Consider the following 72,089-nt stretch of genomic DNA (forward strand, 5'->3'; position numbering starts at 1 on the left):
GTATTAGTATAGAAAGAATATATTACTTGCATTGTGTTCCACAGAAGCAACGGCAAATGAGAAAGTAAAAATCGGAAGATTTTTAACAAAATATGTATCCAGTTATATTCTGAAAAAAAACGAGCGTGTCATGATTAATAAACTGTACAATGTGATGTAGTAAAAGCATTGGCATGTTTTATTTTTAATACTCATACGTTCTAAGTTTCAGTTTGCATGCTTTACCTGCAAAAGGCTAACAATAACCTTTTAAATTTAATATAAACATAAAGTAGTTGCAGCGAAAGGAGCATCCAAGTGAAGAATATAGCTACGTGCTCTATCGTCCAAAAGTTGAAACACATGGAACTGTAGAGGGCGCTAGCGTAGCTTGCAGGCAGCCGGCAGCTATGGCCGAGCGGTTCTAGGCGCTTCAGTCTGGAACCACGCTGCTGCTACGGTCGCAGGTTCGAATCCTGCCTCGGGCAAGGGAATGTGTGATGTCCTTAGGTTAGTTAGGTTTAAGTAGTTCTAAGTCTAGGGAACTGATCACTTCAGATGTTAAGTCCAATAGTGCTTTGAGCCAGAGAGCTTGCAGGTATCGGTGAACTGCCTACAAAAGCGCCGCTACAAGCATCTCGATATAGCTACGAACGTGCGGGGAATTTGTCAACACGGGGGCGACAGATGTCCCAGAAAACTGTTGCTTCTTAGTATGCGTTGCCCTCCGTGGATTTTTCAGGTGGGTGTAAATTTCTATTGCTTCATGCCCATCTATAAAGTGTCTCTTCCTCGTTGTATCAAGGGCTACGATACTGTGCACTCCGTCACTTTCTTTAAGTAAGACGCGAAGGTTCAGCCACTTCCTATGCTTTTTCTTTTTAATTTTGAGTGTTCTTTGTGTCAAATAAAAAAAATGCTTTTAGGCTTTTTTAGCACTCAATCGGTAAATTTTGAACACGTCAGAATATAAAATTTTTTAAAGTTAAAGCATGCTGATACTTTTAATGTACAATGTTTATAACCATGAGACGCCCACTTTTCTCAGAATCTCATTCGTTGCATAACTTTTTTAAAACCATTTGTGTTTTTTTTTTTACTTTTTTATCGTTTGAAGTTTCTTCTTTACAGCAAAATGTAAGTTACACATACTTTCTGTACTTACCTAAACATATCTAAGCTTTGTTTTTCATCCCCTATTACATAAAATACACTCCTGGAAATGGAAAAAAGAACACATTGACACCGGTGTGTCAGATCCACCATACTTGCTCCGGACACTGCGAGAGGGCTGTACAAGCAATGATCACACGCACGGCACAGTGGACACACCAGGAACCGCGGTGTTGGCGGTCGAATGGCGCTAGCTGCGCAACATTTGTGCACCGCCGCCGTCAGTGTCAGCCAGTTTGCCGTGGCATACGGAGCTCCATCGCAGTCTTTAACACTGGTAGGATGCCGCGACAGCGTGGACGTGAACCGTATGTGCAGTTGACGGACTTTGAGCGAGGGCGTATAGTGGGCATGCGGGAGGCCGGGTGGACGTACCGCCGAATTGCTCAACACGTGGGGCGTGAGGTCTCCACAGTACATCGATGTCGTCGCCAGTGGTCGGCGGAAGGTGCACGTGCCCGTCGACCTGGGACCGGACCGCAGCGACGCACGGATGCACGCCAAGACCGTAGGATCCTACGCAGTGCCGTAGGGGACCGCACCGCCACTTCCCAGCAAATTAGGGACACTGTTGCTCCTGGGGTATCGGCGAGGACCATTCGCAACCGTCTCCATGAAGCTGGGCTACGGTCCCGCACACCGTTAGGCCGTCTTCCGCTCACGCCCCAACATCGTGCAGCCCGCCTCCAGTGGTGTCGCGACAGGCGTGAATGGAGGGACGAATGGAGACGTGTCGTCTTCAGCGATGAGAGTCGCTTCTGCCTTGGTGCCAATGATGGTCGTATGCGTCTTTGGCGCCGTGCAGGTGAGCGCCGCAATCAGGACTGCATACGACCGAGGCACACAGGGCCAACACCCGGCATCATGGTGTGGGGAGCGATCTCCTACACTGGCCGTACACCACTGGTGATCGTCGAGGGGACACTGAATAGTGCACGGTACATCCAAACCGTCATCGAACCCATCGTTCTACCATTCCTAGACCGGCAAGGGAACTTGCTGTTCCAACAGGACAATGCACGTCCGCATGTATCCCGTGCCACCCAACGTGCTCTAGAAGGTGTAAGTCAACTACCCTGGCCAGCAAGATCTCCGGATCTGTCCCCCATTGAGCATGTTTGGGACTGGATGAAGCGTCGTCTCACGCGGTCTGCACGTCCAGCACGAACGCTGGTCCAACTGAGGCGCCAGGTGGAAATGGCATGGCAAGCCGTTCCACAGGACTACATCCAGCATCTCTACGATCGTCTCCATGGGAGAATAGCAGCCTGCATTGCTGCGAAAGGTGGATATACACTGTACTAGTGCCGACATTGTGCATGCTCTGCTGCCTGTGTCTATGTGCCTGTGGTTCTGTCAGTGTGATCATGTGATGTATCTGACCCCAGGAATGTGTCAATAAGGTTTCCCCTTCCTGGGACAATGAATTCACGGTGTTCTTATTTCAATTTCCAGGAGTGTATTTATATATCCATCTTATTAGGCAATAACAATGGCAATTTCGCATTCTCTTGAAAATAATCGTTTTGTAAAAAAGAACGCCTTCTCTTGCTGCACTGTATTTTATTCTCCCAGACGCGTTTGCCTTTTTTCACTTTAAGGCATCATGAGTAGGACCTATAATGGTGCAGTTATGATTCACTTTTGTTCTTATGTGTATTATTCGTAGATTACAAAACAGTTCACTTCTCGCTCGTTTTATAATCTACGAATAATACACATCAGAACAAAAGTGAATCATAACTGCATCATCGTAGGTCCTACTCTCGATGCCTTAAAGTGAAAAAAGGCAAAGGTGTCTGGGAGAATAAAATACAGTGCAGCAAGAGAATGCGTTTTTTATTCACAAAACGAATATTTCTGTGCTTGCTGCGAAGGATGGCTACGCAAACAAATTCGTCGCTTGAAAATAGCCTGACGTAAAGACCGAAACCGCTCCTGGACTTGATGAAGTTGTTATTAGCAACTGAGGGGGCTTTTCGTAAAATTGCCACTTGTCAAAATTGATAAAGTCAGTGGATTTTTCCATGTGTGATCCTTATCGTCGCTAGAATGACACGCTATTCTTTTCTAGTCCGCTCATGTACACCGCTCTGCAGAACTTATGGAGGAGCTAGATATAGTAATAAAACATTTTAACTACTGATTCGAAATGAACGAAAGTGTGGGAGCAAGTTGCCACAGGTCTCCCAATTGTGCACCGAAAGATGGACGTCATATGTTGTGAGGTCAGCGTGACTATAGCGCCAAATGGGGCTGGCCGCTACTACACAAGCCGGCCGGTGTGGCCGTGCGGTTCTAAGCGCTTCAGTTTGGAACCGCGTGACCGCTACGGTCGCGGATTCGAATCCTGCCTCGGGCATGGATGTGTGTGATGTCCTTAGGTTAGTTAGGTTTAAGTAGTTCTAAGTTCTAGGGGACTGATGATCACAGCTGTTAAGTCCCATAGTGCTCAGAGCCATTTGAACCATTTTTGAGCTACTACACAGGGCAGTTGAAGGAATCGGGAATGACAGTGTGTGTGTCAATCAGTTACACTGTACTGTTGTGGTGTTCTTCATTACAACATGGTCCCAAGAGAATGACTTCACCTGGGGATGAATCATTGGGAAACTGGTAGAAGTACGGAGTGTGAAGAGTATACCCCAGGAGTTTGGTGTTGCTCACAGCATATTTTTCACGTCCATGGGGAGAATTCGGAACCTCAGGTGCTGAGGCCCAATGGGGAGAAGGTGGTCGACCATGGTAAATCAGAGCAGGAAATGACTGCTACATTGTGCAACAGCCGAGAAGGGATCCATGACAAACTGTGCTGGCATAAGCTGTCACTGGCACACCGAGCAGCAAGAGGTTGCAAGGAAATCCTTAGTAGGAGTTAGCGAGGCGCCTATCAGGAGAGAGGCCAACGACAGACTCGCAAGCAATGCGCCGACAACGCCCTCTCGACCGCCAGTATCTAGATCGCCGCCGCGGACCGGAGGGCCCAGCCAGTCAGTCATGTAGTGACTCAACTAGTCGAGTCATCAGTCGCAGCCCAGTGGGAGTCGCAGTCGCAGTTCGCTCAGCCTCTAGCTCAGGCTCAGGCAGCAGTTAGCGACGAGAGTAGTGTACTTCACCAGCAGTGAGGCTAACTTGGACTATTACGGAGGAGCTTATGCCACAACACCTGGACTATCTTAAGTTAAGTGGTTTGGTGTTTTGTTAATAAAAAAACCCTTTTAACACATGTATGTAGTCGTGTTATACACAGAGGATACCAGCCACCAAACAACATCTTCTCCTTGCTTCCCACAGAAAAGCCTACAGTGACAACGAGACAACACAAAACAAACAGCGGATGCAATTTCAACCACATTGAACAGGACTCCAAGGCAAGCAATCTCACACTTCACAGTGACACGGGACTGCATCAGGGTGGTCTCATTGCCCGACAACCAGTACGTTGTGATGCATTCGCGCCCACACATCGAAAACACCGTTTGCAATGATGTCTAGAGCAGCTTTACTGGACCACCGAGGAGTGGAGCAGCATGCTCTTCTCGGATGAGCGTAGATTCAGTCCGAGTAGTGATTCTGGGCGTACTCTCATATGGCGAGAGGCGGGAAGACACGATACACCCGCAAACATTGCCGAATACAGTTTTTCCACAGTTTGGAGCGACAGTCATGTAATACTGTTTAAATGAAAGTTCCGCCATTTGACCGTACACACTGTTTATTCTATTGTACAATCATGATCACACTCAAATGACCGTTTTCCTGGTCTTGTAGGTGAATGCAGGTCGGTATGATTTTATTGGTCCTGCACTTCTTATTAAACCTTATGTATTTAGTCGTCTTAATTAGTTTAATCTTCATACGTTGGAAATGGTGAACTTCTCAGGTTCAAAGGAAAGTACAGGTCCAATAAAAACATCTCGAACTATATTCAGCTGAGGATTAAATCTGTTACAAGACCAGCAAAAAGAGCATTTGGATGTGGTACTTGAAAATGGCAAAAGGCCGAAATCATTATTAAATTCATGGTGAAACCATCGGCTAGCATTTATTTTGGACAATTCGCTAGTAGTTTTGGTCAGTGATCATTATCAAGCTTAGCTGGATAATGGTCATTGACCGAAACAAGTAGTGAATTGTGCAAAATAAATGTGCAGGTTTCACCATGAATTTCAACAATTATTTGGCGGCTTAATATCCCCACCTGCAAACATACGAAATCATGGTTGTACAACAGAATAAACAGTCTATATAGTCAAATGGCGGAACTTTCTCTTAAACAAACATTGTCGATCGTTTTGGTGGTCCAGGTGCTATGGTCTGGGAGGGCATGAAGTTGCATGGGGCGTATTGACCTCCAAGCCTTTGACACGGCACACTCACTGGTCAACTTTATTGCGACATTGTAGTCCTTCCCCATGTGTGTTGTTTCAGCAAACCATTCGGCACTGGCTTCACTTTTGTGGATGACAATGCGCGCCGGCCATTGTGGCCGAGCGGTTCTGGGCGCTTCAGTCTGGAATTGCGCTGCTGCTACGGTCGCGGGTTCGAATCCTGCTTCGGGCATGGATGTGTGTGAAGTCCTTAGGTCAGTTAGCTTTAAGTAGTTCTAAGTCTAGAGGACTGATGACCTCAGATGTTAAGTCCGGTAGTGCTGAGAGCCATTTGAACCATTTGATGACAATGCGCGACAGCTTTGAACGGCGCAGGTGGAAGAGCTGTTAGAACGTCCATACTGGAGCTGACAATCGCGCTGTTGGACAAATGTATCGTCCTACCACGAAAACTCCTAATCAGCCTTGCGGCCGGCATAGGAGCTACGCTGCAGAGCAAGCATTGCTGTCCATGGTGAGAAAGCACCCTGTTAATAAGCGTTTCCCGTATTTTGTAATGGTCAGTGTGTAACGCCGGAAATGCATATCCTCCTATTTCCATCTATTGCACTGCAATTTTTTTCCCTTATTTTGTTACCTGAAGATATGACATTTCTGTGTCTTTATATATTGTAATTGTTTTACTGTTTGTATATATATGCATTTATGTTGGTTTGTTTTGTCAATATTATTTGTATTTATACACTGGGTCTGGCCTAGGGAAAACTGTGATATCGAATGAATACATCGATAGGTCGTGTGGAGAACAAAAGTGTTTAGGATCTTTGGTAGTGTTAACTCTGAAGCGCGAGTTGCCGCGCTTTCGGGGTTTGGCAGCATGTAATTGCGCTTGACTTGCTGTGATAGTTTCTGACACGGTGTCGCGGACGGGAAACATCAGCTTTTTTTTTTTTTAAATAGTGTGTGGTGTGGACTGAAGAGATCATCCTTGATGACTTATTCTTCTAGGATGGGATGTAAGGATAAAAGGAAAACACTTTATTTATTACACATTCAGTTAGGCTTGGGCACGCAATGGGTCCTTTAGCCTGCTGTCTTTGGTGATGTCTATCTCCTGTGGAGGGTGAAATGTGTCAAGGCTGTTATGTGTGACTGCTTCCTCGTGTTATGACAGATTGCCTATGGGGGGTGAAACGGTATTGACTTCGGTACTCGATACTTGTGCCATCTTGCAGGGTTTACCGTTCCTATCGATTCTAATTGTCGAACTTCGTCCCTAAAAGCATTGATCTTGTCAAAAACTCGTAGAGCCTTGTCATGGACCTTCTCTTGTATAGTGGTCTCGTGGAGTGCGGTGCGGATGTCGACGTTTCTTGTCCACCATGGAGCTCCTGTGATCCATCGATAGCAAATGTTTTGCAGCGCTTGGAGTTTGTTGTAGTTGGAGACGCACGTAGTTCCCCACGAGGTGGAGCCATACAACATTGTGGGTTCCACTGTTGCCTTATACAATTGGAGTTTAGTCTTAGGGTTGAGATCCTTACTCTTCAGGAACGGAATCAATGACCTGGCCATCTTCTGGGCTGCCGTCTTCTTGTCGTCAATATGCTGCGTAAAGAGTAATTTTTTGTCAAGGTAGACACCGAGATACTTCACTCCCGGCGACCATGGGATAAATTGGTCAGCTATTTGGAGTCTGTCGTTCAGAACTGGTTTCCTCCGTGTGAACAGAACGGCTGCCGTCTTCGTCGGGTTGATCGTTATCTTATTTTGCAGCGCCCAGCGTTCCATTACAGCAAGTTGCCGTTGCATCCTAGCGATTAGCTGGTCCAAGTGTCGTCCAGCTGTCAGAAAGGCCGTATCGTCCGCATAAAAACTCGCCGTAACAAGGGGGACTGTTGGGATGTCATTTATATATAAGTTGAAAAGCAGAGGCGAAATGACAGAGCCCTGCGGAATTCCTGCGGAGATCAGTTTCATTTCGGAGTTTTTGTCGTCGACTCGGACATACAGTTTCCTGTCCTGCAGAAAGCTGTCTATGAGTCTAATGTAACAATCCGCAATAAGGGTAGTACGATGCAGTTTGACGATAAGGTTGGGCCGCCACACCTTATCGTAAGCTTTTTCGATGTCAAGGAAGACACCAATCGTGAAGTGCTGCTTGTTGTATCCTTCTTGTATCCGTTCGGTGATCCGTAAAAGTTGAAGTTCGGCAGATAACTTGTCCTTGAAACCGAATTGTTCGGGTCGTATAACATCATGCGCTGTAAGCGTGTCATGGAGCCCCTTCAACAGCACTCTCTCGAGCATCTTGCCAAGGGTCGGCAAGAGGCTAATTGGCCGGTAACTGTTGGATTCTGCTGGGTCTTTACCTGGCTTGGGTACTGGTACTACTCGAGCCGTCTTCCATGCCGTAGGAAAATATCCCTGCAGAAGACAGCTGTTGAGAATTCGGGTAAGGAGCACAGTTGGCTTCCTGGGCAACTGTTTCAAATCGGTGTTGCTTATGGAGTCGTTGCCCGGCGCATTATTCCGAGTCTTCCGGATAATTTTACGGATCTCTGCCGGTGTGGTGAGTAGTGGGCGGCTCTGCACAGGCGCAGCACGAAAAGCAGTCCATTCTGCTGTAACGACGGCTTCCTGTTCTTGCAGACGGACGTCGTTCACGGGGGTCGCTGGTGTAGACATCTGTTCTTGGTAAGTCGTAGCATACAGCTCCGCCTGGGCGAGTTCGTCATAGAGGAGGCCATCTGGTCCTCTGATGGTGTCGTATGTTCTTGACTACCTGCCATTCGTTCTTGGTTCGAAGTAAGAACTCATCCATCTTATCTTCCCAGACCTGCTGTCGCCACTCGGCCACTCTCCTGTGCAGTTCTCGTGTTAAGACGTGTGTTTCCCGTCGATCGATCGGGTTTCTATAGCGGAGCCAACGTCGCCTACTCCTGTTTCTCTGTGTCTTCAGTTCTTGGAGTAGAGGCGGGAACTCTTCGAAAGCTACTACAGGGTAGAGCGTGTGAGTAGTTGCCCTCCGTTTGGCTGCCTTTATCTTCTGCGTCAAAGTTTGTACCGCGATGTCGATGGCTTCCGGTGTTGAAACGTCCTGCGTCGGGCAGATATTGTTGTCAAGATATGTCCGAAATTGACCCCAGTTCAGAGTTTGTGAGGTTGGGGGCGGAAGGGTGGCCGTTGCGTGTTCCACTATGCTGATAACAGGTCGGTGGTCAGACGAAAGATCGTCGACGGTGCGGAGCTGGAGGTTCGTCTCAATATTTTTGATGATAGCAATATCTAGGACGTCTGCTTCTTGCCGATCGACGTAAGGAATCCGTGTCGGCTCTCGTGGGCCATGGACTGTGATGCCCAGTTCTTCTTCCATGGCAATCAAAGTTCGTCCACGAGGGTTCGTACGCCGGGAATTCCACGCGACGTGCTTGCTGTTGAGGTCACCTCCGAGGTATATTTTGTCGAAATTGGTGAAGATACTCCTTAGGTCGTCTGGCACCAGGATTTTACCGGGGCTGTTGTACGCCGCAATGAAAGTGATGTTGCCTGTCGCCGACCGAACCGTTACTGCTGTTGCCTCCAGATGTTGGAGGTGTGGTAGTGTTTCATGATGGTGCCACAGTTCCCTTTTAAGCAGAACTGTGGTCCCTCCACCTCGTTGGCCTTGTCTGTCCGTTCTATAGACGTACATGTTACGAAATCTGAGCTCAGTTGTTGGACGAAGGTGCGTCTCCGATACAAGTGCGATGTCGATTTTGTGACGTTGTAAAAATTCAGTGAATTCTGTTTTCTTGTGTTTCATTCCGTTGGCGTTCCATATACAGATTTTCAGGTTTCTCGTGGTCCCAGGGCGATCCATCTTAAGGTGTTCCAAAGGCCGTCAATACACTTTCGATTAAAGAAAGTATCCCCACTAGTTGTTGCTGCACGGCGGTGAGAAGTTTCGCGACATAAGAGAGCGCTGGAGCTATAGATTCCATCAAATGAGCTGGTGAGACGTAGGTTTCCGGTTCCGGTCGGCGTGGTGATGCTGCGTGGGCGTATGAGTAATGCTGGCGGTGCTGTCGAGGTGGAAGTGCGTCAGGAGGAGGCTGTGTTACTGGCTGCCGTGTCGCTTCCGGCTGTTCTTGTGGCTTGTGGTTGCTGACGATGGGGCGGAGGGTGTGGCGTCAGGTTGGAGTTCCGTACTATACGAGTCCTCCGTTGAGAGGGCTGCGGGGGAGACCGTTGTCTGTATTTCCTGAGAAGTTCCTGGTACTTCTGGCAGCCACGCCATGTGGCAGGATGGTCCTTTTCACAGTTAGCACATTTCGGCGGAGCCCCTCGGGGATGAGTACAGGCTGAAGATCGGTGTTGCCCTCCACAGCGAACGCAGCGAGCAGGCAAGCTGCAATAATTAGCCGTATGTTCGAATCGCTGGCAGTGGCGACATTGAACAGGTCCTTCCTGTCTGTTGTAGGTTTCAATAACGACTTTAGTATATAGAAGGTATTTGATGTCGTAAATCTTGTAGTTTTCCTTTTGGGCTGGCAACGTGACACAGTAAGCATCTTGAGGTCGTAATTCCTTCGTGTTGACGTCTCGATTTTTAAACTGGTGGACGTTGATGACATGAAAACCCTTCTCTATCAGTGCGTCTTTCAGTTCTTCCTCCGTAACTTCGGGAGGTAGACGTTTGACAACCACTTTGAGGTCCTTGTCCTCTGCGGCCTGATGTGTAAAAAAGTGGATGTCATTCGACACAAAGAAATTTATGGCCCGCCGTTGATCTTCATAGGAGTCAAAATGATATTTGATCCTGTCTCGTTGGTAGATGGCCTTAAGACTGCCGTCAATATTCGCTTTCAGCGCCTTGTTGAATTCCATGTAGTTCTTGGTATGGTAAATAGTAACTGGCGGGACTTTGCGTAGTAAGTTACGGTCAGAGCCATCTGTCCCCTCTTTATCTGCTTCGAGATTGACGTCACTCGTCTGGTCCATACGTTCTGGAGCATCCGTAGTATCTTCCGTCGCAATAGCCGCATAACGGTTGGAAGTTTTCAGTTCTTCTGGACGTTGTCGCTTCCGAGAGTTGTTCTGCTTAGGAGAAGCGTTGAGTCGTTTTCTTTGGCGAACTAGTGTAAAATCGCCTTCTCCGTCGGTAGGCTGCATGGTCCTTCAGAGGAGACTCCCTCCATTTCGTCGTCGTCTTCCGGTGGAGAAAATTGTTCCACGTCGCCTACTTGTTCTTCAGGCTGTGAAGTAGGAACTGTACTAGTCCGGTTGTCGTATACGTCCTGACTTTGCAGAATCATGTGCTGTATTTCACTTCTTAGTTCCCGTTGTTGCCGATCGTTCTGTGTTAGCTAATTTCTCTCGTCACAGGGGTTTGACGTACGGTGTCCTCCGCTCTGCATTCGCATCTCGCTCGTCGTGGTCCTGTCCTCATTATCTTGCCTGTCAGAATCCGTTGTCGTTGCAGGGGTCGTCGCCGTTGTGTCCGTCCTGTGGGGAGCGGGGCAGGCCCCACCGACCGGCCAGCGGCCGGCCCCGGCGCTACCAAGCCGGCTGGCTCGGACGCGCGCGTTCCGTTGTCCGCACTCATCGGCATCGCGCGCTCAACTAGACGACGACGGCAGTACGAAACATTAGCTGGCGCACATCAAGAGCCCGTTTCGCCTGGTGACCGTGTCGAGAAGGAGGCGCGCCAACATCCAGCTTCTGCAACAGCGACGGCCGACAATGAGTGACTGTCGCCACCTCCTCGATCGACGGCTTCAAACCTTCAATCAACCAACAAGGAAGACTGGAAGCACGTAAAGTTTTAGAACTGTATGGCAGACCTCAGCTTTTCAAACTGTTCAAATCACAAAATTACAGCAACGTAGCATGAACCTGTGTTGCTCATTGTCCCAATTGCATTACCAAGCAGGGTCCCTTCCTTTTCCGGAATGAACCCGAGTGTCGTTGAAATTCAAACGCCAGCATTAAAGCAATATTATTCTATTTCACTGCTTTAATTCCAAAGTTCAGTTAAAGTATTCATAGCTGGCTACAATATTTAGATTACACAAGCACAAATTATGAGTGCGAGTTTTGTTACCATATTTTTGCTTATCTGTGACTACAGCTCAGCTTGGTACGTACTAAATTTTACTATTGTTAATTGTTCAGAATCATTTAATTCAAGTTCAAAGTTAAATCTCTTATTTCTAAATTGCGTAGATTCAAGTAGCTTTTGAAATGATTGTTGAGGTAGTCCAAGACTAACCGTATCTTACTGAATTTCGATGTGCTTCAGAAAGAAAGCTCACTATTAACTTCAGTCACTAAATTAATTTTCGATTTTCCGGTTTTATTAATTCTTTTGCTAAATTAAGTCAGAGTGTAGCGAAATTTATTACTTCTGACAAACTTTCAGTTTTTCACACTATACGTGTCAACCTTCAGTTGCCACGCTTCTAGTGCTAATTATATGTGTAATAACCTTTCTTTTTCAGTTACTATAGTAATTGTCCTTAGGACTGGCGACCGTAATTTCCCCCAAATCTCAAATATCTAATTAGCGCCAAATTAATTGTAAACGTGACGGCCGCACATTTAGTTTCTTTATTAACTTTACCCCTTTTCAAAATTAATTTCCACCAGTTTCATTTGCATTTTTCCTTTCATTTAGATGTAACCCTTTCCTCCCTCTTTACCGACAGATTAACTTCGGTGACGATTGCTTTTCCCAAATTTCCATTAGGTACACGCGGTTTAATTTTTCACTGTCATTAAGGTCGATAAGTGAGGGGGAGGTTACAAGTGGGCCATCATAAATCGCGGTGACTTGAGTCTAATTATTGTCTTTGAATTATTAAGTGTCATTTGTGTTCATCTCATAGCGTATTTCTTTCAGTTACCTTTTGTACTATTCTGTAGTAGACAATTCTATGGATGGTCCAAGTTTCATCGAGCTACGTTCGTTGGTATTGACACGTCCTGCGAAAGTTACTTTCGTACGTTCGCCAATTCTGTGCTCGCAACGCGTTCTGCACAATGAACCACCTAACACTTGCACCGCAAGTATTTCTGACATGGAAGGCATTATCAATATGCGGTTTTCGCGGAACTGAATTATAGGTAGTGCAGTCTATTTGTAGCCCATATACAGATTTTGATACGCTGACGAAACTGCAGTATTTTACAACAGTTATAAATTTTAAATGACACAATGTCAATCGACAGCGAAATCGTAAAAGTAGCGTAAACGAGAATGTCAATGGTGTTTGGTGCAAGAAGTTACTGCAAGTAGTTCACGGGTTGTTGTATTGTGGACATTGTAAACACCGACAGCTGTTTGTTTCCTCATATTGCCTAGATGCTAGGCGACGACATTTTGTTTGTTCTGTTCTATGATTGCACTGCGACGGTCCTGTTACTTACCGTGTGTTAGTGGACATAGTAGCAAGTGGTTGGAAGATGGTATTTCCGAAAGCGAAAAAATTTGACACACTCGTGGTTCATGGTGAATGTTGGATTTGTGTCGTTCGTTCGTCCACTGCGTGGGACCGAGCGAGGTGGCGCAGTGGTTAGACACTGGACTCGCATTCGGGAGGACGACTGTTCAATCTCGCGTCCGGCCATCCTGATTTAGGTTTTCCGTGATTTCCCTAAATCGCTCCAGGCAAATGCCGGGATGGTTCTTTTGAAAGGGCACGGCCGACTTCCTTCCCCGTCCTTCCCTAATCCGATAAGACTGATGACCTCACTGTCTGGTCTCCTTCCCCGAAACAACCAACTGCGTGGGCCGAAAGCTATCCCAATAGACATCAACCTCTTCAACGTTTTCAGACAATTAGAGATGCCATGAAACAGCATATTACTGCTGTCAGCGCTGCAATTTCCACCGAAATGCTAGATAGTGTGCAGCTATCGTTGCGTGGCCAACTGCAAGCTTGTACCGACGCTGGTAGTGGTCATTTTGAGCACTGACTTTGAATGTACATTGCTTCTTTACGTGTCAGACCCCACTGGGATGCTGAATTCACCATTCTTCGTGTTTCTAAGCAATGTCTCATTTAACAACACGATATCTCCGGAGACTAATTAACATCTATGTAGAGTTGCACATAACTACCCATGTGTACTCACGTTGGTTTGTGCTACAACAGAGAACAAACAACTGTCGGTGTTGAGACTACGATATCTTGTAAACGACTTGCACTGGACTCCTGCACCGAACACCACTTAGGCTGTAGCTTAGTCTACTTTGAATGTGGCACTGCGGCGGGGCGCGTTTGTCTCTCACAATCCTTTAAACAATCTGTCCACCTAGGTGGACAGGCTTCAGGTTGTCTGCACCTTCATTCTGCGATGTTAGATACTGGTTTAGCCGACAAAAGCAGCGTTGACGAAAATTCGACTGAATTCCTACCACGCAAAGGCCACATAACTCCATGCGTAGTAGCTGAAAGTTAATTAAACCATCGAGTGTCCGAGATTCTTGTGTGAGTCGTTTAAAAAAAGTCAAAAATTTCCTCTTAGTTGGTTTATTGTCATTAAAACAAGGAAACTGGCTATCAAGTCCGTATTTAATATCCCGACATCACTTATGCAATGTTACTGGCTCTGTAACAAGTTCATACCCAAAAGCAGCCAGAAGATATTTAGTTCGACCCGATGTTTTAAACGTCCTAAACAGTCATTGACCCATGACTACTTGCGTTAACACAGCCAGTCGTTCAATAGGCTTTTTGTAAAGAAGTGCTCGCCATAAAATCTCGTAATCTGCAAGAAACAAACGACTCGGAGTTTATGGACGACGTGAAATGTTCACACGCAAATATCTCCTTTAGTAAATCACTCACAAGGCTCAAACTTTCACAAAATACTCAGTACTGTAGTTGCTTTTCGTCTGCAACACAAGAACCGATCAAACACGCTAATTCCTTCATTTTGGTACAAATTTGCTCAGGCAGTTTAACAAAGATGTCTTCCAGAAGCCTCTTAGATTTCAGGCACAAGGCTCTACTCAAACGCGCGGGAAAACGGTGAACTCCTATTGGCTAGTATGTTAAGCAGCCAATCAGATCATTTAGAGCACTATTTCTAGTGTCAACCAATCACATTACCACAAGTAATTCAGACAAGAAATTTTTAACTCCGAACTAAAAATTTAACGAAAACAGAATACAATTCATTTCCACAAAATAAATTACTAACCAATTTTATACCCGACACCCCTTTTGTCTGGCTTTTAAAAAATCAGGCTCACTCGGACATACGTCACAAATTCCTCTATTGCACGACAACTATCTCAAGCTTACATTTACGTAGTTTTTATGAAAATATCACAGTCTCACTTAACGTTCACTCTCTCAGTCCCTCCAAAATACTCAAACAACCAAAACACGATGAAATAAGAATTTTCCAAAGTACTTTTAATCACGTCAGAAATCTGTGACAATGAAACTAAAGAACATTCCAGGAAATTAAATTATATGAACCTATCCTCTCGGTTGTTGTTTCAATTGATACTACAGATGAATACATTACAGTCCCTAACTCAGTTTCACAGTGCCAGCACGGTTACTGTGTGTTATAGTGAAAAATTTATGTCTTCGAAAGTATCTAAATTATTGATTTGAAATTTTAAGAGTGTGGTTGTGTTATCCATAGAATTTGGTACACTGAGTATGGAGAAGATCGAGTAATATTTAACAGTACTTCTTCAGATTCACAGAGAGAGTGTGTGTAACATATTGCACGCAGCGTTAGGCAAGTACAGGTCTCGCTGGGCCCAGTAGCCAGCGTCGGCTGTGCCAGCTTGAGAACCAAACATCTGCTCTCCTCCGATCTCATTTGCCATTTTTTGGAGAGGTCGAGTAGATAAGGTGGGTTTAGAATTTAGTCTATGTATGAAGTACGTTGGATTTTAACCTCCATGTGTGGGATGGATACTACGACGCCTCTGTGCTTGGAGACGAGTGTTGCAGTGTGGGGTTATGCTGTTCAAAAGCTGACGAATGAGCTGTATCTTTCGTGGAAAGAACGTGTCGAGTATTGTAAATTATATCTTCAGTTACTGGAATTACCAGACAAGTTTTACGAAGTAGTGTCTAACGAAAATACTAGGTTTCAGTGATACAGTCCACTAAGGATCCCTGCTCTTCTTTGGATTCTTCCTGTTTACTCTATTAGTCGGATCCCAGACTGGCTAGCAATATTCAAGTATCGAACGAACGAAGCTTTTGTAAGCTATCTGCTTTGTGGGTGGTTGGGTGGACTGAATTTCCTGCAGATTCTTCCAGACTAATACGCCCGGCATCAGTCTCCCAAGCGATTAATTTTACACGGTACTTCCACTTTAAGTCGCTCCGAACGCATGCTTATAGAAAATTCTTGAATGTAACTTATTCATAATATGGATTATTATGCTACAGTGGCGACTTCGGTGTATAAAGGTTTCGCCAATGAGGTTATGAGCACATAATGGTTAATTTACGTGGTGAAATCCCCCTGCGGGTTCGGGGGTTAGAATAGGCCCGCGGTATTCCTGCCTGTCGTAAGAGGCGACTAAAAGGAGTCTCAAACGTTTCGGCCTTCTGTGATGGTCCCCTCTTGGGTTTGACCTCCTTTTTTCTTCCAAATTTCCGTCGTCAGTGCGTGCCATTTGGGGAAGGACACCTTACGTGGTGTTTTTGTATTGGTCCATCATGCTCCACCATCTTGCATGTTACCTATTGTCGTGGGGGGGGGACTACGCCCAACATCTTCTGGGTGGTCTCCTCCTCGCCTTGTGCGCACTCTTCTTCTTAGCGCCTACGACAACTGTGGACCCTTTAAACACCTAAAATCCAGCACGGTAGCCAGTCCGTTGTGGTGGGGTCGTCATGTACCCTCTTGGTGGTAGCCCCCTGACCACGCAGGGATCGCACTACAGATGCCTGAGCTGTTTCCTCCCCATGCATGCCAAGGAGTATGTGCCCATCTTGTCTGGGGCACAGGGACTCCGGGCAACGGGATATCGGCCAGGTACCCGTTGCTTTGGCTGGGTGGCGCCCTTGGGGAGAGCCCTCGTTCGGAGTAGGTGGCATCTGGGCGGATGTGGCGCAATGAAGCGCAATAAATCACATCAAGCTGGTGGTCGCACGGCCACCAGCGTCTCTAAGCGAGGTAGAGTCGACTTCGATGCTGCGCAGTATGACCCTCAGACGTTCCCCTCGTTGGCTGCGCCATGGGAGGGACGCCGATCTAGTGCTAAGCGGGAGCCTTACGTACCGCAATACCTTGTCTGCAGCAGGACTGATGGTGACTCCTTTCTTCCGACGAAGCCTATGTTTTTTGTGGAACACCTGGAGGATAAGTTTGGGGAAGTGGCGGGGTTGTCAAAAATGAGGAATGGGTCCATCCTCCTCAAGACGTCCTCCCCAGCCCAGTCACGAGCGTTGCTCTTGTGTGATAAGCTGGGTGACGTCCCTGTTACCGTCACTCCCCACAGTAGCTTAAATATGGTCCAGGGGATTATTTACCATCGTGACCTCTTGTTGCAATCCGATGACGAGCTGAGAGCCGACTTGGAACGACGTGGTGTGCATTTTGCCCGTCGTGTCCATCGAGGACCCAAGACAAACAGGGTGGCCACCGGTGCCTTTATCTTGGCCTTTGAGGGTGATGTCTTGCCCGAGAAGGTCAAGGTGATGGTTTACCGTTGCGACGTCAAGCCATACGTGCCTCCCCCGATGCGGTGCTTCCAGTGCTGGAAGTTTGGGCATATGTCCTCCCGTTGCCCATCCAGCGCTACATGTCGAGATTGCGGGCGCCCCTCTCATCCTGATTCTCCATGTGCACCTCCGCCTGTATGTGTTAACTGTGGGGAGCACCACTCTCCATGCTCGCCGGATTGCCCCGTTCTTCATAAGGAGCGGAAGATCATGGAATTTAAGACCCTGGACCGGCTTACTTATCGAGAGGCTAAACAGAAATATGAAAGGTTGTACCCTGCTTCCCTTCGAACATCTTATGCTGCAGCCACGTTATCGTCGCCCGCACGGGCGACGGTTGTCGCTTCATCTGTGCCGCCTTCAGTGGGCCCTCGGGGCCATGTATCTCTGTCTGCCCCCCTCGTGCCTGGGGGCAAGCCTTCCTCTCTTGCCCCCTTAGCAGTTGGGGGCAAACCCTCTTCTGTCGCTCCCCCCAAGCTTACTTCGGGAGTGACATCTGCTCCACAACCGGGAGGCTCGATTCCTCCCCCTCCTTCTCCGGCGGCGTTGCCTCCGCCGGTTCCTCTCTCGCGGAAGGGGTCCCTCGGGGCTCTCCCTTCCTCCGTTTCTTCTCCTTCCCAGCCGGATGTCAGCCAGTGGCTGAAGGTTCCGCCACCTGCTGGTCGTAGGGCTTCTGCGTCGTCGTCAGCCTCCGACGCTCCTTCAGAGAAGCTCTCCCAGCCCTCTCACCCTAAGGGCAGACGCGAGAAGAAGGAACGGAATGTGTCCAAGAAGAAGGACGTTCCGGCGGTTTCAGCACCGCCTGCTGTACATAGTCCTGGCTCCGGGGATGAGGTGGAGATCCTCGCCTCTGCCGCGGATCTCGCCCTCACGGAACCCTTGGGGGCCTCTCCTATGGACTCAGCTGACTCTCCCCCAGTTTCGGCGGTTGGCTCTGAAGCGCTGTCTGCCTCTTAGTCGCATTCACGCCCTCCCAGTCCCTTCCTGCTTCCATTCTCCAATGGAACTGCGGCGGTTATTTCCGCCACCTGCCAGAGCTCCGGATGCTTCTGAGTGATTCCCCTGTTCTCTGCATTGCTCTGCAGGAAACTTGGTTTCCTGCACTGCGGACCCCCGCCCTTCGTGGTTATCGGGGATACTATAAGAACTGTGCTGCCTGTCAACGAGCGTCAGGTGGGGTTTGCCTCTTTGTTCACCACTCTGTCTGTAGCTCGCCAGTACACCTTCAGACGCCTTTAGAGGCAGTTGCTGCCAGGGTTGAGCTCTCGCCGGCTCTTACTGTATGCTCTGTTTACATTCCTCCGGATGGGGAGCTCCCCCGCCATGTCTTGGCTGCGCTGCTGGCTCAACTCCCGCCACCATTGCTGCTTCTGGGCGATTTCAATGCCCACAATCCTCTATGGGGTGGGACTGTCTCCGATGATCGCGGTCGGGCCATGGAGCATGTGTTGGCTCAGCTCGACCTTAGCCTCTTGAACACCGGTGCTCCCACACATTTCAGTGTGGCCCATGGCTCGTTCTCGGCCATCGATCTCTCTATTTGCAGCCCTGGACTTGTCCCATCCCTCCACTGGAGGGTACATCCTGACCTGTGTGGCAGTGACCATTTTCCCATCTATTTGTCACTGCCACAGTGTCATTCTTCTGGGCGCTTGCCCCGCTGGGCTCTCCACAGGGCTGACTGGCCAGCTTTTACTTCCGCTGTAACCATTGCGTCTCCCCCACAGGGTGACATTGACGAGGTGGTCCGTGTTTTCACCACGTCCATCATTTCGGAGGCCGAGGCTGCCATCCCCCGTTCCTCTGGCCTCCCTCGGCGGAAGGCTGTCCCCTGGTGGTCGCCGGAGATTGCTGAGGCTATTCGCGACCGTAGGCGGGCTCTCCAGCGTCATAGGCGGCACCCGTCTCTGGAGACGCTCATCGCCTTTAAGAGGCTCCGTGCCTTCGCCCGTCGTCTTATTGCACGGCGTAAGCAAGAGTGCTGGGAGAGGTACGTCTCCTCCCTGGGCTCCCGTGTCTCGTCCTCGCACGTGTGGTCCCGGATCCGGCGGATTTATGGCTCCCAGACCCCTATGGGTGTCCCTGGGCTCTCCTTGGACGGCGCTGTCTGCACGGACGCTGCCGCCATTGCTGAACGGCTAGCCGCGCACTTTGCTCAGAGCTCTGCGACTGCCTCCTATCCCCCCGCCTTTCGCTCTCTAAAGGAGCGAGCCGAGCGGACGCCGTTCTCATTCCACACGCGTCGTTCTGAAACATACAATGCTCCTTTCAGCGAGAGGGAATTCCTCGCCGCCCGCGCCGATTGCCCTGATACAGCACCAGGCCCAGACAGCATCCACGCGCAGATGCTGAAGCTTCTCTCCAGGGACTGCCAGAGACACATTCTCGCGATATTTAATCGCATTTGGAGCGAAGGCGTGTTCCCGTCGCAATGGCGGGAGGGCGTTATTGTTCCCATCTTGAAACCCGGTGCGGACCCACTGGCGGTGGACAGCTATCGTCCCATTACCCTCACCAACGTTTTGTGCAAATTGCTCGAACGTATGGTGGGGCGGCGTTTGTGTTGGGTCCTTGAGTCGCGCGGTCTCCTCGCTCCATCCCAGGGTGGCTTCCGTCGGGGCCGGTCTGCAGTGGACAATTTGGTGCGGCTGGAATCTGCTGTCCGTACGGCTTTTGCCCGACGTCAGCATCTTGTTGCTGTATTTTTCGATCTGCGGAAGGCGTATGACACCACATGGAGGCATCACATCCTGGCCACGTTGCATGGGTGGGGTCTTCGTGGTCGGCTCCCGGCTTTTCTTCAAAACTTTTTATTGCGCCGCTCTTTCCGGGTGCAAGTCGGTGCCACGTCTAGTTCCTCTTATATACAGGAAAATGGGGTCCCGCAGGGCTCGGTGTTGAGCGTCTCCTTATTTTTAGTGGCCATTAATGGTCTGGCAGCAGCAGTGGGGTCGTCGGTGTCTCCTTCTTTGTATGCCGACGACTTCTGCATCTCATTTAGCTCCACGACTACGGGAGTCGCCGAACGCAGGCTGCAAGTCGCCGTTCGCAAGGCCGCATCATGGGCACTGACTCATGGCTTTCAGTTCTCTGCTGCCAAGACTCGAGTAATGCACTTCTGCAGGCGTCGGACGGTCCACCCTCATCCTGCACTTTACCTCGACGGCCACCTGCTTGAAGTGGTGGACACTTGCCGCTTCTTGGGACTCGTGTTTGATGCCCGGCTCACATGGGTTCCTCATGTTACTCAGCTGAAGCAAAAATGCTGGCGGCACCTCAACGCCCTCCGCTGCCTTAGCCACACGTCTTGGGGTGCAGATCGCTGCACGCTGCTGCGGTTGTACAGAGCCCTTGTGCAGTCCCGGCTTGATTATGGGAGCCTGGCCTATGGGTCTGCGTCCCCCTCAGTGTTAAAGTTGTTAGACCCCATACACCACTGTGGGGTTAGGCTTGCCCCTGGCGCTTTTCGCACCAGCCCCGTGGATAGTCTACTGGTGGAGGCCGGGGTTCCCCCACTGCGGATTCGCCGCCATCGTCTGCTTGTCGACTATGCTGTCCACGTTCATTGCTCGCCAGATCATCCCAATCGTCGCCTGCTTTTCCCTGCCATGGTCCTCCATCTGCTCGAACGGCGCCCTAGGTCTGGGCTTTCCATAGCTGTCCGTGTCCAGTCCCTGCTGTCAGAACTGGGGTCATTCCCTCTTCTGCCTCCCTTCTGGGTCCGTACACCTACGCCTCCCTGGTGTTTGTCCCGGCCGTCCGTCCGTCTGGACTTGGCACAGGGACCCAAGGACTCGGTTCCGCCTGTGGCCCTCCGTCGCCGTTTTCTTGCTCTCCTCGCCTCATTTTCGGACTGTGAGACTGTCTACACTGATGGTTCCCTGGTTGATGGTTGCACTGCCTACTCTTTTGCTCATGCTGCTCATGTTGAGCAGCGCTCCTTGCCGGCTGGCTGCAGTATTTTTACTGCAGAGCTGGTGGCCATATTGCGCGCTCTTGACCATATGCGTTTCTGCTCAGGTAGGTCCGTCGTGATCTGCAGTGACTCCCTGAGCAGCCTTCAGGCCATCGACCGCTGCTATCCCTCCTCTCCTCTGGTGTCCTCCATTCAGGAGACTGTTTCCGCCATTGCCCGTTCTGGTCGTTCGGTGGTCCTGGTTTGGACGCCCGGTCATGTTGGCATCCCAGGGAACGAACGTGTAGACAGGCTGGCCAAAGGGGCGATCGACGCCCCGGCTTTGGAGATCGGCCTTACGGCTCGCGACCAGCAGATGGTGTTGCGCCGTAAGCTGATTGGGATGTGGGCTACTGAGTGGCGTGGCATGACAGCCCCGAATAAACTGCGGGCTGTCAAGGAGACGACCGCCGTGTGGCGTTCCTCCCTGCGGGCTTCTCGCAGGGACTCGGTAGTCCTGTGTCGGCTGCGCATCGGCCATACGTACCTGACGCATGGCCATCTCTTGCGTCAGGAGGATCCCCCCCTGTGTCAGTGTGGGTCCCGGCTGACGGTCGGCCACATTTTGCTGGAGTGTCCTCGACTGCGCACACTCCGGCAATCTTTTAATCTCCCGGGCACTTTGGCTTTGGTTTTATCTGACGATGCCTCCAGGGCTGATGACGTTTTAAATTTTATCCGTGGTAGTCCGTTTTATGGTTCGATTTAGGGAGGTCCTGCACCTTTCCCTTTCTGTGTCTTTTGTCCTTGTGTCTGTTGCTGTTCTGGTGTGCCGTGAGATGGTTGACTCTTTCCCCTTTTTGTTCTCGTGGTCAGTCAACCAGTCTCTGGCCGTCTTCCTTTCTTCTGTTTCTTTCTTTCTGTCTGGTGTTCCTCTGTCCTGTTCTTGTCTGTAGTGTTTGTTGCTGCATTTGTGTTCTTTTAGCGCCTGGGGGGACGTCTCCTCCCCCTTTGGTTTTTACCTGCTCCGTCGATTTTGGGCTCGCCTGATTTTGGAATGGGGGACTGATGACCTTCGCTGTTTAGTCCCCCTTAAACATCCCAACAACCACCACCGTGGTGAAAGTAGAGGTTTCTGTTACAAGATGGATAGATTAAATTTGTGTATAAGTAAGCAAGTTTGATTTAATTAATGAAAGGTAGATTTGTGGTTTTGACAGCAGCTGACTTTATTCTAAAAAACGGTGAATATTAATGCAATACTAGCAGTAGGGATATTCAGAAAGTCTCGAACCGCGTGATCGCTACGGTCGCAGGTTCGAATCCTGCCTCGGGCATAGATGTGTGTAATGTCCTTAGGTTGGTTAGGTTTAAGTAGTTTTAAGTTCTAGGGGACTGATGACCTCAAATGTTAAGTCCCATAGTGCTCACAGCCATTTGAACCGTTTTTGATATTCAGATAAACAGTTTCTACTACTGGTAACTTCACTGCTCTTAAACAGTTGCCCAGTGGATTTGAGAAAAGGTGTAACAAGATATCTGATGGCAGTATTATTTCAGATTAAGCGCGGCTTTTAATAATGAAAATGCACCATATTACTGTGACTTTCACTGCACTTGTACGAAGCACAGCTGCAAAATTTGGCACAGAATTAATTAAAAATCTCGAAGTATTTGGGGGTGAAAACCACTCCGTCTACAGGCCACAAGTGGCCCATCGGAACCATCCTCAGGGGAGGATGCGGATAGGAGGGACATGGGGTCAGCACACCGCTCTCCCGGTCGTTATGATGGTATTCTTGACCGCAGCCGCTACTATTCGGTCGAGTAGCTCCTCAATTGGCATCACGAGGCTGAGTGCATCCCGAAAAATGGCAACAGCACATGACGGCCTGGATGGTCACCCATCCAAGTGCTGGCCACGCCCGACAGCGCTTAACTTCGGTGACCTCACGGGAACCGGTGTATCCACTGCGGCAAGGCCGTTGCCATTTGGGGGTGAAAGAGTGAAAATACACTCCTGGAAATGGAAAAAAGAACACATTGACACCGGTGTGTCAGACCCACCATACTTGCTCCGGACACTGCGAGAGGGCTGCACAAGCAATGATCACACGCACGGCGCAGCGGACACACCAGGAACCGCGGTGTTGGCCGTCGAATGGCGCTAGCTGCGCAGCATTTGTGCACCGCCGCTGTCAGTGTCAGCCAGTTTGCCGTGGCATACGGAGCTCCATCGCAGTCTTTAACACTGGTAGCATGCCGCGACAGTGTGGACGTGAACTGTATGTGCAGTTGACGGACTTTGAGCGAGGGCGTATAGTGGGCATGCGGGAGGCCAGGTGGACGTACCGCCGAATTGCTCAACACGTGGGGCGTGAGGTCTCCACAGTACATCGATGTTGTCGCCAGTGGTCGGCGGAAGGTGCACGTGCCCGTCGACCTGGGACCGGACCGCAGCGACGCACGGATGCACGCCAAGACCGTAGGATCCTACGCAGTGCCGTAGGGGACCGCACCGCCACTTCCCAGCAAATAAGGGACACTGTTGCTCCTGGGGTATCGGCGAGGACCATTCGCAACCGTCTCCACGAAGCTGGGCTACGGTCCCGCACACCGTTAGGCCGTCTTCCGCTCACGCCCCAACATCGTGCAGCCCGCCTCCAGTGGTGTCGCGACAGGCGTGAATGGAGGGACGAATGGAGACGTGTCGTCTTCAGCGATGAGAGTCGCTTTTGCCTTGGTGTTAATGATGGTCGTATGTGTGTTTGGCGCCGTGCAGGTGAGCGCCACAATCAGGACTGCATACGACCGAGGCACACAGGGCCAACACCCGGCATCATGTAGTGGGGAGCGATCTCCTACACTGGCCGTACACCACTGGTGATCGTCGAGGGGACACTGAATAGTGCACGGTACATCCAAACCGTCATCGAACCCATCGTTCTACCATTCCTAGACCGGCAAGGGAACTTGCTGTTCCAACAGGACAATGCACGTCCGCATGTATCCCGTGCCACCCAACGTGCTCTAGAAGGTGTAAGTCAACTACCCTGGCCAGCAAGATCTCCGGATCTGTCCCCCATTGAGCATGTTTGGGACTGGATGAAGCGTCGTCTCACGCGGTCTGCACGTCCAGCACGAACGCTGGTCCAACTGAGGCGCCAGGTGGAAATGGCATGGCAAGCCGTTCCACAGGATTACATCCAGCATCTCTACGATCGTTTCCATGGGAGAATAGCAGCCTGCATTGCTGCGAAAGGTGGATATACACTGTACTAGTGCCGACATTGTGCATGCTGTGTTGCCTGTGTCTATGTGCCTGTGGTTCTGTCAGTGTGATCATGTGATGTATCTGACCCCAGGAATGTGTCAATAAAGTTTCCCCTTCGTGGGACAATGAATTCACGGTGTTCTTATTTCAATTTCCAGGAGTGTATTAGCTCTTAAATTAGTATTTAAGGCATCGCAAATAATATCCAACATTTCACATACTTTTTAAAGCGCGATATAGGCCTAATTATTGGAAAGACGTAGTCAGCAGATGTCAAACATCAGAGTGTGACTTCTAGTTTTACCTGAGACGGAACTGCATCTTTAATGTGAGTATCGTATTTCTTATTGGGATCTCTCATCACACCTCTACAACCACTCGAGATATGTTTTGCTCAATTTGTCTGAAGTTGTGTTGACGTACGTCAGATAACCTACAATGACTGTCGTTCAGCATTCGTGTGAAAGACAGACACAAAGTTTTGAGTAAGATACTCTGAACACTTAAAGCACTGTAAGGTGGAAACACACACGTACACCACATTTGCATACCACTTCATGAACACAGTCACAAGCCTAACGGCATAAATATGCCAGCAAGCAGTAAAAAAAAATTTTAGTCAGCTAATAATATCTACCTACCAAAAGCCAAAAAAGATCTATCAAAGTAACTTTAATCATAAAACACATCATCTTTGTCACTTGAACAAATTATTTTTTGGTGTTATAAATCCACGCCTAAAATTTCCGATAAAGATTTTGCCTACTTTTGGTTTCCAAGAAACCTGCGATTTCAGTCCATAGGTTCCGAACCATATCCTAAATATGATACTTTTCATCTTGAGGACGCCACCAACTACTACGCTGAAGTGCCAAAGGAACTGGTACACCAGCCAAGTATCATGTAGGGGCTCCGCGAGCACCCAGAAAAGCCGAAACACGACGTGGCATGGACTCGACTAATGTCTGAAGTAGTACTGGAGGGAACTGACATAATGAATCCTGCAAGGGTGTCCGTAAATCCGTACGAGTACGAGAGGGTGGAGATTTCTTCTGAACAGCACGTTGCAAGGTATCCCATAATACTTAATAGTGTTCGTGTCTGGGGAGTTTGGTGGCCAGTGGAAGTTTTTAAACTCAGAAAAGTGTTCCTGGAGCAACTCTGTAGCAATTCTGGGCGTGTGAGGGGTCGCATTGTCCTGCTGGAACTGCCCAAGTCCGCCCGAATACACAATGGACATGAATGGATGTATGTGGTCAGGCAGGATGCTTACGTACCTGTCACCTATCAGAGTCGCATCTAGACGTATCAGGGGTCCCTTAGAAAACCAACTGCACACACACTCACACCATTATAGAGCCTCCAACAGCTTGAACAGTCCCCTGCTGACATGCAGGATTCAGGGATTCATGAGGTTGTCTCCATACCCGTACACGTCCATCCGCACGATATAATTTGAAACGAGACTCGCTCAACCAGGCAATATGTTTCCAGTCATCAAAAGTCCAGTGTCGGTGTTGACGGAACCACGCGAGGCGTTAAGCTTTGTGTCGTGCAGCCATCAAGGGTAAACGAGTGGGCCTTCGGCTCCGAAAGCCCATATCGAGTATGTTTCGTTGAATGGTTTGCACGCTGACAACTGTTGATGGCCCAGCATTAAAATCTGCAGCAATTTGCGGAACGGTTGCACTTCTCTTCTGTCATCGTTCGTCCTGTTCTTGCAGGATCTTTTTCCGGAGATTTGATGTTTTCCCGGATTCCTGATATTCACGGTACGCACGTGAAATGTTCGTACGGGAAAATCCCCACTTCATCGCTACCTCGGAGATGCTGTGTCGCATGGCTCGTGCGCCAACTACACTACTGGCCATTAAAATTGCTACAGCAAGAAGAAATGCAGATGATAAACTGGTATTCATTGGACAAATATATTATACTAGAATTGACATATGATTACATTTCCACGCAACTTGGGTGCATAGATCCTGAGAAATCAGTACCCAGAACAACCACGTCTGGCCGTAATAACGGCCTTGATACGCCTGGGCATTGAGTCACAGTGCTCGGATGACGTGTACAGGTACAGCTGCCCATGCAGCTTCAACACGATACCACAGTTCATCAAGAGTAGTGACTGGCGTATTGTGACGAGCCAGTTGCTCGGCCACCATTGACCAGACGTTTTCAGTTGGTGAGATCTGGAGAATGTGCTGGCCAGGGCAGCAGTCGAACAATTTCTGTATCCAGAAAGGCCTGTACAGGACCTGCAACATGCGGTCATGCATTATCCTGCTGAAATGTAGGGTTTCGCAGGGATCGAATGAAGGGTAGAGCCACGGGTCGTAACACATCTGAAATGCAACGTCCACTGTTCAAAGTCCCGTCAATGCGAACAGGAGGTGACCGAGACGTGTAACCAATGGCACCCCATACCATCACGCCGAGTGATACGCCAGTATGGCGATGACGAATACACCCTTCCAATGTGCGTTCACCGCGATGTCGCCAAACACGGATGCGACCATCATGATGCTCTAAACAGAACCGGGATTCATCCGAAAAAATGACGTTTTGCCATTCGTGCACCCAGGTTCGCCGTTGAGTACACCATCGCAGGCGCTCGTCTCTGTGATGCAGCGTCAAGGGAAACCGCAGCCATGGTCTCCGAGGTGATAGTCCATGCTGCTGCAAACGTCGTCGAACTGTTCGTGCCGATGGTTGTTGTCTTGCAAACGTCGCCATCTGTTGACTCAGGGATCGGGACGTGGCTGCACGAAACAGTTACAGCGATGCGGATAAGATGCCTGTCATGTCGACTGCTAGTGATACGAGGCCTTTGGGATCCAGCACGGCATAACGTATTACCGTCCTGAACCCACCGATTCCATATTCTACTAACAGTCATTGGATCTCTTCCAACGCGAGCAGCAATGTCGCGATACGATAAACCACAACAGCAATAGGCTACGATCCGTCCTTTACCGAAGTCGGAAACGTGATGGTACGCATTTCTCCTCCTTACGCGAGGCATCACAGCAACGTTTCAGCAGGCAACGCCGGTCGACTGCTGTTTGTATATGAGAAATCGGTTGGAAACTTTCCTCATGTCAACACGTTGTAGGTGTCGCCACCGGCGCCAACCTTGTGTGAATGCTCTGAAAAGCTTATCATTTGCATATCACAGCATCTTCTTCCTGTTGCTTAAATTTCGCGTCTGTAGCACGTCATCTTCGTGGTGTAGCAATTTCAATGGCCAGTAGTGTATAACTTCACGTTCAAACTCACATAAATCTTGATAACCTGTCACTGTAGCAGCAGTAACCGATCTGACAACAGCGCCAGACACTTGTCTTATATAGGGGTTGCCGATCGCAGCGCCGTATTCTGCCTGTTTACATCTCTCTGTATTAGAATATACCAGTCTACAGCAGTTTGGGACCGATGGCCTTTGTAGCCTGGTCCCTTCAGCCCCCACAAAGCAACCAACCTACACCAGTTTCTTTGGCGCCTCGGTGTACTTTGACTAATCTTTTCAGCTTCTTACAGTGCATGTTTCGAGTCGTGCCAGCCATTCTGAGAGAAAAAAAACTGATTTGAATGTCGTCGATTGCCGTCCGAAGTCTGCAAGTTCGGGTGGTGAGATCGACTACATTGTGACCGCGCAAGTAGGGTTGGGTTGGGTTGTTTGGGGGAAGAGACCAAACAGCGAGGTGATCGGTCTCATCGGATTTGGGAAGGATGGGGAAGGAAGTCGGCCGTGCCCTTTCAAAGGAACCATCCCAGCATTTGCCTGGAGCGATTTAGGAAATCACGGAAAACCTAAATCGGGATGGCCGGACGCGGGATTGAACCGTCGTCCTCCCGAATGCGAGTCTAGTGCGCGCAAGTAGTGTCGTACTGATTTGAAACGATCGGCCGCCTTCGGACGACGTCGGTCGGCGATTTCGGTGCCACTGTGACCGCAGCCTTAATTTTACAGATAATAATCGTCTGTCAGCAGCCTGTGGAATGCATCGCGCGTGGCTGACTCCCGCCTCACACGCCGTATGTGTCACCTGGTGTCGGCCCGGTGCTCTTCCGGTTGCGCCGCGCGTTCTTCTCTCTCGGTCCACAGCCGGCGTCCGGCCGGCACGAGAGACGCGGACGTCGACGGGTCGCGGCGCGCCGCGGCGCTCGGTCTCGCACTCACACACACAGAGCGGACGCACACACGCGCGTACACAGAGCAGAGGCTGAGAGAGTGAAAGTGTCCGGCGGGGCGACCTTGCTTTCCAGAGCAGCGCAGCCACGGCATCGCATCGCCCGGCGTGGCCTGCCCGCGCGCGCGCTATATAAACGCGACCGCGGAGTCGGCTTGTCAGTCCACTGGCCGGTACCGCACAGGGCACCACAGCTCACCCCAGCTCTCCACCTCTCACCGTCCACAGCCGAGCAGACCAGCCATGAGGGCCGTAACGCAGGTAAACACAACAGCGGGCCACCACTCGCCGCCGCATCGCCTCTAACCGCGCCCCACAGTGTCTCTCTCCTGCCAACTAGCGGGGACAAGTGTTTAACGTCCCGTCGACAACGAGCTGATTACAGACAGTCACTACCAGCTTCTCACCCTGTAACAACATGATCGCTCCATTACTAACACAAATTTCTGGCTGGGCACGCATGTCTGGAAGAACGACTAATTCTGTCTTCAGCTACATCCACACTTCGCGAGCCACATTTCAGTCCCTAAGGGTACTTTGTGTACCACTGTTACTTCCCCCCCTCCCTCCCCCCAACTTCTCCCCCCACCCCCTTTTCCTTCTTGAGTCGCGGGTAGTTCACGGGAAGAGCGATTGCTGGTAAACCTCCTACCAGCTCAGGAATGTCTGTACTTTTATCTTCGTGGTATTTCCGCGACAAGTACGTAGCAAGAAGCAACATTCTAGTTGACTCTCCTAGGAACATACGCTCTCGGAACTATTCACAGCCAGCCAGAGTGGCCGAGCGGTTCTAGGTGCTACAGTCTGGAACCACGAGACCGCTACGGTCGCAGGTTCGAATCCTGCCTCAGGCATGGATGTGTGTGTTGTCCTTGGGTTAGTTAGGTTTATGTAGTTCTAAGTTCTAGGGGACTGATGACCTCAGATGTTAGGTCCCATAGTGCTCAGAGCCATTTGAACCATTTTTTTGAACTATTCACAAAAATCACGTCCTGATGCAGAATATCTCCCTGCAGTGTCTTCCTTTGCAGATGCCTCAGCTTCTCCGCGACCCTTTCGCGCTAACTAAATGTACAGCTAGAATGAAATTTTCACTCTACAGCGGAGTGTGCAATGATATGAAACTTCCTGGCAGATTAAAACTGTGTGCCGGACCGAGACTCGAACTCGGGACCTTTGCCTTTCGCGGGCAAGTGCTCTACCATCCACCAGGCTGTGGCTACGCCATGTCTCCGCAATATCCTTTCTTCCAGGAGTGCTAGTTCTGCAAGGTTCGCAGGAGAGCTTCTGTGAAGTTTGGAAGGTAGGAGACGGGGTACTGGCGGAATTAAAGCTGTGAGGACGGGGCGTGAGTCGTGCTTGGGTAGCTCAGTCGGTAGAGCACTTGCCCGCGAAAGGCAAAGGTCCTGAGTTCGAGTCTCGGTCCGGTACACAGTTTTAATCTGCCAGGAAGTTTCAAATGTAGAGCTATCGAAACGCGTTGCTCTTCTTTGGATTCTCTCTATTAGTCGGATCCCAGACTGGCTAGCAATATTCAAGTATCGAACGAACGGAGCTTTTGTAAGCTACCTCCTTTGTGGGTGGATGGGTGGACTAAATTTCCTGCAGGTTCTTCCAAACTAATCTGTCCAGCATCAGTCTCACATGCCATTAATTTTACGCTATACGTCCACTTTAAATCGCTCCGAACGCATGCCAGTAGACAATGTAGACAATTTATGACTATAACTACTTCCAGTGATCTAACACTCGGCAGATGATGGAGTGATTTCTACAGCAAGCAGAAGTCTAAAGATACCAGTATTTGTATGCTGACCGCTGTTTTGACCAGAACCAAGCTGGAAGTTTCTTACACGTCGGTCAGCGACCTGAAGATGGCGTAGCAAATCGCCGAACTGACAGGCAAATAGAATAACTTTGGAAGCTAGACCTGTGAGGCCAAATGAGTAGCTGCTTGAATAAAGAGGCGGCATCATCATCAGGATTCTCGTCCACTCGCAATAGCGGCTGGCAACATGTATGTCAAACGTCACAGATCGCTCCCCACAGTGCCTTGTAGGAAGTGGTGTTTATTTTTACGTTTGTCGCGGCGATTGCAAATATCAGTAAGAAATGTACACCCTGATTTAGCTTACGTTATTTGTAGACGTGTGCTTGCACACGGTTCTTTGCATCTGCCAACCTACAATCTGTACTTCCGCATGTCTGCTCGGAGCTTATAGCTACGACAGCAGCTCGGCTTACCAGTTAGGCAGATCTTTCACAGGTTTCCGATGCAGATGTTCCGTCTTCTTCAACGGTAGGCGCCACTTTTCCGAATGTTGGCTAACACAACTGACTCTGTCAGTATTTGCTTTAGCATAGCGAGGCGCATTTTTGAGAAGGCGCGATTGAATGGGCGGGATTCGCCCCTCGCAGAGTGCCACGAGCGGTCATTCACATACACCATACAATCAAAGTGTAAATGGCATTGTCAATTACGTGAGTCTACAGATGTGGATACGGGGGCATTACCTGTTAACACAGTAGTGTTTTTACCAGGGATAGTGCGTCGTGGACGGGAATCGGTCAAACAACGAACCCCAACATAATCTGTGCGGAAATCTTACCGAAAGCCGCGGAGGTCGTAAAATGCGCTGGCTTCACTGGTGTCTGACATTAGTTCCAACTCGTGAGACAAAACGTGTATCTCAGTCGTTCCAGTTTTGTGTCTGTTTATAGAATAATGTAGCTGTGCCTATTGATTTCCGATCAGTTTTCTGTGTTATATACTGCTGTATGAATGTGAGAGTGCATTGTTCCTTGTTTCCAGTCTGAGCAATGGGCCTGGTTTGGCACACGTCAGGATGCAGTCAGTGTTGTGCAGTACTGTGCATTAGGAAACGCGAGTAGCAGACCACACTGGTCAGGCGCGTTTGCTGAGTAACACAATTTGTGTTACATGTAGGACAGTAATTGTGGTAGTGGCACAAGATCATTGAAGAAATTAAGCAGGAGAGCTTCTGTAAAGTTTGGAAGGTAGGAGACGAGATACTGGCAGAAGTAAAGCTGTGAGTACCGGGCGTGAGTCGTGCTTCGGTAGCTCAGATGGTAGAGCACTTGCCCGCGAAAGGCAAAGGTCCCGAGTTCGAATCTTGGTCGGGCACACAGTTTTAATCTGCCAGGAAATTTCAAATTAATAACTGTCTGAATGAACGTATTGTAAGACCCATAAAACAAAAGTGGGCTTGGTTTCCCGCTTGACGACATGTGTTAACTCGCGACCGCCACAGAGCGTACAAGATCCACCCAGTAAGGTTTGTGAACTCGCTCGCTACGCAGCCCGCACGACAGGACGAGGGCCAAGATAATACCTCGCTAGAAGTAGGTGCCAACTTTATGATAATGTCAACCAGCTCCAGAGGGCCACAAAGTTTTTCCTGCGGGTCTAGGAATAGATTCCAGTCATTTCTAGGAATGTTTTCTGTCCTCCACCTCTGCCAATAATTTCTTAATGCGAGAATTTAGAAACTGCATCGCGTTCAGAGTGCACGTTAAATTTTAGTTTACCCTACAACTAGCTTGGTAAGTCAGTTCGTAGGTCAGAAGAAGGAAGGGGCATAGCACCTCCAAAAACGTCGAGCCCAGATAAGAACTGGACTGTTCAAATCAACCTTCGGGTTGCTGACAGCTCTACTTACTTGTGGCCAAAAAATGGTTCAAATGGCTCTGAGCACTATGGGACTTAACAGCTATGGTCATCAGTCCGCTAGAACTTAGAACTACTTAAACCTAACTAACCTAAGGACATCACACAACACCCAGTCATCACGAGGCACAGAAAATCTCTGACGCCGCCGGGAATCGAACCCGGGAATCCAGGCGTGGGAAGCGAGAACGCTACCGCACGACCACGAGCTGCGGACACTTGTGGCCAGCATTGTGGTCCAGCATCATCTGGAGCAAAAGAAAAACGTACCGTAGAACCATACCCGTACAAAACCCTCAGTTTATTGCACCTGGGCAGGGGAGTTTCAGCGTATATACATGCCCTACTAGCTAACTTTGACTATTCAGAAGTACTCTACGGGAATCAAACGCATTGCAGTCTGTTGTCCCTTTTCCCTTTCTTCAATAGCAGATAGTTTTCCAGACACAAACGGATAGGTCGATAGCATATGTCCTTAGGCATGAACGAACAGTTAATTTGGTAATGGAAGGGAGCGTCGATGGTAGAATCTGCAGCGAGGGGATACAGGCTTGAATACAGTAAGCAGATAGAAGTGGATCTAGGTTGCAGCAATTATTCAGAGATGAAGAGGCTTGCACAGGATAGAGTAGGGTGAACATCGGCATCTACAGCAATAGGCTTTCTAAATTATTCACCTGTGAAGCTACAGGCAAAGCGGCAGGAGTCTAATTGATCTACCGATTTTTCTTGTACGACAAAAATCCAGCATTTCACTTCTTCATTAACGACCTCCAATAAATGCACCTCACACTCGCTTAGTACCCTGTGTATTTTCGAGTTGCTATAGAGCAGCTTAGTGAACAGCTTTCAAAGTCAACCCTATACTGTTCTCTTAAGAAATGTATTGACAGCCTTTATACGTTCAGTTTTATCACGAGTACATAACTTTCCGCCGGTTTTGGTTGTGCTATCTACATGAGCGTATGTGAAACTTCATTACTGGAAGGCAATTCAAGCTGCTCCGCAACACGAGACTGACGTGTCATACTAAAACTATCTTTGATCACCGTCCGAAGAGGCTGCAAGGAAAATGTCAGCCGATAACTGATTGCCTTCACGTAATGTAGTGCAAGGACTGTGAATATCAAATTCCACCTTCAAGACCTTAATTATATCCTCGTTCGATGATATCCTCGATGTGTCGGAAGTAACACGTGTAATTAGAGCTCATTTGTTTATGCAGTGATCTCTCCGCATATCTTTGTAGAAGACTCAAACGTGTGTCAGAACTTTTCCTGGAACGCTTCGCAGTTATTGCGACAGAAATTCTGGGTAGCTAGTTTTCTGTGTCGCGGCGCGCTTGTTCTAGATCACTGGTAACGGCGTGCGTCCAAGCCAGCTTAAAAGGTACCCGAGCACGATTATGGATTTGTCGCGGCCTTCGCAGCTCGAACAATCTAGGAAAAACGACGGCTCGCTGAGGATGACGAAGCGCTGCCGACTGGAAACGCGTCCCCCGAGACACATTGTACAGTTCAAACTTGTCACGGGTAACGAAAGCATTGCAAGGGGGATCGCTAGCCCAAATGGTTGTTCTGGAGTTATTTCAGTAAAAAACTGGAGATTAAAATACGCCTGTCTCGCCAGAGGTGCACACTTCGCTTCACGTAGAGTACCCGAATCTGCTGTCTTAATCTGGGCGAAATCTGACAGCTGAACCTCGAAAACAGTTAACAGACGACGATACACTGGATAGGTCAAAACAGGCCTTCAGTTTTGTTTTCATTAGTCTGCAGTTTCGTCTGTGGGGCCATATTCAAACGTTTGTAGAGTCTAACTCATCAAACTGCACTTGGCTTAACCCAGGCAATCAGCAAATCACACAACTGACTTTAGCCCAAGTATGTCCATTCCGGTGGGCTACACTAAACAAATATTTGAAAGTGGGTTTACAGGCGAAACTGTGCAGTAGCGAAAGCCAAATAAAAATATATTTTGACCCATGCAATGGTCACCTGTGTTGCACTGTTTACAATTCAATTTACAGTTGTAGTGAATCATGTTGCAAGTAAAATATTGGAAGTTCAAAGAAGAAAGTAGAGCACCTGACATTACCATTTCTCCTCCCCACCCCCCCCCCCCCCAGCCTACTTTCTTTCTAGCTTATATCGCCCACACAAGAATTCTGAAAACGAAACTGACAGACTATCTAAATATACACTTTGCTAGCCACCGTACAATGCATGGCGGAGAGTACATAGTACCAATATTATTCATCAACTTAATGAAACTCGGGTTATCGCAAAGTTTCGACGAGTTCCCTATTGGTCGTCTTCAGGCGGAAGCTTCGCCACGAATCGGCCAAGAAAATTTCGTCAATGAAATTCTCCGACAAAGCCAGCATTCTCGTATCGCTCATGATCGTCTTGCATTCGTTGCTGCCGCATTATTTCCTGTATCACACAACCCATAACTCTGCATCCGTGCCCCGCCAGCTCCGTGCTTCAGTAACGAATGCGAAACAGGAAGTAACCACTCTTTTTTTTTCGAGAGGACCTGACCGTACATGCTAAACGGACATTTGTGAGGTACGCTGATGTAATTGGCAGCTGTTCGGCCAGGGAAATTGGACGCGTGGGTCACGTACTCTCTGCAGCAAAATTTACGGTTCTCGTACGTCGAGTCGAGCAATGCAAGCGCATGAGTCTGGCTATTCCCACGCTTTTCGCGCGGGCCAGTGACACGACCGCGAGTTAGCGTTGATGTGTCCGGTTCATACGCGCCCCGCCTTTCTCTCACACGTTCTGTCACTGCCCTTCAACGTCTGACAACTCTCTCTCTTGTCTCTCTCCGTCTCTCTTTCTCATGCACGCAAACGCTATATCATGCGTACACGAGCACGAAGGGGGTATTTGTACGCTTGGGTGTAAATCTCCTCTCTCTGCAACAGAGTTACTCATTTCCTCAAGCACAACAATGGGATACGTCCATTCAGAATATGACATTTCAGTAGCATCCAGAATGAAGATATGGGGCATTAGAGATGGAACCTTAGCAATCGTAGCTCCGCAAGTCCGAAGCCTGGGCGTGGGAAATGGGAGACCGCTCGCTTCCCGGATGTTTCTGGCTTCAGCTCCAGGCAGAGGCGCAGTTACAGCTCCAGTTGTAATGCCACCCGTTATAATTTCCCGGTAATGCCGTAAGAATAGGACTCAGTCCCCTTCACCCTTTCGTTGAGGTACATAACTGGAAACATGTGTAGCATAAACGAGTGTAACACTGGACGTAACCGTGGGATTTCCGCTTCTACATTTGCATAACTCTTTTACGAGGGCCTTATGAGAATTTCAACTCAGGGTGGCCGAATTGGACGTTAAAGTTCCTTTGTTTCGATATTAATAGAAGAGAAGGAGGAGCTCCAAAGAACAGAGGTGCGTTTTGCCGCGGATTCAGTTAGTAAGCTCGACAGAGTCACAGAAATTTTCATCAAACTCCAGTGGCAGGCTTTGCAAAAGAGGCGTTCTGCATCACGGACAGGTTTACTGTTGAAATTCCGAGACTGTACGTTCCGGGAAAAGCCAGGCAACATATTGGTTCATCCTGCATACACGTACGAAATGATGTGATAAATCTGAGGAAATGGAGTTGAGACCGAGGTTTACTACCAATCTTGCTTCCCTCTCACCATTTAGAGGACGAGACGATATGATAGAGGTACCACGAGTATTCTCCACTACTCCCCGTAAGGTGACTTATGGAGTAGAGGTGCAGATGTAGATGAAGACAGCAAATGAAGTAGTGTAAGAAGGTAGAGGGATTGAACAGTTTACGAATCAGACATGACACACTGCCAACAATTCAACTACAAGCAGGCAAACTAGATTTACCAGTAGCTAACGAAGCGTCAAACATGAGGCACAGAAATACGTCTTACACCTCGGGCTAATGCCTAGGAAACAAAATTTACAAAGGACGCAAAAACAGGAGACAGCTCTACTTGGCACAATTCAAGTGTAGTAAAACCTGTAGTCAGGAATACAGGAGTCACCGACCTGCTTCTATGCGGTGGCACAATGCTCAAGACAATACAGACTAATAAGGCAGGAGGTAGATCAAAATTCTTAAATTTAGGTATTTGTGCGGTTACCGGAAACGCTCCAGATGAATGCCGAAGTCGCATTTCCTGCGAGAACCTGCTTAGAAAATGTCTTTCAGGGCAGTAACTACGACTCTTCTCCGCCCACAAACTTATCTATCCCGCAGAGATAGTGCAGATAAAACAAAGCAAATAATAGCTCCCTCACAGGCGAATAAGCAGTTATGCCACTTACGCTCCTCCGTGAATGGAACGCGAAATACCGTGGTACGCTACCCGAAGTACCAGGACACCGCTGTGTAACGCGGAACTGACCGCCAGATATCACGAGAGGGACCGCGCCCGTATAAAAGGAGGCGGTCAGTACCTTGATGTCAGCAGAGATGCAGAAGAATGGGTCGATCAGGGAGGTCAGTGGCTTGGAACGTGAACTAGTCATTCGATGTCACCTGATTAATAGATCCATCAGGAACGTTTCAACAATTTTAAAGCTGCCCAAGGCAACTGCTGGGGATGTGACTGTGAAATGGGAACGCAAAGAAAGAACCACAACTAAACCAGGACCGGAGAAGATGATGATCATTATGTTGGTTTGTGGGGCGACCAACATCGTGGTCATCAGTGCCTGTTCAAGTTTCAATCTTTCCATTTCCAGTCACGCCACTACCCGAACGATGATGGGATGATGAGGACAACACAAACACCCAGTCCCCAGGCGGAGAAAATCCCGACGCTGCCGGGAATCGAACCCGGGTCCCCCTATCCAGAGACAACAACGTTAGCCAATAGACCACGAACTGCGGGCAAGACCGGAGAGATCTCATTTACTGCTGGATACGGACGGTTGTTACAAAAAATAGCATGGAATCAGCGGAAGCAATCACACCTGAGCTCCAAAATACTACAAGCAGTCCAGGTAGTACCATGACTGTGGGTACTGAGCTAAAAAGAATGGGGTACAGTGGTCGAGCAGGGCTAATGGACAGCGGATGGCTGGAAACGAGTGACTGGGAGTGATGAATCCAGCTGTGGCCTGCGGCAGACTGATGGAAGGCCTCGGGCTTGACAAATCCCTGGAGGAAGTTACCTGCCATAAGGTGTGGTCCCAACAGTGAAGAGTAGAGGTGGTGATACTATGGTATGGGAGTGATTTTCGCGGTTAGGATGTGGTCCCCATATTTTGCTTAAGAAAATGATAAATGTGAAAGGATATGAATACATTTATAGCACTGTGTATTGCGTACAGTACAGGAACAGCTGGGAGACCATGACTGTTCGTAGCAGCATGACAATACACCCTTTTATGAGGCAGCATCTGTGAGGCAATCGTTTGTGGACAATATCATCCCTGAAATGAACTGACCTGCCGAGAGTCGCCGGCTGGATCGGCCGTACGGTTCTAGGCGCTACAGTCTGGAGCCGGGTGACCGCTACGGTCGCAGGTTCGAATCCTGCCTCGGGCATGGATGTGTGTGATGTCCTTAGGTTAGTTAGGTTTAATTAGTTCTAAGTTCTAGGCGACTGATGATCTCTGACGTTAAGTCCCATACTGCTCAGAGCCATTTTTGCCCAGAGCCCCGACCTGAACCCAATGCAACCCGTCTGGAATGTGTTAGAACCTCAACTTCCCTCAGATTGTAAACTTCACTACTTTCTCTGGTCTCGGTTCTTGAGAAAGAACGGGCTGCCATTCCTTCACGGACATTCAGTCACCTTACTGAATGTGTCTCCAGTACAGTTCAATCCGTTATAAAGGTGAAGGGTGGACCGACTCTATATTAATGTCCACTAATAGGTATCCGGATACTTTAGATCAGATAGTAGTTGGTTGGTTGATTTGGGAGAGGGGACCAAACAGCGAGATCATCAGTCCCATCGGATTAGGAAAAGATGGGGAAGGAAATTGACTATGCCCTTTCAAAGGAACCAACCTGTCATTTGCCTGAAGTGATTTAGGGAAATCACGGAAAACCTAAATGGGGGTACAGTAAGAAGCACCCTCTACCACGCACTTCATAGGGGTTCGTAGAGTATAGAAGTAGTAGAGTCTTCAAACAGGCTGCTGCAACTTCCCTTCCCAAATGAGACAGTGCTCACCCCCTAGAGGTCTCGAGTTCGACGAGACTAGGCTAACATTCCTTCTTCTCATCTTCGGAGCGATGACGACCGCGTCGATAGCGACATCGCCTTCTTTGGAGGTCCGCGCCGCCGCTAGAAAGCGAACGGTTCCGGCGCCGTTTTGCGGCGGCTTTCGTCCGCGGCGATGCTCGACCAGGCATCGCGGTCGTCCTTCAGCTGTGGCGCGGCGCAAGTGGAGCGTGGAACCGCCTCGACACGTCACAGTTTCTGCAGCCTCCGGGCGTGCCCGACGCGTCCGGTACGCAGGCACTGCGGAGGCAGCCCGCCATCCGGCGTGTCCATCCCAACTTTCTAGCACGGCGACTGAACGTCACTTTTGGTTGGCGCTCTAACACCAGCACATTTCGCAGCGGATAACAGTTCTCTGCACACGCAGAGCCGAGCTGAGTGTTACCAAAGGAAAAAAGGGACAGAAGGAAAAACTTACTGACAGATCGAAACTGAGTGATGGACCGGAATTCGAACCCGGGAGCTTTGCCTTTCACGGACAAGCGCTCTTTGACTGAACTATCCAAACACGACTCGCAGTCTCTCCTCATAGCTTTCCACCAGTACCTGAAGACTGCTGCCTACATCGGAGTAGGAGAAGCGATCTATGCTCTTACAACATGGGATCAACATGTTTCCTCGATTTGACAGTGTCCCTTCTACCACAACCGGTGGACGAATCCTGATGGTGCCGCTGTTTCCTTATTCGAGCAGCTCCTCATTTGGCCACACGAGGCTGAGTGGTACCCGTTTCAGACCTCCCTACTCCAGAAAAATTCCAAGGAGGTATCGGAAATCGAATGCAGGTCCTTCCACACTGAAGGCCGCAGGACTAACCATTCGGTTATGAAGGTGGACAATTTATAAAAGATAATTTTTGAGAAAAATGCACCGGCCGGTGTGCTCGAGCGGTTCTAGGCGCTTCAGTCTGGAACCGCATGACCGCTACGGTCGCAGGCTCGAATCCTGACTCGCGCATGGATGTGTGTGATGTCCTTAGGTTAGTTAGGTTTAAGTAGTTCTACGTTCTAGGGGACTGATGACCACAGCTGTTAAGTCCCGTAGTGCTCAGAGCCATTTGAACCATTTGAGAAAAATGTTCCACCAAAGACAGCAGCACTCCTGGGTTCAGTTGAAGATGATTTGATGCTCTGAGATTTACAAGGTCTCCCTGTGAATGTAGCCTCTCGGACATCGTACAGACGATTCGTACAGTACATGAAAGATGTGCGGAACACCGCAGGTGCGCCCGCCTCTTACAGCGAAATAAATCGGCAGTGACAGAACACTGTACTGATACTGGTCACTCTATGTTGTACGAAGACGCCAGAATTTTAGAGTCTACCTCATCGTTTTAGGACTCGGTGGTGAGAGAGGGAATTGCAATTCGCTTGGCGACGAATTTAATTAATAAAGATATCGGCGGCTGCCTGTATAAGTCACGGAATCCAGCGCTTTCTGTAGTAAACTTAGAAAGACGTCACGACAGTGCAGATCGGAGTGATACACCGAGTGCGCAGCCACGGATATTATTCATCTGCACTGTCCTCCTTTGCCGCCGATCAACATCTCTGGCGCCCGTGTACCTGTGGCCGCAAACGCAGCGGCGCGGTCCGCGAGCTTAAAAGGGCGGAGCGAGTGCTGGAGCGTCTGGCTTTCAGTTCGTTCTGAAGGTGGCTGAATGGTATGCATTCGAAATATTAGAAGAAGAAGAAGCTCAATTTGTGCGGCTGGGCGCCTGATATTTAATGGAGCAGCCATTACGCCGTGAAAACATGAAGACGCACAAGAAAAATGTTATTTGGTATAAGTCAGCTACCTCTTCTAGAATATAATTTTTGTAGTCATAACTGAATCTACAGCAATCTTTTATGCTAATTTAACAAAAAACAGTCAATCTAGATGGCCAATGATGTTTATTTTTCTGGCAGTAGGAGCAGCATGTAACACCATTGGTGACACGTGGAGCGGATGCGCATGTACAACTGCCCCGCGAATCGGCACCAATGGAGTCACACACTGGTCTGAAGACTGTCCTCCTGTAAATGAAACAGGTTGCCAAAAAAATACACACCATTTGCGATCCAGACTAATTCTTTTCGTTAAAGTACTTTCATGTTCTAAGGGTAATCAAAGGGTTACAGAAGAGATGGAGCTTAGGTGTCGGGGTGCTTTAAAGAACCACGCCGGTCGTGCAAGACAAGCAGAGTATAACATGCACAGGAGACCACTTCCTGCAGGGCAGTCAGGGCTATTCTGCTCGGTCTGGCCCAACACGGCGAATGGGAATCACCGTTTTATGCAGATTTCTAGCTGGATTATGCGGTGAAACAGGGACCCGGATTAAGAGCCACCGTATTATGGCGGTATCCAGCAGTGGACAACTTCCTCATACCAGCACACCAATGCGCAGTGGTACCAGGTGCACTTTCATAGCAACGTTCCGTTCTACCTTAGCATTCAGGTTCTTCCTTCATGAAGTAGACGATTCGCCCGTTCCGGTCACAAAGGAAAATATTGGCGATATTTCCTCGATTTGCCAGTGTCCCTTCTACCACAACGATCTACACCCTTTCTTGTATTCCTCATTTTTGCATTCTGCCTTAGAGCGAGGGCTATCTTTCTTTAGTCTTCAAGTAATTGAATTCACAGATAGAGGAACGTTACCTTTGATTTTCTCTTCTGCTCCACAAATATTCAGTTCTCTATGCAGTCCCACACAGTCTTTCCCTGTACGGCACGAAAACATATTCGCCACCCCTGTCTAACCACGAAACTCGCACAGCCGTGACTTTATAAATTTTAGTTGCTGTTTCTTTTTCTCGTTCTTCGGGTTGTTCCACATACGGTGAGTAACATATTCGGCCTTTGATCAATATCGTCACCAACGTCGTAACTAGTCCGCAGCTCGTGGTCGTGCGGTAGCGTTCTCGCTTCCCACGCGCGGGTTCCCGGGTTCGATTCCCGGCGGGGTCAGGAATTTTCTCTGCCTCGTGATGACTGTGTATTGTGTGATGTCCTTAGGTTAGTTAGGTTTAAGTGGTTCTAAGTTCTAGGGGACTGATGACCATAGATGTTAAGTCCCATAGTGCTCAGAGCCATTTGAACGTCGTAACTTACCTCACAGCCGAGGTGATGGAAGAGAGACATTAGTTTAGTACGCCTATTAGATAGAGTTGCTTTTCTTCGTACCGTACGCATACTATTAAAAGTCATAGTTTTCGTCTTTTGTACAACAGGTTGTCATGTTATATCCTCGGCAGAGATGCTGAACATATCAAACGTATGTCCGAAAGCCATCCTCAATTTGCTGAACAATAACTTCATCATCAACAAAAAGATTGCATTTAAGCGCATTCTTTCATTTATTTCCGTCCCTAGGCTTCCTGCCAGTTTCCATTCTCTGCCTATGTTTCCTACGTAGATATAAAAAAAAAAGGCTCTGAGCACTATGGGACTTAACATATGTCATCAGTCCCCTATAACTTAGAACTACTGAAACCTAACTAACCTAAGGACATCACACACATCCATGCCCGAGGCAGGATTCGAACCTGCGACCGTAACAGTCTCACGGTTCCGGACTGAAGCGCCTAGAACCGCTCGGCCACCGCGGCCGGCGTAGATATCAAAAGAGAATGGAATGGGATAAGGTACAGCCCATACGTTCTCCTGTAGCTGACATAAGCTGCTCCTTCATTTCCTGCTTGTGACGAGAATGCACACTGCATCGGCTGAGATACAGATTAGCGAGGATGAGACTGGAAGTGTGGTTCACACTAATTTGCGAACGTCACTGATACTGAGGTCAGGACCACCGTCGTAAAACATTCCAAAGGAAGATTTCGACTCCCTACAGCCTCTTTTACACGAACGACTCTCTTGTCTCTACTTGACAACTCGTGGCAAGCACGTGTACTGCAGTACTGATTCCCGCCTGACACGACTCGTTATCTTCGTTTACACGTCAGCGCCAAAATTTCATCTGTTGTGAGAGCTGTCTGGCGTGCAGTTTAGTACCGGAATCGCGAAAGTGAGATTGAGGGACCTCCCTGTTTACGAAAAAACCGAAATATATAATAGAGTTTAGGAAGTAGCAACGACAGTACAGTTTATCAATGACCAAAGCAAAATTCATAGTGGATGTTCTTGAAAAAGATCCTATGGTAAATTCACGAGAATTGAAAGAATAGGAAACGTGTCGTCCAAATATTTCAAAATGTGTATCAAAATCTTAAAAATGGCTGCGAAACAGCACCTATGTAAATCTGAAGAGGTTGAAAAATCAGCCAACCAGTTGCAAAAAAAGGTTTATTAACCCTTGACCTAGGTTCCGATATTTGTAAAAAATCTTCTACAGAATTAGTGGGCCTTGTTACATCACTTGATGGTACACTAGATTACATGAGGCCGAGTGGCTCTTGTCTTAAACAAAATTGACAAGAGCCGCTGAAGAAGATATTTTTACAAATATCGAAAGCTAGGTCAAGGGCTGAATATCTGCTAGAGAAAATATATACTTACAAACACATCAAACGATGGCATGCGGTTTCGGTCTTGCAGCCGGATGACGTCGACATCTGGCCCAATATCTCGGCTGATCTCGGCTGACAAACATTCAGCCATACTCAGTTTACAGTGTAAAACTGCTCTGAAGATGGCTGAACAGTTGTCAGCCGGAATATCTTTCGAGATATCGATATCAGCCGGCTGTAAGTCTGAACCCCGTGGAATACTTACTACGTCGGAAGACACCAGTATTCACATCAAACACTATTACTCTCTGTCTTGTTATATAATGTCGAAAATTATTCTGTTCGTTAAATATATCTGACAGTTCCATTGTTCCAATAATTTTCATTAAAATACGTTTATTTACGTTCTCGTTGTGTACACAGAGTAGGCTTTTTCTTTAACCAGGCACCCAGAAAAGTAAATACATTTCCTTTCAGATATTTCGTCTCTTCTGGATTACGACTAGCAGGGAAAATATCAGGCCCTCGTGCAACCTTTGCAGTGTGTGGCGGAACCAAAACAAACAACAAACTCAAGACACAAAGGCATAAAAATCCGTTACTATAAAAGGACTGAATTCTACTAGAGTAGGTCAACTTCCGATATCAGCAGACAATGCCACACAATTCCTTGTTTCTGCGCATGCGCATTCTGAAGTATATTCAACATTTTCGAACTCCACATTTGGCACAGCCGACTGATCACTGACGTCACTGTCCCACTAGCGACGTGGTTGACTGCTATTTACACGCAGGCACGCCATGCGCACCCACAAAGTGCAACCGATCTTGACCGGAAAATCGCTCGTGTCAGACGGGCCTAAGGATAAAATTAGCTAGGCTATCGCGACATTGGCACTCTCTTTTGCACCTGGGATTGAGAGACCCCAATTTTGATAGTGATCATGGCTAGGAAGTTGATGCAGTGGTGGGACAGCGAGATGCAGCTCTGTCCTGTAGCGATCCCGAGCAGAAACTTAGCCCGTGCATGGGGTCGACCCTTAAGACACCCATTCACAGGCCAACCAGTTGGCCGACCCAGATGCTGAGACGGTCGGGTCCAGGGTCCGGGTACGTCGACTCCACTGGTCCACCACTACCTGCTGTCCCCAATCTCTAACTGCTACCCTCATTCTGTCCTTTTTCCCTTCTGTTTTGGCACGGTGAAAGCTTCCATGCGACTGGGCGCAGGTGGGGTGCTCCACGCAGTCGCAGCATCCCACCACACATAGTCAGATGGATCAGCGACCTGCTGAGCAGTGGTGGTGTTGGCCGATTCGTCAGGCCGTGAATGGACATGGGCGGCTTCACCTTTCACCTTGTCGACCCCCCCTTAACGCGCCGCCCCCGCCTGCCCGCAGTTGCTGACCGCCGCGCTGCTGGTGGCGACGTGCCGCGCCGGCTACCTGGGAGGCTACGGCGGCTACGCCGCCGCCCCCGCCGCCTACGCCGCCGCTCCCGCTGCCTACGCCGCCCCCGCCTACGCCGCCGCTCCCGCCATCGTCAAGACCGCCTACGCCGCCCCCGCTATCGTCAAGGCCGCCGCCCCAGCCGTCGACTACTACGTGAGTAGAATCGCGATGCTGGAGCTAAGTGCATCAGTCGCTGGGTACTAGCCACACGAAACAACGTGCCTTTTTCCGATAACGATAGAAGCTGAAGTAATGAATTAAAATTTGTGATGATTTAAGGAATGGAAATGGGCTGAAGGTGTGAAATGAAGTTTGTGTTGGGGAGGCCACTCGGCTGAGATAGTCCATCCAGCTGCCTGAGCCACCACGCCATGGTGGTGTACTGTTTAGCACATCTGCCTAATAAGCAGGAGACCTGAGTTCGAGTCCCGACTTTAGCACAAATTTTAATTCATTACTTCAGCTTCCATCGTTATCACAGATAAAGTTGAGACTCATATGTCTCCAGGAAAGTGTAATTCCAACACTTTTTTTGTGTCATCAGCCTTCTGAATGGTTTAACAGTCCCCACTATGATTTCATCTCGTGTTCTACCCTCTTCATCTCAGAGTAGCACTTGTATCCGACTCCCTCTCACATTTGTTACTACAATCTCTGCTTACCCTGCAAGTTTTACCTCCTACAGCACCCCCACCCCCCGCCCCCTCCCCTTCAGCTGTGGAAGTTATTCTCTCATTTCATACCACAGGTTCCTATTCCTATAGTCCTGCTCCTTTTTGTCAGTTTTCCCCAATATGTTCCTTTCCTCGCCGATTCTTTGGAGAACCTCCTCATTTCTTACCAGTGCACCTAATTTTCAATACCACCCCAGCTCAGACGCTTCGATTCTCCTCTTTCTCGGCTTTCCCACAGTCCACTTCCGTACAACGCTGTGCTCAGAAATTCGTCCTAAAATTAAGTCGGATATTTGATACTAGTCTGCTTTTTATGTCCTTGTTTTGTGTGCAGTGTGTTACTTTGCTTCCTTTGCAGCAGAATCCCATCACTTCATCTACTTCGTGGTTATCAGTTTTGGTGTTAAGTGTAACTCAGCATTAATTAATCTCTTTCTGGTCTCCTGATTACTTACGTCTTTCTTTGGTTGGTTCTCAATCCATGTTTTGCACCGATAAGTCTGTTCATTCCATTCGAAAAGTCCAGTAATCCGTAATTCTCCTTCGCTTTCAGCGAATGTTATAACAACACATCCGTACGGTAAGGGCTATAGTGTTTCCGCTAGTGATGTATTGATGTGAGACCTGGACCATGAAGCAGGCTGAACATCGTAGAATAAATTCGTCCGAACTGTGGCAGTGGGGGAAACTCCTTAGAGTTCGATGAATTGCAAAGAGAACGAATAGGTCGGTGCCACACCAAATAAAATCACATTGCTCCTTGGAAGGTCTGATACTGAAAAAAACTAACCTACTTTGGGCACATCATAAAAAGATATCATTCGCTGGAAAAGATCTCAATGCTGGGGACAGTCGAAGACACAAGGAGAAGAGAGCGGCAAAGGATGAGACGAATTGTTGACATTACGGACGTAATGGATTCCAGCGTGAAGGGTATTCGGGAAATAGTGCAGGACAGTAGAAACTTGCCTGCATATTCGTAGGGTCACGGAGACTCGGAAGCCACTGAATGACTAGAGAGAGAGAGAGAGAGAGAGAGAACAAGAGAGTGGCTTGCTCGACATGTGTCGCGTGCCGTCTTTCTTCCTGACAAAATGAAATCAAGAAATTTACGAGGAACAACTGCGAAAACACGATACACCTCTCATGTCGATAGCAGCAAGTAGTTACTCAAGCTAGCTGAACTCACTGCAGTGGGTGAACACGGAAAGATCGAGGAAGGGTCTAATGAACGCCCTACGCGAATGCCGCAGCTTGCCCCTCAGGTACAAGGGAGGACGACAAATGCGTGCGTGAGTTCTCATTCTCGTTTTAGCTCTTTGCTTGGAATGGCTCACCCTAACATTTAGATTTGGAACGAGGAACTTCAGAAGAGCGCCAACGGACTCTTACATTCGGCTAAACAGTGTCGTCTCTAGGGCTGTAACAAATACTGACAAAATAGCCAAAGAAAGACAAAATTGTGCAATGAAAAAACGGTGGAATAGACTGATTGCACTTACTGACGTATGTTTAGTACAAAGCTTAAATGTCTTCATTACCTTAACAATATTTTTTTAATAAAACTACTTGCAATTGAACGTCGTTATTACACAGGGCTACTGCCTCTACCATTGTGTTTTATGCAAGCCACAACGCCTTCAAATACCACTCACAAGTATTTCGAATTCTCTCGCTCGCTACGTGCGAACTACTAGTCCTACAGAAAAATGAATATTACCTTTTTCTAGGAAATTTAGTGTAGCTAAATTCTGTAATGGGATACGTTTTCGCTAGAGGCCGTAGTTTTGGAACTAGTCAAGACAAACATACAAAAGTGACTTTCAAACTCGTTTTTCTTGAATAACTCAAATACTGTTGCCTCCACTGAAAATGTACCCCAGTAAAAATGTTGTGTTGGTAGAAGAGCCAACACCGTGTTACTAGTGGAGGCCGAAATGCACGCGTTTTAGCTCACGCAGGCTGGCGAGAGAAGGGAAGAACTATACTGACGTGAGGTCTGGAACATTACAAGGAATTAGAATTCAGAAAACGGACGTAATTAGTTTGATACTTAACTTTAATCCATTAATGATGAACGTCGCTCTTGACGGTACATGATTCGCAATGTTATCTGTTCAGAATACATTCATAGAAACTGAATATGGCGCCTTGCTAGGTCGTAGCAAATTACGTAACTGAAGGCTATGCTAAACTGTCGTTTCTGCAAGTGAGAGCGCATGTAGACAGTGAAACATCGCTAGCAAAGTCGGCTGTACAACTGGGGCGAGTGCTAGGGAGTCTCTATAGACTAGACTCGCCGTGTGGCGGCGCTCGGTCTGCAATCACTGATAGTGGCGACACGCGGGTCCAAAGTATACTAACGGACCTCGGCCGATTTAAAGGCTACCACCTAGCAAGTGTGGTGTCTGGCGGTGACACAACAAAAAATTTAACTACATTAAATCCGCTACAAAAAGTCCGATTCATTGTTCTTCTGTGGCACTAATAGTTTGCACATAGCAAGAGAGAGACTATGAAAATCTCATGTATTGTTCTAAAAGGAGTAGCAGTTTGCATAAAACCCAGTGTTAGGGGCAGCTGACTCAACCTGTATACTTTCTTTTGTTTAAACACTTTTTCATCATCCTTCGATCAGTTAGGTTATTAAGACTGTAATTTACCTCTTTTTAAAAAAATCCAATAATAAAGTAACATATGGTACACTCCCACAATGTGGTTGACGGACATGTTGCAGGGAATTACCAAGAGAAAATCAAAGGTCGGCTTCTAGTTGTAGAGAGCGGGCGCTGGTAGTAAAGACTGTTTTGGCCATGTAGCAGATCTCGGGCGTTGAGCAGGTGAACGGTTTGCGTTCTGACTTTAGAGACATTTTTTTAGTGGAACTCTTCATAGTATCCAATATTCGGGGCAGCTCCGAAAGCTCTCCAAAAGTAGAGAGTGGCCACACGACGTATTTCGCTGGCAGAGAGGAAAAGTAGGCGGGGCGAGACTTTTTTTGTGTCGCCGGCATGCAGCCGTGGTGTGGAATGCCCGCCATTTGTGGCACTGGAGCGCACGCGCGCCCGCTGGAGATGGAACTGGAGCGAGCCACGCCTGACAGTAGTGGGAACTCACCTCAGTGCGTGTGTCTGCCGCATGTGACGCAATGTCGCACTGCCAGAGACTGCAGCGCAGGTATTCGGGGCAGAAACGCGTTGCCGGGTACGTGAGTTACCTTCCACCTGTCTGTCCACTTCCCTACACGGCGCCTTTCGCAATTTAGACGTAAACATCGCGTCCCGAAAGGGCTGCAGACCCGTCTTCCGAGCGTTCCGGGAAACTGGACCATTCAGAGTTACCCCATTATTGCTAGAGCTGCCACTTAACAAACATCACTCTGGTTCCTGAGTGGTTAGTAGCGCACGAATCACACAATTGGTTGTGGTGCATCGGGAGGAAGCTATTGACATTGTTTTAAAATGGTTCAAATGGCTCTGAGCACTATCGGACTTAACGTCTGAGGTCATCAGTCCCCCAGAACTCAGAACTACTTAAACCTAACTAACCTAAGGACATAAAACACATCGATACCCGAGGCAGTATTCGAACCTGCGACCGTAGCGGTCGCGCGGTTGCCGGCAGGAGTGGCCGAGCGGTTAAAGGCGCTACAGTCTGGAACCGCACGACCGCTACGGTCGCAGGTTCGGATCCTGCCTCGGGCATAGATGTGTGTGATGTCCTTAGGTTAGTTAAGTTTAAGTAGTTCTAAGTTCTAGGGGACCTATGACCACAGCAGTTGAGTCCCATAGTGCTCAGAGCCATTTGAACCATTTTATTTGGTCGCGCGGTTCCAGACTTAAGTGCCTAGAACTGCTCGGCCACACCGGCCGGATGACATTGTTGTACCCTCCTGCTGTGGCCAAGCAGGTAAAATAAAGCTGGTAGCCCCGTCAGGGCTCAGTTTAAGAGCCTATAACAGGATGCAACTGCCGAAAGAACTGCCGAAAGAACGGCGTGGCATGAACAGGTAAACCCCCCAAGCAAGGAAAGAGCGTGGCGAACTTCGGTATATTGCACAACATTGTCTAACACGTTAATGTTATATGACAGGATATGAATTTTATTTTATTTTTATCTTCAAAATGTTTTCAGAGTTACATTTACCAAATTTGAGATCAATCCATTCAGTAGTTACCCTGTAATTAACCGAATATTGTAACACAAAATTTTGCTAGTATGTTCAAATGGAAGGCTGAAGATTGGTTCAGACGTGTAATTGTAAAGCTTGTAGAAGCTTCGATAGAGTACCCCATAATTTCTGCTTTCATAGCGCTTTTTTTTCTGGTTTGACGCGGCCCACCACTAATCTCTCTCTTGCAGCGTAGAATAGCGCTTGCAACCTACTTCCTACTGGACGTAATCCAATCTCTGCCTTCCCCTTTCTGTCTTCCCCTGTCTGTCTTCCTCCAGTACCATGGAAATTTTCCCTGATGTCTTAACAGATGTCCTGTCACCCTTCCTCGCCGATATTATTATGTCTCACGTTTCCCATGATCTTACCAAATGGCACGTCGCGTGTCACGAATGTATGTCATGAGAAGGTGTAGCGGTTCCTGCAGCAAAGTCAGGTGATGCAATTTATTAGTTCCAAAAGCGCAGCCCATAAATCCAAAGCTCCAGCGTTCCATTCGCAATAAGTCGTAGGATTTTTTGACTAATATTGCTTTTTCTGGCTCTAGAAATCATTTGTTAATGTGGAAAGAATCAAGCTACACCCCAGTTACAATGAACTGCAGATACCCCTTCAGCTAACTAGGTGAGTCAGTTTGAAACTCGGAGAAACGGAAGGGCATATCGCTTCCAGCAGAAATGTGCCTAGTAATTATTTTTGAGAACGTTGCTGGAAAAAGCCAGCGTTAAAAATAGAATATCTGAAATCATTTACAAAACAGTCTACATTCCAAAGGCACGTTTTTCAAGGTGACAGGTTTCGGTCATCACTTGATGATCTTCAGACCTTCAAAACTATATTGACGGACCAACGGCTGTGCGAGGAGCAGGAACCGCTTTCCCTGGATTTTTATGATTCGAATACACCACAATGTCAGATCTGTAACGTAACCGTATCACTATTGCCTAAATTGGCTCAACGGAATATCCCCTAGCCCAGCTGGTTCTGGAAGTCTGACACTCAGCAGCTGTCGCAATACATTCGAGTACCACGTCGCACTGGTCGGTCCGTCCAGTTTGCTGGGAGGAAAGCAGGAACGAATATTACGGTTTAACGTCCAGTCGGCGCCGAGGTCATTAGAGACGGAACATACAAGCTAGGAATGTTTCAAGGATGGGAACAGAAATCAGCCGTCCTGTTTCGAAGGCAAATTTACGGAAACCGCGGAATACCTAAACCTGGGTGGCAATACGTGGATTTGAACCTTCGTCCTTCCGAATATGAGTCATGTGTGTTGACCACAGCGCCACCTCACTCGGGCCAGTTTTGCTAGAGCGGCTCGCCAGTAACCGAGAGTCGGTGACGGTCGAAACGGACGCGCGAAAGGAGCGCTACAGCGAGCGAATTGCGTCACAGTGCAGTGAGAGCAGCCATTTCTGAGAGTTCGCTAAGTACCCGCGAGGAATGTGGTCGACAGTCACACACACACACACACACACACAAGTAGCACAAAGCCACGCCCCTCAGGCAACACAAAAGGAAGTCGTCACACGCCCGCAGCTCCTAGACCGCAAACCTGTCTCTCTGCTCAGAACAATACAACTTGTGACTGCTCCTAAGCAGCTCGGAAACGAGAAATAACACCACGGAGGCAGCTAGACCGTACGGTAAGGTGGAGCAGTCATTCGTTATTACGTTGTAGGCTGCAAAGAACCAGCCCTCTCCCATCAACCATGGACCTTGTTGTGGTGCATTGGCCTGCGTGCTCCTACGACACAGACAGGTGCAACAACATTGACAGGTAATCTGTGGAGAAGCCAGACAAACATGTGGTTCCTGGAGAAGGGCAGGGGCACTGGTCTCGGCGACTGATCTGTAATATTAGCCAACATTGCCATGAAACTACGTTGGTATTGCGAATGGCTGTTACATATCCTGAGGGCATGCAAGTTTGTTGTATGGCTTCATGATGGTGGCATCCTCTTTAAAGAATCCAACTCCCATGTACAGAACATCCATTTCACGGATCTCCTCAGCATGTCCACCTATATTATCTGCGAAATGTGCTGCGAATAGAGTTAGTGGCAAAGAAGTAATACATTAAAACGATCTTCGGTAACAACTCGTTTGCAATGCTTACTCTCCGAATTTTCAATTGACCAAGTTACACTTCCATACAATGCCGTTCAGCAAACGTACAGCGTCAGGAAGTTGTACCTCAAAAAAATGGCTCTGAGCACTATGGGACTTAACTTTTGAGGTCATCAGTCCCCTAGAACTTAGAACTACTTAAACCTAACTAACCTAAGGACATCACACACATTCATGACCCTGTTCCAGACTGTAGCGCCTAGAACCGCTCGGCCACTTCGGCCGGCAGTTGTACCTCCCCATATAAATACCTGATAATGTAGATACTTTTCTGATATGTTCCTTGCTACAGCCATCCTATTTAATCTTACTTCGTAGAGATTCTTTCTCTTAACAGACTACTGTGTCGTTCCCAGTTTTGATTAAGTCGTTGTCGTTTTCCTACCACACTTCAACACCTTTGCCTTTGCTTTGTTCATCCTTTTCAGCAGTGTTCTGTATCAAGTACGATGCCCAGTTCTCTCAACGCGTCTTCTAAATCTTGCTTACATCTACGGACACATACATACTCCGCAAGACACCATACGGTGCAGGGCGGTGGGTACCTGTTACCACTACTAGTACTTTCCTTTCTTTTCGCACTCGCAAAGAGAGCTAGGGAGTAAACGACTGCCTATACGCTTCCGTACGAGCTCTAATTCCTCTCGGCTTGTCTTCGTGGTCATTCGTGAAATATAATACTTTGACGGCAATAGGATCATTCTGCAGTCAGCCGCAAATACCGGTTCTCTATTTTTCTCAATAGTGTTTCGCAAACAAAACGTCTTCCTCCCCCCCCCCCCCTCCCCCAGGAGTTCTCTTTTCAGTTCACGGAGCATCTCCATAACACTCTTGAGTTGATCAAACCTACCGGTAACAAATCTAGTAACACGCCTCAGAATTGGTTCAGTGTCTTCCTCAATGTCTTCCTTTAATCCGACTTGGTGGGAATCCCGAACACTCCAGCAGTACTCAAGAATTGGTCGAGGTCTTCTTCATAGATTAACTATGCTTACCTAGAATACTCCCAATAAACCAAATTCGACCATTGGCCCTACCTACAGCCTACCTCACGAGTTCGTTTAGTTTCACATTGCTTTGCTACGTTACGCCTAGACATTTAACTGACGTGAATGTGTCAAGCAGGACGCCACCAACGATGTATTCGAACATTGTGGGTTCTGTTTTACTACTCATCTCTACATTTAGAGTCAGCTGCCATTCGTTAAACCAAACAGAAATTCTGTCCAAGTTATCCTGTACCCTCCTACGGTCACTCAATGGCAACACTTTCCCAAACGATCTTTTTTGCACACAGAGAACAAGAGCGATCCTACCACTCTTCCATTGTGTACTCCTGCTGAAATCCTCGTCTCTGAAGAACATTCGCCTTCCAGGACAACGTACCAGGTTCTGTTACTTAAGAAGTCTTCGAGCAACTCAGATACGTGAAAACTTATGCCGTATTCTCCGAGTTCATAACAGTCTGCAATGGGGCACAGTGTCAAACGCTTTGCGGAAATCTAGGAATATGGAAGCTACGTGTTGTCCTTCATCCGTGGTTCGCAGAATATCGTGAGATAAAAGGGCAAGCTGAGTTTCGCTTGTATCCGACCACACAGGGTACGTCGTCTGCTAGCCTCTTTATACTTCTGTTTCTCTTCCGAAATTTTCCTTCAATCTCGTAAGCGTTTCTTAATAGTCAAAACATTTCTTTTTTTTTTTGCGTCTCCATTTTACATCTGCTTCTCTTGACGGACTTGTAAGGAATCGCGATGCGATTTTTTTTTTTTTCTCGACGTAGGGGAGTAGACGCGGTGAGCTTGTTTACCAGCTGACGTCATCGCCTCCCATATCGCGGTGCTCTTGTTCTGACGTGACGCGGCCTCCACTTTACGTAAGTGAGGGAGGCGGACAGGCACAGCGGGGGGGGGGGGGGGGAGGTGGGGTTGGGAAGAGAGCGAGGCGGAACGCAAAGTGCGCACGCTTTCCCAGTGCGCCACGGCATCCGCCGCCAACTTCACTTCCTCGCTGCTCGCCGTTCCGCCACGGGCAGGGCATAGTGCGTGTCGCGTCTGCTTTCCAACAGTCGGCAGGTGCGAGGCACACACTGTGCAACAGAACGAGCCACTCCGCTACCCACGTTACTCGCAAGACTGAAAAGCAGTGTTTGGAGCTTTAATCAGAAGCGCTAATATCGCTGCCCAGGTACCACACGTAGTCTGAAGTCGTGTACTGGTTGCGCCGAGTGGTGTGTATCAGCCATACGGACAAAACCTCCAGCATAGCACAGGAGTAATAGCGACATACTTGCCATACTAAATGATTATGAAGTTTTCGGAAAGAAAAATCTCCTGTGTGAAAAAGAAATCAGAACGGATTTCGCAAACAGCGATCTTGCGAAACTCAACTAGCTCCGTCCGTTCGTAAGATCCGCAGCGCAGTAGACAAAGACGGCGCCAAGTTGATACCGTGCTTCCCCGGTTTCCGGAAGGCATTCCAGACAGTCCTGCGCTGTTATTTGCTGAGCAAAGTTCGAGCTTACCGAGTATCGGGCCTGAAGGTCAGGATAGAGGAGCCAGAAGTACCGTCCGCCACACACCTTAAGGTGGTCTGAGGAAAGGAAAAGGTCCTGAGAGTCTCGGTCCAGTACACGATTTTAATCTGCCAGTAAGTTTCAATATAAATGTAGTTATAAGGGAAGTGGCTACCCATGTCTGCAGCTGCAGCCTGACCGGTGTGCATTGGTGTAGATTACGTGGATCCCGGCATCGCGTCTTCCTGTCTTCCAGAGCTCGATTTTATTTTTATAACAGTCGAGTTAAGTCGGGTGATGCTGCGGGAATTAGATTAGGAAATGAGACACTTAAAGCAGTAAAGGAGTTTTGCTATTTGGGGAGCAAAATAACTGATGATGGTCGAAGTAGAGAGGATATAAAATGTAGACTGGCAATAGCAAGGAAAGCGTTTCTGAAGAAGAGAAATTTGTTAACATCGAGTATTGATTTAAGTGTCAGGAAGTCGTTTCTGAATGTATTTGTATGGAGTGTAGCCACGTATGGCAGTGAAACAAGGACGATAAATAGTTTAGAAAAGAAGAGAACAGAAGTTTTCGAAATGTGGTGCTACAGAAGAATGCTGAAGATTAGATGGATAGATCACATAGCTAATGAGGAGGTATTGAATAGAATTGGGGAGAAGAGGAGTTTGTGGCACAACTTGACTAGAAGAAGGCATCGGTTGGTAGGACATGGTCTGAGGCATCAAGGGATCACCAGTTTAGCACTGGAGGGCAGCGTGGAGGGCAAAAATCGTAGAGGGAGACCAAGAGATGAATACACTAAGCAGATTCAGAAGGATGTAGGCTGCAGTAGGTACTGGGAGATGAAGAGGCTTGCACAGGATAGAGTGGCATGGAGAGCTGCATCAAACCAGTCTCAGGACTAAAGACCACAACAACAACAACGACAACGTACTGTAGTCATCATTCCTTCTCTGTTCGGTCGGATGGCCTCGTACTCTTAAGAGTAATTCTTCCTGTAACTCTCAACATCTTCTTTGTAGCATCTCCTACTTTAGTTTGTTCCAACTAAATGTATTCCTGTGACGAACAGCGCAGCTCTTTTTTGAAAAATCAACTTTATGTAGTACTTAACTACTTTTGCACAACAGTCTATTCGTCCATTTCTTTTGTGAACCAAAAAAAAAACATATATTGTAGGACATTGCTTGTAGCCGAAATTTTCGCACCATACAGAGTGGCTAGTGAACCCTAAGTACGATAATTCTCTAAGAGTTCTTACTAAAAGTCTTGCATTTGTTTGGTACATTTACGGCGCGAACTGCTGTTAGGAGAAAGGAAATTAGGCTGCCTGCGTCGTTTCAATCTGATGCTCGAGCATTCGACATTCTCAATAGTTTTAACGAGAAGGAAGAAAGAAAGAGGAAAAGCAAAAAGAACTCTGTGTACCTATGCAGGTAAAGTTATTCCAAAATGCACGCTCATTCAATGACCAAATAAACCATTCTAGTATAAAGAAGCACTTAATTATCTTCAAGTTGCTTTCGCCTTAAATTAACGTTGTACATTTAATGCAATTCTTACTGAAAATACCAACAGCTGAAGACCTCCACGGTAAAGGAGCTAAACTGCTTCCCTATATCTGGCTGGGAGGAAACGAGCGAAATGGTGAATTTCTCCTACGCCTCTGCGTCCATTGTTCCTCGACTGTAACGAACTTTAAGCTAAATACGACTTTCACTCATTGTAACCAGTCGGCAGAAAAACTCTCTGCCCATCCGGCAGTGTGCCTGACATCCGGCGTGCTGCCTCTGTTGTGATCTTCCTCTCGACGTAAATGAGGAGTCGTGGTACTTCCTGGAGCGCCGTTAGTTTTGGGTGCCATCTGTATGGAGCTGGATGCAGCAACTTTAGCCTTACTTATCTCCCACCGGGCCCGTACCCTGTTTCTTGGTAGCCTCCATGGCGGAAGAGCTCCGTGGTTTTGAAATGTGACGCCTGCTTCGAAGAAACCTAAATAATACATAGGCCGCCACATCACAGCGTACTGAAGGTATGCTTCGGCAGAGAATCATCTGCTACATGTTTATTTTGTTTTACTATTTTTCTAGCGTTGCGACTTCTTTACACGCAACAGCATCATCATCGAGCTGTGTCATGGAGCTTAAAACGTTCTGTATCTACATAAATACTCGGCAAACTTCAAAACAAATAAGCAGGTTTTCACGGGATAATTTGCGTCTGTCGTAAAGGCTCTATCAGTTCAGTTTCTTCACCTTATCTGTAACCGTGGGTCAGACAATCCTGTGTCCGTTAGTGCTGCCCTTCTCTGCATGCGTTAGAGGGTACGAGTCCCACAGACTTGAGCAATATTCTAGGATGGGTCACACGAGCTATTTGTAAGCAGTCATCTTTGTAGACTGCATTTTCGCAGTGTCCAGTAAGTGAACGGAAGACTGTCACCCGGGTTACCGACAATTGAGCCTATGTACTCATTTCATTTCATATCCCTACAAATTGCTATACACAGGTATTTTTATGAGTGGACTGATTCCAGTTGTGACCCACTGGTGTTGTAATCATAACACACCACATACTCTTCCAAACATGTAATGCAAGTTGCCAATCTTTTCACTGTTTTGAAATATTGTCAAAAATAGACGGGAAATTTTTGTTGCTTCCTTCGGACACCGCTTCTTTATAGATAAGGGCATCATCTGCGAGAACTCTGAAATTAGTATTACACTGAAGCGCCAAAGAAACTGATATAGGCATGCATATTCAAATACAGAGAATATAAACAGGCAGAATACGATGCTGCGATCGGCAACGCCTATATAAGACAAGAAGTGTCTCGCGCAGTTGTTAGATCGGTGACTGTTGCTACAAAGGCAGGTTATCGAGATGTAAGTGAGTTTCAGCGTTGTGCTATTGTCGCCGCACTAGCGATGGAACACAGCATCTCCGAGGTAGCGATGAAGTGGGGTTTTGCCGTACGACGATTTCGCGAGTGTACAGTGAATATCAGGAATCCGGTAAAACATCAAATGTCCGACATCGGTGCAGCTGGAAAAAGATCCTGCACGACCGGGACCCATCAAGTACCAGCGTGCGATCAATCTTCGAAACATCATCGATATGCGCTTTCGGAGCCGAAGGCCGACTCATTTACCCTTGATGGCTGCACGACACAAAGCTTTACGCCTCGCCTGGGTCCGTCGACACCGACATTGGACTCTTGATGACTGAAAACATGTTGTCTGGTCGGACGAGTCTTGTTTCAAATTGTATCGAACGGATGGACGTGTACGGGAATGGAGACCGTGAATCTATGGACCCTGTATGTCAGCAGGGGACTGTTCAAACTGGCGGAGGCTCTGTAATGGTGTGGGGCGTGTGCAGTTGGAGTGATACAGGACCCTTGATACGTCTAGGAACGACTCTGACAAGTGAAACGTACGTAAGCATCCTGTCTGATCAGCTGCATCCATTCGTATCCATTGGGCAATTCCAGCAGGACAATGCGACACCCCACACGTCCAGAATTCCTACAGAGTGGTTTCAGGAACACTCTTCTGAGTTTAAACAGCTGCGCTGGCCACCAAACTCCCCAGAAACGAACGTTATTGGGCTTATTTGGGACGGCTAGCAACGTGCTGTTCAGGAGAGGTCTCCACCACTCGTACTTTTACGGATTTATGGACAGCCCTGCAGGATTCATGGTGTCAGTTCCACCCAGCACTACTTGTGATATTAGTCGAGTCCATGCCATGTCCTGTTTCGGCACTTCTGCGAGCTCGCGGGGCAGATATGCCAGTTCCTTTGGCTCTTCAGTGTAGATGTTTAAACTCCTAGCATTTTTGTATACGTCGGCGATCGTGGAACTCCCCACTGTCTGACGCGGTGTGCCCTGTTCTTTGGCTGTTGCAGTCGTACCCCAAGTACGCTTACGAGTACGGCGTGAACGACCCGCACACCGGCGACGTGAAGCGGCAGTGGGAGGAGCGGGACGGCGACGTGGTGCGCGGCGAGTACTCGCTGCTCGAGCCGGACGGCACCACCCGCACCGTCACCTACACGGCCGACGCGCACAACGGCTTCAACGCCGTGGTCCACCGCTCCGGCCCCAGCACGCACCCCGCCACCGCCGTCGCCGTGCCCGCCGTCGCCAAGTACGTGGCCGCGGCGCCGGCCATCGTCAAGTCCGTCGGCTACGGCGGCTACGGCTACCACTGACGATGACGAACCACCCTCCGCCGCGCGCCGAGGCCGGGCGTCGGGCTGACGGGGCCCTCCCCTCTCCCCCCCAACTCCCCTCCCCATTCCTACCCCCCTCCCCCGCATCGCTGCTGGCCGCCGTTCACAACCCCCCAGTCGGTGGACGGCTGCTGCGGTACCATCACCATCGGGACATCGCCACACGTAAAACTGCTACATCCTAGTCGACACACACTTCTGCAGCAGTGCATCACCAACACCACCCGCACTAACCACTCTTCGCAGAACAGTGCTGAACGCGTCCATTTCCACCCGTCGCTGCCACTATTTCTTCAATCGCCGTAGCTGTACCAGTTTACATCGACACATCTACCATTCCTCAGCCTTCGAACATCGCGACTCGCTAGCCTCTGAGGTCAAAATCGTCTGGGTTGCTAGGCCGCATCATATTTCTTCAAACAATACACGTTTCGACCCCTCTGCTGGCACTGTCTTCCGGATCCTGTGGTGCCCATCGTAGACCAGTGTCACCTTCTCATTTAAAGGGGAGTTTTCCCACGCTTATGCTGTAGAAGTGGGATTACTGGGTAAAAATCTTGGACTACCACTGGTGGGCCAACGTCGGGTGGACAGTACGGCCAAGAAAGCCTGCAGATTTACATAAAACCTCAGGATCTTCTTGTGTCCATTGGTGGGCCATCGTCATTGGATAGTATGGCCACGAAAACCTGCAGACCTACATGAAACCTCTGAGAAGTCTGGCTGAGAGGTACTAGCAGACTTTAAGCTGTGAGGTCGGGTCTTGAGTCGCATCTGGATACCTCAGCTGGTAACGGCATTGCCCGCGGAAGACAAGGTTTCGGGGTTCGACTCATGCTCCACCGCACAGTTACAATCTGCCAGAAAATTCTCGACAGGGGGAACGTCTAGAGACTTCAGCGAGCGTCCGTCTGTCTGACTTACCGTACTCGCATTATCTGTCACCCATCTTACACCGACACATCATTTTATCTGCCATAAACATCGACATCACGAAAGGCAAGGGGAAACTCTGCCGGCACACTTCGACGCCACCACCATCCGCGCCGCGTCTCACACCCATCCATCCATCCATCCATCCAGCCATCAGGAAGTGACAACACCGCCACATCTGGGGATGGTGGTCCCCATCACTCGCCCGTCGACCCGCAGGTCTCGGCCCTGCCACATCGTCTCCGTGATTTCACATCGCCATGTCCGCAGGTCCCTTCTCTGCTACCACCCTTACACTTAACGCAGTGTATTGTAAGTAGTTAATCGTCTGTGCATCTCTCTCTCTTTTGTAAATATTACTCATCCAAGCATTATTATTTTTTTATACTTATGTGTGATGCCTTTTGTAGGAACAAATGTTTTTATCGGCTTGTTCTGCCTGCCAATAAACACATTTTTATACGTGAAAACTGTTTCAAACTTTTACTTTTATCTCCATCTCCTACATAATCCTACTTAAATTTCCTTAGCGTTCCATACCCTTTGAAAGACTGTGATATGATAAAAAGAGGAATGTCTTAATTCATCACTATTAGTTACTTATCAACAGGTAACATACAAGTAATAAGAGTATGCTAGCAGTCTTCAACAACCTAGCCCAAACTATTAATGTCCGAGTAGAATATCAACAATACACACTGTATCAATCTACGAGTAATACTATGAACTGGAAGAAATTTGCAGGTGTCCTGGAAATCAATATGAGATTAGGAAAAATTCCAAGAAAGAGAAAAAACATGTGGTGGAACATTGTCTGTGACCAGACATTACAATAGGAGGTACAAGCAAGAAAAACTTTCAGCAGCGACAACACTCCAGAAAAAGACAGGGATTTTTTTAAACACAAGCGATCTTGCCCAAGGCGATACGAAGAGGAAAAATAAGGCATGCTGTAAGCCTGCTTAAAGAAACTGAGCAAGACTTTATTAAGAACAACACCAGAAACTTTTACAAAATTCTTAGACAAAATCAGAGTATCGTCCACCTTCTCCATGCTTCCGCTGGGCCGACGGTTAAGCGGAAACCAACGCGAAAAATAACCGTCAAATTTTGAGGCTAGTACTTTCACTCACTTCCAAACTGCGAGCCCCCGATAGAAAAACTAGATTCTGAAAAACCTCCATCCAACCGGTTTTCAAAATTACTGTCTCTTGAGGAAGTAAAGGAAACAATGAGTTCTTTGAAAATAGCAAGTCCCCCGGAGGAGAATAAATCATAGCAGAAATACGGACATTAAATGACAGTAATCTCACACAAGGAAATCATACATTTACATCAAACTTTCCAGAAATAGAACAAATACCTGCACAGAGGAAACGTGCGTTAATTCATCCTCCAACACAAAAAGGAGAAGAAACTGAGCCAAATAATTACAGGCGTCATTAGAGTAGAGGTTTTCTTCGTTTCGTAGGTCCATAGAGAGGAGATCCCCTGGATGTAGATCATGTCGTACAACAAGAATACACAATAAATGTTTGTAAAGAGAAAAAGTAAATGCTAATATACCATCCACAGATCCCAATTTCCCATGGCGTGGAATAAGTCAAAAAATTTTTAGCATATTTGAAAGATAACGACAAATTTGTCACAAAACATGTAATGTTCAAATCACTCAAGTACATATGATAAGCCTTAGGTTATTTTAATCAGATGTCACCATATAAAAAATTACAACACATATTTACACTGATCACTTTACTACACTGAAGCTGTACAGAAGTCAGGTTGTGCGGAACACTCGCAGTATTCGATATTATTAATAATATACCTGATTTGATATTATTAATAATATATACAAACAGTCGGTTCTTCCAAGAATTTCGTCAATAGAATGGAATGAATTGACCAGCAATAAAGTATTTAGGCTCCTCTTATAGTGACTTTTTATTAGTAGTTAATCTTTGTATTGTTTCTGGCAAGTTATTGCGAATGTGTGTTCCTGAATACTGGCCAACTTCCTGTGCAAAAGTAATTGACTGCAAATCTTTGTGAACATTATCTCTATTCCTAGTACATTCTGTGAACTAAGCTGTTGGTTTGAAAAAGAGATATATTTTTAATTGCAAATTTCATTAAGCTATTGGGAAGGAGTAGTTAATATTGCCAGCTGCCTCAACAGGCCTAAGCAGAACGTTCTTGAGTTCACATCGCAGTACGCCTATTTCAGTGCTGCCTGTTGTGTACAGAATTCATTCAAAAGCCCTGTTAAGTTGACTGGAAAAAACAGGCAGATCCATTAACAGTAGCGTATAAGATAGAACTTCATAAAGGGTGACCTTGTGTACAAGTGATACGGAACCTGAACATAATTTTGCAAATGAGAAGAGGTAGAAATTCTGTGGTAACATTTCTCGACTTCAAAAAGACTTATGATTCGATAGAAAGGCAAATATTATCCCATCTTTAGAGGAATTCATAATCGACAGAAAATCAAGAGAAGTTAGCAAGATTGGAAGAGAAGAATAGTTTGCGGTGTGGGTAGGGCCATTATTCGAAGGGGAAACGGGGTGGGGCAAGATGGGGAAGGAAAACAAAAAGGGGAGACCTGATGAGGTGGAATGGTTAGGGTCTAATTATGGTTGGTAGGGTGGGTAAATATCGGGACGAACATCTTTGTCTGAGAGAGGAAAACAGTTGAAATTTCTTTGGGAGAGGATGTGGAGTGTGCGTAGTTTTAGGGTTGGTGCACTCTGTCGGTGCAAGCGCCCCAATGCACCTGGACTGGAAATTATGGGGGAGACTTGTTTCATTCACGGTTCAGTAAATTATAACTTTTTGTGTTGGTAGAAGAGCCAACACCGTGTTACGAGCGGAGGCCGAAATGCACGCGTTTTAGCTCACGCAGGCTGGCGTGAGGAGGGAAGAACTATACTGACGTGAGGTCTGGAACATGACAAGGAATGAGAATTCAGAAAGTGGTCGTAATTAGTTTGATACTTAACTTTAACCCATTAATGATGAACGTCGCTCTTGACGGTACATGAGTCACAATATTATCTGTTCAGAATACAGTCTTGAAGATAGTATTTATAACTGAATATGGCGCCTTGCTAGGTCGTAGCAAACGACGTAGCTGAAGGCTATGCTAAACTGTCGTCTCGGCATATGAGAGCGTATGTACACAGTGAACCATCGCTAGCAAAGTCGGCTGTACAACTGGGCCGAGTGCTAGGAAGTCTCTCTAGACCTGCCGTGTGGCGGCGCTCGGTCTGCAATCACTGATAGTGTCGACATGCGGGTCCGACGTATACTAACGAACCGCGGCCGATTTAAAGGCTACCACCTAGCAAGTGTGGTGACTGGCGGTGACACCACAACTTTTTTTTGTTTTTCATGTGTTGACGCACACATGAAACTACGACCAGTCTCTTTTTTTAATGGTTATTTATTAATCCGTGAACCTGAAAAAGTTAGAAAACCGGTTCATGGAATAACGAATAACCATTCAAAAAAGTGACTAGTTGCAGTTTTATGTATTTCCATTCAGTTAACAGTCAAGGGATCTAAGATATCCGTAATGAATAAGCTTAATCAGCATCTCTTTCACATTATATTGCAATATTATGACATTTTTACGACGTGTACAGTAGCTGACACTGTGCGCACAAGTTTGTTTTCTTCTTTCTCGGTATTCCGAAAAATGGAAATCTGTTCTGCTGGTTATGAAAGCGACGGAGGTGACGCCTAACGGAAACTAAGTTGAATTATCACCCCGAGACTCGCCACGAGACAGAATTACCATGTTATAAACATAATTTTTTTATTTCATTTCTACTGGAACAATCAGCCGCCACCCACTGAATCAGATAATTCTACGTATTTCGACCTTAGAAAATCTGGAACGGTAACCAATAGCTTAGAGACGGAAATTTGCTTGAATAACTTACCGAGTGAAATATTAATAAAAGTATAAGATTTAGTTGTTTGATTCGGAATATCTGTCATACGCTTCCATATACACAATGTGATCAAAAGTATCCGGACACCCCAAAAACATACGTTTTTCATATTAGGTGCATTGTGCTGCCACCTACCGCCAGGTATTCCATACCAGCGACCTCAACAGTCATTAGACACTGTGAGAGAGCAGAATGGGGCGCTCCGCGAAACTCGCGGACTTCGAACGTGGTCAGGTGATTGTGTGTCACTTGTGTCATACGTCTGCACGCGAGATTTCCACACTCCTAAACATCCCTAGGTCCACTGTTTCCGATGTGGTAGTTAAGTGGAAACGTGAAGGGACACGTACAGCACAAAAGCGTAAAGGCCGACCTAGTCTGTTGACTGACGTAGACTGCCGACAGTTGAAGAGGGTCGTAATGTGTAATAGGCAGACATCTATCCAGACCGTCACACAGGAATTCCAAACTGCATCGAGAGCTACTGCAAGTACTATCACAGTTAGGCGGGAGGTGAGAAAAGTTGGATTTCATGGTCCAGCGGCTGCTCATAAGCCACACACCACGCCGGTAAATGCCAAACGACGCCTCGCTTGGTGTGAGAAGCGTAAACATTGGACGATTGAACAGTGGAAAAACGTTGTGTGAAATGACGAATCACGGTACACAATGTGGCGATCCGATGGCAGGGTGTGAGTATGGCGAATGCCCGGTGAACGTCATCAGCCAGGATGTGTAGTGCCAACAGCAAAATTCGGAGACGGTGGTGTTATGGTGTGGTCGTGTTTTTCATGGAGGGGGCTTGCACCCCTTGTTGTTTTGAGTGGCACTATCACATCAAAGGCCTACATTGGTGTTTTAAGCAACTTCTTACTTCCCTCTCTTGAAGAGCGATTCGGGGATGGCGATTGCACCTTACAACATGATCGAACACCTGTTCATAATGCACGTCGTGTGGTGGTTACACGACAATAACATCCCTGCAATAAACTGGTTTGCGCAGAGTCCTGACCTGAATCCTATAGAACACCTTTGGGATGTTTTGGAACGCCGACTTGGTGCCAGGCCTCACCGACCAACATCGATACCTCTCCTCAGTGCAGCACTCCGTGAAGAATGGGCTGTTATTCCCTAAGAAACCCTCCAGTACCTGATTGAATGTATGCCTACGAGAGTGAAAGCTGTCATCAAGGCTAAGGGTGGGCCAACACCATACTGAATTCCAGCATTACCGATGGAGGGCGCCATGAACTTTAAGTCATTTACAGCCATGTGTCCGGATACTTTTAATTACATATTGTAGAATGAGATTTTCACTCTGGAGCGGAGTGTGCGCTGATATGAAACTTCCTGGCAGATTAAAACTGTGTGCCGGGCCGAGACTCGAACTCGGGACCTTTGCCTTTCGCGGGCAAGTGCTCTACCAACTGTGCTACTCAAGCACGGCTCCCGCTCCGTCCTCACAGCTTTACTTCTGCCAGTACCTCATCTCCTACCTTCCAAACCTTACAGAAGCTCTCCTGCGATACATATTATATCATAACAATTATACTTTCCATATACTCGACTCCAGAACCCCATGGTTCCCCCCTCAACCCCTTACTGGCAACCCAAGAGCGCTTCCGCACCTATATCAGCACATCACTATACACTTATCACTCTCAATATCTTCTCCCATGTTTATTTGAGCAGACTCCCATTTTCCGACAACGAAATACGCCGCAACATCTACTTCTATCCCATTTAACCCGCTTCCTGCGCCGAGGAAATTAATCGACCACCTGCAACATTCTGCATTCCGCACCGGTGATCCTAGACAAAAACGTACCCGGACGACGGAATTACCACCCACGTGTACGCTGCAGTTGACACCACAACACAGTGGACAGTGGCTGCGTCTAGCGTGGTATCTTGAGCGGGAGCATGGACTGCTGGCGAACCATGTCGCATAGTTTTCAGCGATGAATCGCGGCCGTGTACTACCTTTTCGACCATCTTCGGCGAGTAAGGGGCGACATGGGAAGAGGTCACATGCTTAAAAGATTTTGGAGAGGCACAACGGTGTTACTGCTGGTCTCACGGTGCGGGAAGCCATCGGCTGTAACTCTAGGTCACGCCTGATAGTGATTGAAGGAACTCCTACGACACAACCTTATGTCTCGCACATTCTGCGTCTTCAAGTGTTACCTCTCAAGCGACAGTATCATGGTGACATTTTTCAACAGGACAATGCTCGCCCACACATGGAACGCGTCTGAGCGATACTGAGATTTTCCCACGGCCAGCATATCCCCAGATCTGTCATCGATAGGACACGTGTGGGACCAGCTCACACATCATTTCCATCCCAGCGCCAATATCGAGGACGTCGAGGACCATTTACAGCAGTTGTGGACCATCTGCCTCAGGAGAGGATATAACGGCTTTGTGACGCCCTTCCCAAATGAATCAACGCATATGCCCAGGACACAGGGGGTGTAATGTTGTACTGGTAAGGGGCTCATTCTGCCAAGTAACTAGCTGAAACTAGTTCACCACATATTTTCCTCCTATGAACTGAGGATCGATAGCAACTAAAAGCCTTATTAGGATAATAATTTTAATTAGGACTCAGCTCTCTTACCTGTCAATAAAATTCTTCTAGGCTGTTGACCGCATTGTCAATACAAAAAATGTCCGACGTTTCGGCCACTATTGCAAGTGGCCTTCCTCAGGGCTATGGGCTGATCTGACTCAGTTCAACTCAGCTCAGCTGAGCACGTAGTCCTGAGGAAGGCCACTCGCAATAGTGGCCGAAGCGTAGGACAATTTTATATACTGACAATATAGTCAACAGCCTGGAACAGTGACAACGGCCGCGGAAGCCTACCCTTACGTTTAACTCATTTACTTGATTCTAAAATTATACCACATACGAATATATGTTATGGTAATATTCACTTCCTGCTTTACTGTATGGTTAAATGATGATGGCGTCCTCTTGGATAAAATATTCCGGAGGTAAAATAGTCCCCTATTCGGATCTCCGGGCGGGGACTACTCAAGAGGACGTCGTTATCAGGAGAAAGAAAACTGGCGTTCTACGGATCGGTGCGTGGAATGTCAGATCCCTTAATCGGGCAGGTAGGTTAGAAAATTTAAAAAGGGCATGGATAGGTTAAAGTTAGATATAGTGGGAATTAGTGAAGTTCGGTGGCAGGAGGAACAAGACTTTTGGTCAGGCGAATACAGGATCATAAATACAAAATCAAATACGGGTAATGCAGGAGTAGCTTTAATAATGAATAGGAAAATAGGAGTGCGGGTGAGCTACTACAAACAGCATAGTGAACGCATTATTGTGGCCAAGATAGACACGAAGCCCACGCCTACTACAGTAGTACAAATTTATATGCCAACTAGCTCTGCAGATGACGAAGAAATTGAAGAAATGTATGATGAAGTCAAAGAAATTATTCAGATAGTGAAGGGAGACGAAAATTTATTAGTCATGGGTGACTGGAAATCGGTAGTAGGAAAAGGGCGAGAAGGAAACGTAGTAGGTGAATATGGATTGGGGGTAAGAAATATAAGAGGAAGCCGCTTGGTAGAATTTTGCACAGAGCACAACTTAATCATAGCTAACACTTGGTTCAAGAATCATGAAAGAAGGTTGTATACATGGAAGAACCCTGGAGATACTGACAGGTTTCAGATAGATTATATAATGGTAAGACAGAGATATAGGAACCAGGTTTTAAATTGTAAGACATTTTCAGGGACAGATGTGGACTCTGACCACAATCTATTGGTTATGACCTGTAGATTAAAACTGAAGAAACTGCAAACAGGTGGGAATTTAAGGAGATGGGACCTGGATAAACTGACTAAACCAGAGGTTATACAGAGTTTCAGGGAGAGCATAACGGAACAATTGACAGGAATGGGGGAAAGAAATACAGTAGAAGAAGAATGGGTAGCTTTGAGGGATGAAGTAGTGAAGGCAGCAGGGGATCAAGTAGGTAAAAAGGACAAGGGCTAGTAGAACTCCTTGGGTAACAGAAGAAATATTGAATTTAAGTGATGAAAGGAGAACATATAAAAATGCAGTAAATGAAGCAGGCAAAAAGGAATACAAACGTCTCAAAAATGAGATTGACAGGAAGTGCAAAATGGCTAAGCAGGGATGGCTGGAGGACAAATGTAAGGTTTTAGAGGCTTATATCACTAGGGGTAAGATAGATATTGCCTACAGGAAAATTAAAGAGACCTTTGGAGAAAAGAGAACCACTTGTATGAATATCAAGAGCTCAGATGGAAACCCACTTCTAAGCAAATATTGGAAAGCAGAAAGGTGGAAGGAGTATATAGAGGGTCTATACAAGGGCGATGTACTTGAGGACAATATTATGGAAATGGAAGAGGATGTAGACGAAGATGAAATGGAAGATATGATACTGCGTGAAGAGTTTGACAGAGCACTGAAAGATATGAGTCGAAACAAGGCCCCGGGAGTAGACAACATTCCATTAGAACTACTGACGGCCTTGGGAGAGCCAGTCCTGACGAAACTCTACCATCTGGTGAGCAAGATGTATGAGACAGGCGAAATACCCTCAGACTTCAAGAAGAATATAATAATTCCAATCCCAAAGAAAGCAGGCGTTGACAGATGTGAAAATTACCGAACAATCAGTTTAATAAGCCACAGCTGCAACATACTAACGCGAATTCTTTACAGACGAATGGAAAAACTAGTAGAAGCCGACCTCGGGGAAGATCAGTTTGGATTCCGTAGAAATGTTGGAACACGTGAGGCAATGCTGACCCTACGAGTTATCTTAGAAGCTAGATTAAGGAAAGGCAAACCTACGTTTCTAGCATTTGTAGACTTAGAGAAAGCGTTCGACAATGTTGACTGGAATACGCTCTTTCAAATTCTGAAGGTGGCAGGGGTAAAATACAGGGAGCGACAGGCTATTTACAATTTGTACAGAAACCAGATGGCAGTTATAAGAGTCGAAGGACATGAAAGGGAAGCAGTGGTTGGGAAGGGACTGAGACAGGGTTGTAGCCTCTCCCCGATGTTATTCAATCTTTATATTGAGCAATCAGTGAAGGAAACAAAAGAAAAATTCAGAGTAGGTATTAAAATCCATGGAGAAGTAATAAAAACTTTGAGGTTTGCTGATGACATTGTAATTCTGTCAGAGACAGCAAAGGACTTGGAAGAGCAGTTGAACGGAATGGATAGTGTTTTGAAAGGAGGATATAAGATGAACATCAACAAAAGCAAAACGAGGATAATGGAATGTAGTCGAATTAAGTCGGGTGATGCTGAGGGAATTAGATTAGGAAATGAGACACTTAAAGTAGTAAAGGAGTTTTGCTATTTGGGGAGCAAAATAACTGATGATGGTCGAAGTAGAGAGGATATAAAATGTAGACTGGCAATGGCAAGGAAAGCGTTTCTGAAGAAGAGAAATTTGTTAACATCGAATATAGATTTAAGTGTCAGGAAGTCATTTCTGAAAGTTTTTGTATGGAGTGTCGCCATGTATGGAAGTGAAACATGGACGATAAATAGTTTGGACAAGAAGAGAATAGAAGCTTTCGAAATGCGGTGCTACAGAAGAATGCTGAAGATTAGATGGGTAGATCACATAACTAATGAGGAGGTATTGAAAAGGATTGGGGAGAAGAGAAGTTTGTGGCATAACTTGACTAGAAGAAGGGACCGGTTGGTAGGACATGTCCTGGAGCATCACGGGATCACCAATTTAGTATTGGAGGGCAGCGTGGAAGGTAAAAATCGTAGTGGGAGAGCAAGAGATGAATACACTAAGCAGATTCAAAAGGATGTAGGTTGCGGTAGGTACTGGGAGATGAGGAAGCTTGCACAGGATAGAGTAGCATGGAGAGTTGCATCAAACCAGTCTCAGGACTGAAGACCACAACAACAACAACAACAATATTCACATTCATTTAAGTAAAGCATAAGTCTAATCCAAATACATGGTCTTCATAAACTATAAACCACAATGCCAAACGCCCTATAATTTCGAAAATCTAAGAACAATTAGGACAAACATTTCTTTAAGATGAGAAATAAGTCCTTTTAAATTTTATAAAATTTTTACTTGTATTATTTTAGCTAAGAGGTCAGACAGATTCCGCGATAAAGCAGTAGACTCAAATATGCTTGCAGCCACATTTATAACCATTCAAACAAATTTAATACGCAGAATTGCAATGGCAAAAGAAGGTTTCATGAGGAAACAGAAATTACTTTGTGGACCACTAAACAAAGATCTGAGGAAAAGACTTCCCAAATGTTACATCTGGAGCGTTGCACTATATGGCGCGGAGACCTGGACATTGAGGAAGGGAGATGAAAGAAGATTGGAGGCACTAGAGATGTGGATATGGAGAAGAATTGAAAAAGTGAAATGGGAAGACCGAGTAAGGAATGAAGAAGTATGAAGAAGAGCTGGAGAAAAAAGAAACATGCTGAAATTCATCAGAAAGAGAAAACGGAACTGGATTGGACATTGTTTGAGGAGGGACTGTTTATTGAAGGAAGGAATAGAAGGAATGGTGGAGGGAAATAGGGGAAGAGGAAAAAGAAGGTATCAAATGCTGGATAATATCAAAGGAGACAAATATTGAGAAATGAAAAGACTGGCTATGGACAGACAAAAATGGAAGAGGCTTAACCCATGACAAGACCGGCCGTAAGGCAGAATATCATCCTACTACTATACGGGAAGGTAGGATACGAGGTACTGGCGGAAGTAAAGCTGTGAGGACGGGTTGTGCCTTTTACTTGGACAGCTCAGGAGGTAGACCACTTGCCCGCGAAAGGCATAGGTCCCGATCTCGAGTATCGGTCCCGCACACAACTTTAATCTGCCATGAGGTTCGATATCAGCGCACACTCCACTGCAGAGTGAAAATTTCATCTTCTACGTTTTCTAAGTAGAAGTCTCAAGCTCTTAAATCTGAAGTGTACTGAATTTTTCCTTTCGCTTCTGATACAGAAGTAGGACCGAGAACCACATTCATGGCTCATATTTGCTGACTCGTCTAAATAAAATCCGTGACCTTGTTAGCCATCTGTACACATGAGTCAATTCATTTCTTCCTGCATATGTGACGTACACAGTGAAACATGAGTTCTTACTACGAGATGACATGCAGTAGCAAACAGGATACCGTCAAAAGAAAACGTGGACTTAAAACTCGCAGAAGTGGCAGTCATAACTCCGATAAGGAGCACTGTGAGTAGACAGAACTAGGAAATGAGTCCAGGTATTAATCACTTTGATGTGTAGAGGAAACGCCGCAACTTTCTGATATCTGAAACAAAAACGATAACGTAAAGTATCCGAAATGAAGTACGTGGTGTATGTCGCTGAAATTAACTGGTCAGGCAAATACACAAAGTGGCTAGAGAAAGAAACATGAAAATGAACGAAAAAAGTTTCAGGGGGAAATGGTGCTGTTGATATGAACGTTAAACATCGTTTCGGCGATGGAGAGGTAAAGTTGCTCTAACACGTAACGGACAAATTGTATGTCACAGTTGATCTCAGAACAAAGTATGGCTAACAGCTTTTAATCATAAAAAGAATATTCAAAAAAGAGCTCCTACGAAAGCCGTGTGTTAAGGCTAAGAACGATAGAAAATAGAATAGTTGAAGCATGTGAAAATGCAAACCTCAAATAATGTTGAAAGTTGTGTAGAACGAAATGACAGTATCGAGCACTCAGGCGTGAATGAAGATTATGCGACGTCTTGACTGCATTAAGAATAACACTATATTTTCTAAGCAGGGAGCGTCGTGTAAGGAAAGAATTGTGAATGAAGACAAATCCAAAATTCGTAATGAGTAGCTTTAGCTACATCCACTGTACCGAAACAGTATACTGAAATATATCCAACTTCATCATAGTAATTAAGCTACAAACTGAGGCTTCTAACCCTTATAAAGCAAGGCAGAAAAAGAGAAATTTAATTGTATTTGTTTTACGGGTAAAATTGTGTGACTTCGTTGGAACTATTTCTGCATGTAAAGCCGTGAAACGCCTGCGTAGTGAGTGACCTGCAAAACCGATCAGCTCTGCGGGTTGCCTAACAGGAAGACTTTTTAGTCTCTCTGGCAATCCGCAGGCTCGCTGTAAGGCTTTGTGTGCTATGCCCGTAATGGTTCAAATGGCTCTGAGCACTATGGGACTTGACATCTATGGTCATCAGTCTCCTAGAACTTAGAACTACTTAAACCTAACTAACCTAAGGACATCACACAACACCCAGCCATCACGAGGCAGAGAAAATCCCTGACCCCGCCGGGAATCGAACCCGGGAACCCGGGCGTGGGAAGCGAGAACGCTACCGCACGACCACGAGATGCGGGCAAATATGCCCGTAATATTACGGGCACAACTTACTGAGGCCTGCAACACCCGCAATATTATGAGCAGCGTTTCTCACTGAACTGCTAGTTCTCGTAACTAACATTAGTCCTCCACCGGCTAAGAGACAGCACACAAATGCTGCTAGTTCATATTTCTGCCGGTTTGATTCATGGCAATGCAATCTGATAACTGAAGTAATCAAATTAAGTCATATCAGCATGAGGCTCCATTGCTAGCGCAATATGTACAGGGTTATTACAAATGATTGAAGCGATTTCACAGCTCTACTATAACTTTATTATTTGAGATATTTTCACAATGATTTGCACACACATACAAAAACTCAAAAAGATTTTTTAGGCATTCACAAATGTAGCGATATGTGCCCCTTTAGTGATTCGGCAGACATCAAGCCGATAATCAAGTTCCTCCCACACTCGGCGCAGCATGTCCCCATCAATGAGTTCGAAAGCATCGTTGATGCAAGCTCGCAGTTCTGTCACGTTTCTTGGTAGAGGAGGTTTAAACACTGAATCTTTCACATAACCCCACAGAAAGAAATCGCATGGGGCTAAGTCGGGAGAGCGTGGAGGCCATGACATGAATTGCTGATCATGATCTCCGCCACGACCGATCCATCGGTTTTCCAATCTCCTGTTTAAGAAATGCCGAACATCATGATGGAAGTGCGGTGGAGCACCATCC

At 47.4% G+C, this 72,089-nt stretch overlaps 1 protein-coding gene and 1 pseudogene across 1 annotated transcript; one reads left to right on the top strand and one right to left on the bottom strand.

Annotated features, from left to right (window-relative positions):
* Positions 1-22,940: 22,940 nt before the first annotated feature.
* LOC124712589 lies at positions 22,941-23,058 on the bottom strand (annotated as a pseudogene).
* A 5,615-nt stretch (positions 23,059-28,673) lies between these two features.
* LOC124711345 (cuticle protein 19) lies at positions 28,674-59,498 on the top strand. Its single transcript, XM_047241383.1, has 3 exons — positions 28,674-28,802; positions 44,310-44,513; positions 57,769-59,498. The coding sequence occupies exons 1-3, from the start codon at positions 28,785-28,787 to the stop codon at positions 58,072-58,074; spliced, it is 528 nt and encodes a 175-aa protein (XP_047097339.1). The 5' UTR covers positions 28,674-28,784; the 3' UTR covers positions 58,075-59,498.
* The last annotated feature ends 12,591 nt before the right edge of the window (positions 59,499-72,089 follow it).

This window comes from Schistocerca piceifrons, chromosome 8, assembly GCF_021461385.2.
Source record: "Schistocerca piceifrons isolate TAMUIC-IGC-003096 chromosome 8, iqSchPice1.1, whole genome shotgun sequence".
NCBI lineage: Eukaryota > Metazoa > Arthropoda > Insecta > Orthoptera > Acrididae > Schistocerca > Schistocerca piceifrons.

What these genes read in the sequence shown, in the direction of transcription:
- LOC124711345 (XM_047241383.1), top strand. An exon ending in CCCCAGCCGTCGACTACTAC is followed by an intron (nt 44,514 to 57,768) that starts GTGAGTAGAATC and finishes TGGCTGTTGCAG; the next exon opens with TCGTACCCCAAGTACGCTTA.